Source organism: Lactuca serriola, chromosome 7 (assembly GCF_051521515.1).
Source record: "Lactuca serriola cultivar US96UC23 chromosome 7, Lser_US96UC23_V15, whole genome shotgun sequence".
In the NCBI taxonomy this organism is placed as follows: domain Eukaryota; kingdom Viridiplantae; phylum Streptophyta; class Magnoliopsida; order Asterales; family Asteraceae; genus Lactuca; species Lactuca serriola.
The window spans coordinates 117299851-117371939 of NC_136414.1; the positions used below are offsets into that span (position 1 = coordinate 117299851).

The 72089-nt window shown below is 35.4% G+C and overlaps 1 protein-coding gene and 1 non-coding gene across 3 annotated transcripts; one reads left to right on the top strand and one right to left on the bottom strand.

Moving 5' to 3' along the window:
* Nucleotides 1-38611: 38611 nt before the first annotated feature.
* LOC145065066 (U6 spliceosomal RNA) lies at nt 38612-38714 on the bottom strand. The gene has a single exon (XR_013688218.1). It is a non-coding gene; the product is annotated as a U6 spliceosomal RNA (small nuclear RNA).
* A 619-nt stretch (nt 38715-39333) lies between these two features.
* Nucleotides 39334-46885, top strand: LOC145061588 (Major facilitator superfamily protein). Of its 2 annotated transcripts, none has more exons than XM_079009118.1 (9): nt 39334-39666; nt 40852-41063; nt 41724-41788; nt 42054-42216; nt 43446-43594; nt 43681-43908; nt 44232-44400; nt 44588-44680; nt 46458-46885. In XM_079009118.1, exons 1-9 carry the CDS (start codon nt 39417-39419, stop codon nt 46761-46763), a joined length of 1635 nt encoding a protein of 544 aa, XP_078865244.1. In that variant the 5' UTR covers nt 39334-39416; the 3' UTR covers nt 46764-46885. The 2 variants fall into 2 exon arrangements, with proteins under 2 accessions (XP_078865244.1, XP_078865245.1); XM_079009119.1 differs by lacking the exon at nt 39334-39666 and adding an exon at nt 40270-40288.
* Nucleotides 46886-72089: the final 25204 nt, after the last annotated feature.

The following is a 72089-nucleotide window of genomic DNA, read 5'->3' on the forward strand; positions in this document are numbered from 1 at the left end:
GGAAGGACCCGGTTTGGTTGCATCATCATCTTTGTGAACTGGAGAATTTGGATCATCAGCCGGAGTGGAGGAGGAAGAAGTTCCGAAGTCAAAAGCAGACTCGGATCCGGAGGCTCTAGATTGAAAATGGACAGATGTAGAGAGATGAGCATCCGGAATTGTTGTTGCGTTGTCCTCCAACATTACTTCTTCAATCTCATCTTCCGGATCAACATGGAAAGAGCTTTGGGGAATGACAATTTTGGGAAGTTCAGAAGCAAGTTCGTTGATCGCGTCATCATCTGAGGGAGGAACATAGGGAGTGTTGCTTTGAATGGCTCGGTTCCTCATGGAAATAAGAGTGGATTCAACTTGAGCTCAGGTCAAATTTGGACGCCTTGATGTAGCCCTGTTAACATAATCTTCCCACAAGGGGTCATTTGCACCTAGTCGTCCTGTACGCCTTCTAGGTATCAGACCAGTTGTAGCATCAGAAGATGGAGGGATAGCTCCTTCTTCCGGATGCTTGGGTTCCAGAACAATGGTTCCGGAGTGTGTGCGTGTTGAAGAAATAATGGGATTGGCAAAAATGACACGTGAGTGTGTTCCAGGGGGCAAGGAACTTTGTTCAACACCAACAGCACCCTTTTGGGAGGGAGAGGGTGTATGTAGACTCCCCGTGAGTGTGTGCTTGTGAAGATGAAACATTGAGGGGTACCTCAGATGAGTGGACGGGAGGGGTGTTCGGACAGCCAGAATCAGCCAGAATGTCATGGGTGACCTCCTGTTGAGAGGGGGCACCGAATTTGGTTTTCTTTATGGCCTTGGATTTGGAAGGAGAGGCCTTGAGTTTGGCCGGTTTCTTAACTCTAGATTCGAACTGAGTGTGAGTGGCCTCTTCCGAAATAGGCTCAACAGAGACTGGGGCAGGTTGTGTTGGGTCGAACACAACCGAAGTCTCTAGATGGTGTTTCAGAAAAGGCGATCCGAAAGGGATAAGAGCCAACATGTTGTCCGGAAGCCGCCTGACCGGACCAAAGGAGGATTGGTCTGGAATTCTATAGGACTTAACGAGTTTGAAAGAAACACATACCTCCGGAGGAATTGTGCTCATCGGGATGGGAATGTGGAGTTCCTTGAAGATCTGCTTGATAGTCAGTGCCCAAAACCTAGGGCTCGAGATTTCGTTTGGTTTCCTCTTGATGGCAAATTTACAGAAATCTTGCCATAGAACTTCCGGAAGATCAACGGCGTTGTCGCGTCCGGAATAAATGTTGAATACCACATTCAACCAATCTTTGCTAAGAGTATCAGTGCCACCATGCTTGCCAAAGAGACCACGGATTATGAAGTGCATAAGAACAGTCCAGAGCCCGAAAACAACGGTTTTCTTGAAATCCTAGGCTCGATAATCGTGATTGTACCCAATGAACGTGAGAAATGTCTGAAACTCTTCAGCGCTTGGTTCTACAACGGTAAAACCAGCAGGATTGGGGGATACTCCAATGGCTTTGAGAAAGGTAGCTTTATAGATGGGAAAGGGTCGATCGTCTATGATGGAATCCATTAGTACATCATCTTCAAGCTTGATGCTTGTGAAGGAACGATGAAGATGAGAAAGAGGAAGAGGAGGATCCGGAATTTTTGTAAGTGGAATGGAGAGAGGATGATGGACAAGAAACTCAATCATGATTCTAATGGAGTCATCGTAATCTAGCGGGTTTAGGGAAAACAGTTGGGTGGTATCTCGAAGAAACGGTTCTTGATCAGTTGAAGACGATGAACCTTTTGATCCTTTTGATGATTTCTTTCTGGCAATCGATTTCTTTGGGATTTGAGCAGTAGGAGTTTGGAGCTTTGATGGTTCCATTGTTGAAGATGATGAACGCTTGAAGAACACAAAGACTGTAAGGGTTTTAGAGAGGTTTGGGAATCAAGAGAGTGCAAAGTGGTAAAGGTAAGTTGTGAAAAGGTTTTTATAAGTAAGGAAATCCGGGTCAGGTTAGAAAAGTAATGATGATGATCCAAGATTCGTCGGGTTGCATTTAATTTTGGGATGAGGAGAGGTGAAAGTTGACATGATAGGATAAGGTAATTTGTCCAAAAAGGGTTATGCAATCGTCAATCCGTATTTCCAATTAAGAGGGCGTGCAATCGTGTCACGTAAAGCGAGGAAGATTGGATAAGGATCTTCCTGAAAAGTAACCGTTGAGAAAACGTTTCACCTTATTACCTTTTGAAATTCCAGATGAGTTGTTCCGGACAGGGCATGATCCGGAAGAAGAGATGTTCTGGAGCAATTTTGAAAAGTTTCGAAGCATTTTGAAAATCCGGAGCAATTTTTGAAATTCCGGGGCATTTTGAAATTCCAAAGCATTTTGAAATTCCGGAGCATTTTGAAATTCCAGAGCAAATTGAAATTCCTGATCATTTTGAAATTCCGAAGCAAAATTTGAAAATAACCTGTACAACTATAGAAACTCAAGGAATAATCAGTACACAAGACAAATAACGGATCTTCTATATATTCAGAGGAAAAATAGTTCCGAAATAAAATAAATGAGTTCGGAGCATATTTTTCTGCTGAATACTGTTGGATAAGGTGTCTAAGTCCCTAACTATTTATGGTCAGTACTTGACCCGACCCGGAATGGTCCATTTGGGTTGCATGGCACCATGCTATTTGATAGACTAAATGAGAGAAATAACACTTGGAGATTATTAATATATTATAAGTTCTAATATACTAATAATATTATTTAATTAGTTTGATCAAGAATTAATTTAGAATTAATTAAGTGATCAAAAGATAATTAATTAAATATACGGGTTGATTGCGTAAATCATTCTTATCTTGTATAGTGGGCTAAGAGGCTCCATGGATTATCAAGTTGGGTTCCACCCATAGGATGCTCCATGGGAGTTACAAACCCATGGGTCATGGAAATGAAGAGTCATGACACATTAGGGTTTACATGGTGCAACCCTAGATGTGTCAACACTATATAAGAATCCCATTCTCCACCAAAATGGGCTACACATATGAAACAAGAGGGCTAGGCCGATTTCAAGAAGTGTGTATTCTCTCAAAAGTCTTTCCAAGAGCATTTGGTGTTGTGTGAAGCATTTGAGGCATCACACTTGGGGTGCTAGGCTCACAAGGTTTCAAGGAACATAAGCAACAACAAGGTAAGTTATTCTATCTTTCATTCAAGTTAAAAATTGTTCCCCATGTATGCTAGATAGGAATATAACCTTGGAATTCAACTTTGCATGATAATTATACGAACATAGAGCCAAGGTTATTAGGGTTGCATGTACACTTAGGAAGTGTTAGAATGCTCAAAACCCATCAGTGGTATCAGAGCCTAGGCTTGTTTGTTTGTTATTTGTGCTTAAAAGTTGAAAAAAGTCGAAAAGCTTGCAGTCTGCTTGATGAACTCGCCAAGTCCATGGGGGGACTCGCCGAGTTCACTTGTATCTTCAACCTACTCGCCGAGTAGGTTCATGCACTTGGCGAGTAGGAGCCACAGAGTGCAGATTTTCAACTTTAGTTGCTGCAAATGGACTAGAAACTGTTTTGGTACTTGAAAACTTGTTTTAGATGATGTAATGTCTTTGCTAATCCATTTACAACAACTAGTTATCAAAATTACAAAGTTTTAAGTGTAATTTTGATTCATGAAAGTGTTCATGTTCATGTTCTTGATCTTATGATGTTTAGATGATCATAGGAATTATTTGTAACCTATGTGGTAATTTAATTCTTGATCATAATGTGTTTTAATGGAGTCCATAACTTGTCCTTAAGTTATGGAAAACCAAAAGTCACTTGAATTAAAACCATTAAAAGAACACAAGAGTTAGAAAAATGAAGAGTATTCATTTTTATTACTCTAATAAACTCATAAGTTACAAGAAATGAAAAGTTTTGAAAGTTTACAAAACTTGCCCTCAAGTTTTGGAACAAGTAAAGTCATGCTAAAACTTTAGTTCCAACCCTTAGAATTTTAATAGTTAAAATTCTACCCTTATACTTATAATATTATAAGTTAATTATATATATATATATATATATATATATATATATATATATATATATATATATATATATATGTATATGTATAAGATTAAAGTCGTCTTACCGCTAGTACGCCTCATTCACGAAGCCGGTCTATAAGGTGGGTATAAGGTTGTTGCCTATAAAATGGCAACTTAATGGGTGTCCACTCTCACCCACCGCTTGCTTGACTGGTGGAGGGTCGTTAGCCGAACGGGTAGGACAAGGACTTATAAATTCTCATTAAAAGTATGATGAATATTATAAAGTAACTAAATGTTTTATTAAATTCCCAATCTTAGTTACTTTAGGAAAAATGTGAATAAGGTGCTAATCCATGAAATTACACTTTACACTTTGTTTAAGTCGTTGGTGGAGCGTGTGTGGTTAACCGGCACACTAACTTGGACTTAACAAGGTAGGTAAAGGGTGACTTAAAATTTTTTATAGTATCGATGGAGCGTGTGTGGTTTACCGGCACATCGATTGAGTGATAAACTTTAAGGGTACCAAGTGATTTGCATGGTTACTTCACACCTCGTTTTGTGATCCTCGGTATCCCAGTCACAAAACTTGGAGGGCACACTCGAGATTGAAACATGCCTTTGAAAAGTTCATTGAATCTCAAAGAATCTAGGAATTTCTAAGAACCAATCAAAAACCTAATATTTAATATTTCGTTTTTTGTGGTGGAAATTGGTGAATCCTCATTCACCTACCTTTCAAATATGTTATAGCTTGGATTACGGCATACCTCTTCTAAGTTATAATATATTGTGATTGGATCCTAGCTTTAATATTACATTTGGGTGTTTTATTAAGGACTCTCTTAATATCTAAGCTAATCTTTTCCTCTTCCTTCAGATGTCTTCAAACAATGTTGCTTCTGGCTCTAATCTTAATGACTCCTTTACTCTTATGAACTTGTGTGGGAAAGTCACTTTAGATGGATCCAACTTCAATGAGTGGATCAGAAACATCAGGATGATTACCCGCTACGAGGACAAAGAATATGTCCTTGACAAGGAGCTTAAGGAGATTGATGAGACCACTGCAACCCCCTAGGAGATCGCTGACTTTCAGGCACATGAAAGGGATGCTACCAAAGTGGCATGCATCATGATGGCCACGATGACAGCGAAGCTCCAAAAGTCCTATGAGGATTACTACCCTTATGAAATGCACCAATATCTGATGGAAAGATACCATCAAAGTGCACGACAAGAGAGGTATGAAATCATCTGCTCCATGATAACAACCATGATGAAGGACGGGGAATCCGTCACGAGCCACATGCAGAAAATGCAAAGGTATGTGTATCGATTGCTGAAGCTTAATGTGAACTTCCCTGAGGAGCTTGCAATAGATATCATTTTGCACTCCTTACCATCGTGCTATGATCAATTCCGCATGACATATCACATGAATAAGGAAGAGGTCACACTTAGCAAACTTCAAGGACTTCTCAAGACCACAGAAACAGGTCTTAAGGGGAAGTCGGTTGTTAACACTCCTACTCCAAACTCCGGTTTTGGCAATCGGGAAAAGTCGAGGGAAGAAGAGAAAGAGCTCTTCAAAGGGTACCAAGGCTCGGACCCTTGATGGCTATTCTTCAAGTGGAACCAAGAAAGGTTTCGTTACTCCTTCTTCTGACCCAAAAGAGGCTGAATGCTTCTATTGCCATGAAAAATCACATTGGAGGCGGAACTGCCCAAAATACCAGCAAGATGTGAAGGATGGGAAAGTTAAACCAACCATGCAGGTATTTACACTATCATTTCTAATAACTCACCCCATTCTAAATCTTGGGTCCTTGATACTGGTTGTGGTATTCATATTTGTTGTGACTTGCAGGGACTAAGAAGAAGTGAGAATGTGGAGCCAGGAAGAATAAACCTAATCATGGGGAATAGGAAAGCTTTACCTGTCACCAAGATTGGAGTTTATACCTTATCGCTAAGTAGTGGGTTTAGTTTAGATTTGAATAAGTGTTGTTATTCACCAGAAATGGCAAGAAATATTATTTCCTTTCATGCATTGTATAAACAAGGTTTCACCTTTTCATTTGAATATGAAGTTGGTTCGATTAATGCTTTCTTTAATAATGTTCTTTATTTTAAAGCATTACCTTGTGATGGTGTGTATGAAACAGTATCTGTGGTTGATAACTTAGGAAATAATGTATTGTGTATTGATTCTGTTAATAATAACTTGGATAAAGCATCATTATGGCATTGTCGTCTTGGGCATATAAGCAAGAAACGCATAGGCCAACTCCAAAAGGATGGAGTCTTGGAGTCATTTGACCTAAAGTCATATGATAGTTGCGAATCATGCTTACTTGGAAAAATGACAAAGTCACCCTTCACAGGCTCGTGTGAGAGGGGTGAAGGTTTGTTGGACCTTGTACACACGGATGTGTGTGGACCATTCAAACATGCCACAAGGGATGCTAATCGTTATTATTTGACTTTTACTGATGATTACAGTAGATATGGATATGTCTACTTGATCAAGCATAAGTCAGAGACTTTCGAAAAGTTTAAGGAATTTAAACAGGAAGTCGAGAATCAATTGGGCAGGAACATTAAGATGCTTCGATCCGATCGTGGCGGTGAGTATCTTAGTTCAGAGTTCCTTGACTATCTAAGGGAATGTGGGATAGTCTCACAATTGACACCTCCCAGGACACCACAGTTGAATGGTGTGGCTGAGAGGCGTAATCGAACCTTGTTGGATATGGTTCGTTACATGATGAGTCGAGCTTCGCTACCAATCTCATTTTGGGGGTATTCCTTAGAGACTGCTGCCCATATCCTTAATCTAGTCCCTATAAAGAAAGTTGCCAAAACTCCTCACGAGATGTGGACTGGTAAAGTACCTAAACTAGACCACATCAAGATTTGGGGTTGCGAGGCTTTCGTGAGACGCGGGACTCATGATCAGCTCGAACCTCGAAGCGAGAGGTGTATTTTCATCGGCTACCCACAACAATCCTTTGGTTACCTCTTCTACAGACCTAGTGAAAATGTGGTCTTTGTAGCTAGGAGGGCTTTCTTTAGAGAGAGAAAGAGTTCATAAGCCAAGGAAACAGTGGGAGGCAAGTTGATCTTGAAGAAATTCAAGAATCAAGCGGTGAAGGAACTTCAAACCCTAGCACTCAACTTGAGGAGGAAACTCCTATTGAGCCAATTGACAAGTTTGTACCTCTGAGGCGTTCCACAAGGATTAGGAATGCTCCTGAGCATTACTATGGATTCCACATTACTGCAGAAGGTGATACACTTATCAGTGATGAGACACTGATAGGTCTGGATGAACCTAACAGTTACGCGGAAGCCATGGTAGGCCCTGAGTCAGCCAAGTGGAAAGAGGCAATGGACAGCGAAATACAGTCCTTGTATGACAATCAAGTTTGGAACTTGGTTGAAAATGTACCAGGTCGTAAGACAGTAGGGTGCAAATGGATCTTCAAGAAGAAGACCAACATGGATGGTAAAGTACACACTTATAAGGCTCGACTGGTTGCAAAGGGCTTCTCTCAAATTCCTGGAGTGGACTATGATGAGACCTTTTCTCCAGTAGCCAAGATTAAGTCTATTAGGGTTCTGTTAGCCATAGCTGCATTTCATGACTATGAAATATGGAAAATGGATGTCAAAACCGCTTTCCTTAATGGAAAGTTGGCTGAAGATGTTTACATGAGTCAGCCAGAGGGTTTTGTCAGCAACGAGTACCCTAATAGAGTGTGTAAGCTTGAGAAATCCATTTATGGATTAAAGCAAGCACCTCACAGATGGAATCTTTGCTTTGATGAAAAGGTCAAGGAATTTGGCTTTTCTAGGAGTGAAGATGAGTCTTGCGTGTATGTCAAGGTTAGTGGGAGTATAGTTAGCTTTTTGGTATTGTATGTGGATGACATACTACTCATAGGAAATGACATCCCAACTCTGCAGGAAGTTAAGTCCTGGCTTGGGAAGTGTTTCTCTATGAAGGACCTAGGAGAAGCTGCCTATATTCTAGGGATAAGGATGTTGAGAGATCGGAGTAAAAGACTAATTGGACTTAGTCAGAGTACCTACTTGGATAAGGTGCTGAAGAGATTCAGCATGCAGGACTCCAAGAAAGGAGAGTTACCCATCCAGAGTAACGCCAGATTGAGTAACACACAAAGCCCTAGCACTGAGGCTGAGGTAGCAGAAATGAGTCGAATACCTTATGCTTCGGCTGTAGGATCGATCATGTATGCAATGACGTGTACTCGACCTGATGTAGCCTTTGCACTGAGCAGGTATCAAGGGAACCCTGGCAAGGCACACTGGACTGCGGTAAAGAATATCCTCAGGTACCTACGGAGGACTAAGGACTGGGTCCTTACCCTCGGTGGGAGTGATGACTTGAGAGTTGCAGGGTATAGTGATGCTACCTTCCAGACTGATAGGGATAATTTCCGCTCTCAGTCGGGCTAGGTCTTTACCCTAAACGGAGGAGCAATTTCTTGGAAGAGTTCCAAGCAAGAGATAGTGGCTGATTCAACTTGTGAATCAGAGTATATTGCAGCTAGCGAGGCGGCAAAGGAGGCGATATGGCTGAAGAACTTCATTGGAGACCTTGGAGTTGTACCAGCTATTAAAGAGCCAATGGAAATTTTCTGTGATAGTGAAAGCGTTGTTGCCTTAGCCAAGGAACCAAGGGATCACGGGAGATCCAGACATATCGACAGAAAATACCATTTTATCAGACATCGGATAGAAGAAGGACTCCTCGTGGCAAAGAGGGTATCATCGGATGAGAACCCAGCAAATCCCCTCACGAAGGGACTGGCTCGGGTTAAGCATCTCCAGCATGCCCGGAGCTTAGGGCTGAAGGATGATATTAGATTTAGTAGTTAGATAACCTTGAAATTTGTAAAGTGTAGTTGACATTAGATGATGAATAAAAGGTGTTTTATTTATGAGTAAAGTGTTGCTATCTCTTTTCGATCGTTTACTATATTTCGTTTGCATGTTTTGACTTCCAGAATAATTTTGTTTGGTATAACATATTATTCAAACCTCCACAGTCGGTCATATGTCGGAAGTAGGTATGAATCAAGACTGTCATGATTGGTTGCAGAGGTTTACGGTGTTGGACAAGGCTACAACAATCATGAGTGCTCATAAGTTCTGAGCATTGGACTCAACCCACGCTCACTGGAATCACTTCATGGAATTTATCTCGAGTGATCGTGAGACGGTAATATCATATAAGTCTTCAAACCTAGAGATATGATTTGTTACTTACAAGTTGGTTATGCATTGATTGTACGAAAACGCATTGGTAACTCGATGTTATAAAACGTGCTTTTGTGTATAATTCAATGAGTGGTAGAACAAACATATGAGTCGAAGTTTATCTGTTCCTTCTTGGATTAGAAGCTGATATCTGGGCCCCTCGATGATTTTGTTTTGACTTAAGTATCGGGCCCGATCAGAACTAAGTTGATGTGTTCAATTAAGTTCTTTATCAAACAAATCGGAAATCGGGAAACAAACTGTTGGACAATAAGTAAGACATTGTTCCATGTATTTGTCCGGCAGATATCTAGTACAGAGGATTATATGATCACTTATCTTAAATGGCGTATCAACATCTTCTCTGTTCCGAGAGACCTTGAATGAGCTACGATTGCCGGTCGGTTCCTGAAGTACTGGAGTTATAGTTATTAGACTTATCCAAGTGGGAGACTGTTGGATAAGGTGTCTAAGTCCATAACTATTTCTGGTCAGTACTTGACCCGACCCGGCATGGTCCATTTGGGTTGCATGGCACCATGCAATTTGATAGACTAAATGAGAGAAATAACACTTTGAGATTATTAATATATTATAAGTTCTAATATATTAATAATATTATTTAATTAGTTTGATCAAGAATTAATTTAGAATTAATTAAGTGATCAAAAGATAACTAATTAAATATATGGGTTGATTATGTAAATCATTCATATCTTGTATAGTGGGCTAAGAGGCTCCATGGATTATCAAGTTGGGTTCCACCCATAGGATGCTCCATGGGAGTTACAAACCCATGGGTCATGGAAATGAAGAGTCATGACACATTAGGGTTTACATGGTGCAACCCTAGATGTGTCAACACTATATAAGAATCCCATTCTCCACCAAAATGGGCTACACATATGAAACAAGAGGGCTAGGTCGATTTCAAGAAGTGTGTATTCTCTCAAAAGTCTTTCCAAGAGCATTTGGTGTTGTGTGAAGCATTTGAGGCATCACACTTGGGGTGCTAGGCTCACAAGGTTTCAAGGAACATAAGCAACAACAAGGTAAGTTATTCTATCTTTCATTCAAGTTAAAAATTGTTCCCCATGTATGCTAGATAGGAATATAACCTTGGAATTCAACTTTGCATGATAATTAGACAAACATAGATCCAAGGTTATTAGGGTTGCATGTACACTTAGGAAGTGTTAGAATGCTCAAAACCCATCAGTGAATACTTCAATCAGAGAGAACGTGTCTCCTGAAAGAAATGAGGATAATGCATCATCATACCCATTTTGTTCAAAAATCCAAAAAATTTGGTTTCGTCTAATGCCTTAGTAAAGACATCAGCAATTTCATCATCAGATAGAACAAAAATAAGTTTGATGTTACCATTTAGAACATGATCTTTAATGAAATGGTACCGAATGTCAATGTGCTTTGTCATGGAGTGCTGAATTGGATTGTGCAAGATGGCAATGGCACTTTGAGAATCACAGTAGATAGGAATGCGTTGAAAACGGTAACCATAATCCAAGAGTTGAGATTTCATCCATAGAACTTGAGAGGTACAAGTAGCAGCAACAATGTATTCAGCTCTGGCTGTTGAGAGAGCAATGCAGTTCTGTTTCTTGGATGACTAGCTGACTAAGAGACCGCCTAGGAATTGACATCCTCCGGATGTAATTTTCCTATCGAGTTGAAGACCAACATAGTTTGAATCGGAGTAAGCTTGCAAAAGGAAACTTTCATTTGCTGGATACCAGATACCGAGGTTCTTTGTGCCTTTGAGGTACCGGAAAATTTGTTTCACAGCCAAAAGATGAGACATCTTTGGATTGACTTGAAATCTGGCACATAAGCATGTTGAGAACATTATGTCCGGATGACTTGCGGTGAGATAGAGTAAGGATCCAATCATTCCTCAGTATTTCTTTTCATCTACGGAAACACCCAAAGGGTCGACAAAGATTTTGTGACCGAAGCCCATGGGAACCTTGGCTAAGGCACAGGTATCCATAGAGTATTTCTTAAGAAGCTCAGAAATATACTTCTCTTGATGAATGAAAATGCCTTTGTTTGTCTGTTTAACTTGAAGGCCAAGAAAGAAGCTTAATTCTTTATTCATGCTCATTTGAAAACGAATGACCATAAGTTTGGCAAAGTCAGCGACCATAGATGAATCGGTAGATCCAAAAATGATGTGGTCCACATAAATTTGTACCAGCATGAGGTATTTGCCATTTGATCTTCGAAATAACGTGGGATCCAAAATACCTCTTTGAAAAACTGAGTGCTTGAGAAAATCAGTGAGAGTATCGTACCAAGCTCGAGGAGCTTGCTTGAGTCTGTAGTCTGCCTTCCGAAGTTTGTACCAGTGGTTTGGAAAGGAGAGATTGATAAAACCAGGGGGATGTTGAAGGTAAACTTCGGTGTCAAGCTCACCATTTAGAAAAGCACTCTTAACATCCATTTGAAAAACTTTGAAACCTTTGTGAGCTGCGTAAGCAAGAAAGATTCTGATAGCTTCAAGTCGTGCAACAGGAGCAAATGTCTCGTCGTAATCAAGACCTTCAATTTGAGTGAATCCTTGCGCTACCAATCTTGCTTTATTTCGGATGATAATACCTGCATCGTCTAGTTTGTTGCGAAATACCCATCTTGCACCAACAATAGGGTGATGTTGAGGAGGAGGTACAAGAGTCCAGAATTCAATGCAGTCAAATTTTGCCAGTTCATCTTGCATGGCTGTAATCCAATCAGCATGCTCTAATGCTTCCTTGATAGATTTTGGTTCAACCATGGAGATGAAAGCTGAGAAGTGGCATTCGTTTTGGATGTTGGTAGCTGAGCGAGTTTGAACACCAACATTGGGATTGCCAATCACTTGGTTTGGAGGATGATCTTTCGTCCAAACATGCAATCGAGGGAGTTCTTGTGCAGCAGAGGATCCTATATCAACAGTAGAAGTGATTTGCTCCCCCTGAATGATTTGAGTATTTGAGTGATGCTCACCCTGCACTTCTGAACCAGAACCAGAGAGGTTTACATCATCATCGGAGGGAAATTCAAAGACATTTTCATTTTCATCAATGTTGAGAGGATTTGAGTCATCGAAGTCAGCAGCTACATCTTGGAAGCTATCCACATTTGATTCAAGAGAGGGATTTGCATTATTCTCCCCCTCAACCTGTGAAGGTTGAAAAGGGTCAGAATCAAACGGAGGTAGGCTATGAGGAGGACCAGAGAGGTTTTGAGAGATTGAGGCTTTCGAAGAAGGAATTGGAATGAGAGACGGACGAGATCGTGATTCGGAATCAAGAGCTGTTTCGGAAGGACCAAAGAGAGTTTCAGAGTCAACCTCAAGAATAGTTTGAGGGTTCGGACATCCTGGCGGAGGAGCATCGGACTCCATGATGTGAGTAGTGATGTGAGAAGGGCCAGAATTCCGAACAAAGTTGTCATCAAAGGTAATGTCGAAGATTTCTTCCACAACACGAGTTCTTCGATTGAGAACTCTATAGGCCTTGGATTTAGAAGAGTATCCTAGAAAGATTGCTTCATCAGCTTTCGGTTAAAACTTTGTAAGCTGATCACGGTTGTTTTTGATGAAGCATCTGCATCCGAAGATATGAAGGAATGAGATTCTTGGCTTTCGACCATTCATTGCTTCGTATGGATTCATGTTGAGCCGTCGGTTGATGATGCTTCGGTTTTGAGTGAAGCAAGCGGTGGATACGGCTTCAGCCCAAATATAGAGAGGGAGATTTGCGTAATTAAGAATGGATCGAGCAGCTTCAACAAGTGTTCTATTACGTCTCTCAACTACATCATTTTGTTGTGGAGTGTACGGAGCTGAGAAGTTGTGATTGATTCCTTTTTCTGTGAGGAACTTCTCAATGGTGGCATTGACAAATTCCGAGTCGTTGTCACTTCGGATTCTTCTAACCGGAAGTTTGATAAGAACTTCTATTCCTTTGATAAACTTGATGAGCTCATATGCGGTTTCGGATTTCAGCCTAAGGAAGAAAACCCAAGTAAACCTTGTAAAGTCATCAACAATCACAAGAATGTATTTCTTATGATGAAGACTCTCTACAGTGGATGGTCCACAAAGATCAATATGTAGAAGTTCCAAAGGATTTGAAATGGATTTTTCGATGATGACAGGATGACCCTTTATTGATTGCTTACCACACTCACATGCAGCACATAAATGATCATTTTCAAATTTAAGAAGAGGTAAACCTCTTACCATTTCGCCTGAAACGAGATCATTCATGTACCGAAAGTTTAGATGTGCGAGCCTTCGGTGCCATAGCCAACTAACATCTGGAACAACTTTGGAAGGAAGGCAGAGTTGTGGTTTGCCAATGATCATGTTGATGTCGAGTGGGTACATGTTTTTGTTGCGAAGAGACTTAATCAAACATTCTTTTCGGTCTTCAATCATCACATAGCTATATTTTTTGAAAAATTCCACACGTCGGTTAGAGTCGGTAAGCTGAGCAACACTTATCAAATTATGTTTCAAGTCAGCTACATAAGCAATGTGTGAAATAGATAGTTTCCATTGGTGAGAGTTCCATGACCATGAATTTAAGAATTTGAATTGTTGCCATATGTTACGTAACCAGCATTTGGAGAGAGCTTTAAATCTCGTAGAAAGTCCTTCTATCCCGTCATTTGCATGGAGCAAGCACTATCAATATACCATATTGTTTCTTGCTCCGAAGCACAAAGTGCCTGCAAAAGAGAAATTAATGAGCAATGGAGCTTTTAGGCTCCGAGTTGGGCTTTGGGACGTAGGCTTGGACTTTAGACTTTGATTTAGACAATGGAATAATTACATGTTTCTTGGCGAGATTGCTTAAGTTCTTTTGGAACAGACAGAACGCTAGAGTCTTTTCATCTATCCAGTAGTCATATTCAACTACACGAGGGTTCGGAGCAGATTTCTTCAGAGTGAAGGTATTTGAAGAAGTGACACTTTTGGCTATCTCCGAGTTAGTTGGTTTGCTAACAGATGACTTGATTTTCCACACAAGATTTTGTTTGAAGATTTTGAGACAGTGTGATTTGAGCTGGTGGATCTGGTTGAGGGCACATTATTCTTAGAGATTTTTGGTTTAAAAATTGTGCCATCAGATTTGCAATAAAGACAGATGAGACACTTTAAGGTGCAGTTAAAGTATTTCGGATGGTTTTGACTTTAACATGACCTTGAGGTGATGTGGATCTAAGAACTTCCTTTGGTTCCGAAAGATCAGGAGATTTGGAAGGTCTTTTCAGAATTCTAGTCGGAACAAATGAGCTTTGACTATGTTTTTGATGTACTGACTTCCTTGGGGTTGTTTCGAAATGAGTTTGGTTTGGAGTTGGCAAGGAACCTAGAATTTTGTCTATCTTTAATTTCCTTTTTGTAAGCATTCCTAGCGTCTACCTTGGGATCTACAATATCTTTTGTATTCAACATTGGTTTTCTCTTAGAGGATCCAGAGGACTGACCTTTGGATGGATTTGAAAACTTTGGAGAAATGGGAACCAATTTGGATTTAGAAAGAACTACATAGTCTGATTCACATGAATCAGAGGATTTATTGCTTGAAGTTTCAACATTATCATTGACAGATGCCCATGCAAATTTTGAGGCATTGACTTCGGTTGATTCAGGAATGATTTCCTCAATCACACAGTTATTGACATGATTGGTTATAGGAACATGGTCTACACAGTTTTGAAGACTATGATGATATTCCGTGGTCCGATTCAGGTCCAGGTTTATCAGAGGCGGAAGAGGCATGGAATCAGGACATTTAACAACTATGGGTTGAAACTCAGAAATTAGGGACTCAAAGGATCTTTTAGTCTCCGGAAGGGGTGACAATGGGGAGACAGGAGTGTCCGAATGTTGAATGTTCGGAACCTCTCCCATGAATGTCAGATTTTGCAAATCCTTCAAGGGTCTAACAATTACTTTCGAAAATTCACTTCCGAGACCAGGAGCTTTTGACCATGGATGACGAAAATTATTAGTCATCCGAATGTCAGCTTCAAGCATGTCAACAGAGTTATGCAAAGCATCAATTTTGGCATTGAGACGTTTGTTGTCAGAAATCAAAATATTTCGTTCGGAATAAGTGATTTCAAATTTATCTTGCAAAATGATACATTCATCTTTTGACATTACAAGTTCATGCTCTAAAGACTCGATTTTCAATTTCTTATCCTCAAAACGTAATCTAAGACGACTTAGTTCATAATCTTTCTTCTCACTAGCTTCTATGGCTGACTCATAAGCTTTATAGATAGTGTTCATATCTATTTGAATCTGGGTCAAGTAAGGTTCACATAAAGTCAAATCAAAATTATTATCAGAGATCATGGATTTTACCTGTTGAACAATGCTTCGACCTGGTGAGTCATTGGTAGCCATGTAGCAGTAGTTAGGTTCAACATCATCTTCTTCATCTTCGGAACCAGAAGACCAATAACCTTCATCACATACAACGGTTTGTCTAGACATTAAACACATGTTGCTTCCAGTTACTACATCATCATCATCTCCGGACGACCAGTATCCTTCGACATCTCTTGAAACAGTAGTAACAAATGCTTTCTCACTTTCAGCCAACTCTTGTGCTTTTCGGACATAGTAAGCTGAGTCTTTGATTTTTGGTTTTTGAGGTGCGTCAGCAAGACAATCTTTGGCAAAGTGGTTTGCATGACCACATTTATGACACAGGATTTTTGGTTTTTCCGAGTTGAGAATTTTTGAGGATTCTGGGGTTGAATGTGGTTTAGTGAGGTTAGGCTTGTAAGTCTGAGGATTTTCGGATGTTTGTTTTGGTTCCGAAGATGTATATGGTTGAGGCTGGTTTTGGTGAGGAGTGTTGAATCTATTTTGATAAGATTTGTATGCAGAATTGAAAGGTCATTTGTATTTCATGGAAAGTAAGGCAAATTCTTGTTGGAAACGGAGTTCAGAATCTATGGTTTCGGCATCACCATCAGGATAGTTGTGAGTAGGAAGGGAAGTTGGGGATGGTTGAGGTAGTTGAACCATAGGTTTGTAAGGTTCCGGACCAAGTGGGTTCGGAATGATCGACTCGGAAGAGCTGACTAGAGCAAGTGGTCCTCCGGGAAGTTCTCTAATGGTTTGAGCAACGTTTGATTCATGTCCTTGAAGCTCATCAAAAAGTTGATAGAGTTTCAATTTTTTAAGGAACCATTGCTTTGAAGGCAGGACTTTACATTTCCCCATCCCTTACCAAAACTGTTAATGAACTTGAGATTGTATTCGAGAGGAGTTCGAACAATCCCATGAGCGGTCATGTTATTAACAATGATTCGGTATCGGTTGGAGGCTGAGGCTACAGATTCACCTGGAGTGGTAGTGAAGGTGTCAAAGTCATTAACAACTGAGGTGAGACGTTTATCCTTCATGTTTTCTGAACCTTCAATCAGATCTTGTAGAGTGTCCCAAATTTCTTTGGTTGATTTGCATAACTTGATGTGCTCAAAGAGTGATGGAGGAACACCAAACACCATTTCAGAGAAGGCGATTTGATCAGCATGCAGTTTCTCAATATCATCTGCAGTTAGAGGAGTTGGCCGAACTTCATCTTCTCTCATGAGTTGAGCAGTTGCATCTCTTACAACTGTTCTTATAGGAACATGAGGACCATGTGTGACGGATCTCCAAATTTGTTCACCTTTCTCCTTGGCTAGTAAAAATCTTTCCATTCTAATTTTCCAGTAATCATATTCTTCCACAACTAGCAATGGGGCACGTGTAGGGCCACCAACGCTATTTGCGATTTGCATTGAAATCATTTGTTGAGGATTTGAAGCAGCCATTGAAGTCAAGATATCTTAGAGCTTAAGTGGTATATAGAAGAACTTTTATCCTTAACACAGAAATGGTTGAATTTCCAAGGAAGATTCAAACCAACGATAATCTGATCATATGGATTCAAAGGATAACCACTCGAGCTCTGATACCAATTGTAGGTGCCCATTGTATCGATTGGATCGGTGCGGAAGATATTACCAAGAAGATAATCATGTATGAACATGATGAACAATATATGTGAGTAAAATTGTAGTAGATAAATAGAGAGATATAAAATAGTACAAGAACACTCATGGTTGGGAGAGATAACTCTCCCATGGTGGGAGAGATCCCACCACACTCTCTCTAATCTACAAAGTCTACATAGTGCACTCTTACTAAACAAATGACCATCACCTCCACTTTATATACTAGTGGAGGGAATATGCTTTTCATACAAGGGAATATTCTAACCTAATAAACACTCAACATTGTAGAGCATTTTCATTATTAATTCTGGAATGGTTGGGTTCCTAAGTGAAAAAAAGGTCCGAAATGAAAAACTCCTAAATGGGTTTGAAAATAAAAGGTGCAAAATCGGTTTTAGAGGAAAAATTCCAAAGTGGGTATTTAAAAGAAAATTTCCGAAATGGGTTTTAAAGAAAGAAATATGGAATAAACAAAAAATATTGTGAGTTCCGAAGCAAAAAAAATAAAATTCTGAACTCAAGAAAACTCTGGATTCACCCTTCCATTCTGGACTCTGAAGAGAATTGTAAACGAGATTTAGAAAGCAATCATGATTGTATGAATGAAAAGTAAGAACACAGAAAGTAAATATTAATCAGATCTTATATTGATGAAGAACTTATTACAGACTAAGCAGAGAGAAATTGCGAATGATTAATGAATCACTCGTGTATTCGATGTCTCTACTTCTATCCTTAGTCCCTATTTATAGGAAACCTGAGTGTACCAAAAATATACTAAGTCCTGAACTATACGCTTCGCACAAATGAAGACTTAGTAAAATAACTAACATGCGAAACTAAAGAAACAAACACTTCGACTTTTACAACATCTAGTCTCTACATTCTCCCCCTTTGTAAACAGTCGAAACTACTCAGTTTGTGAGATTTTGAACAGCTGAGTGCATTATTCTTCAGATTTCTAAATACCAAGTGATTATCTTTTTAAGCTCTTTCCTGTCTCCATCATTATTCTTCGTGCAATTATTCATACGAATAATGAAAGTCCTATATTGCGAAGTGGTGTATCTTTCAATCTCTGAGACTTTAAACAAAAACTTCTTAGGCTTCCCCTTCGTATCTTTTCCTGCGAAAACCATGCCAAAAGGTTTAAGGCATATTTCTCCATCTGCATACTTCTTTAACTCTGTTTGAGGCAAGGTTGATTCCCAAGAAACTGTAACTTTTCTTCCAAGTCCTGATGCAAGTTCTTCATCAGTCAAGGCCAAGCAATCATAGTAGTTATCTATGAATATCTTGATATGTGAGAGACCAAATCTGAACACATCAGTATCATATCCTTTCAGCTTGTTTTCTTCCATGTCTTTGAGAATAAATGCCACTTGAATGAGATCATTTAGATTCATCAAGGGAAAATCAGCAATGGTAAAATCAAATGCATTGTTGTCTGCACGAACCACAAAATATCGAAAGTTTTGAAGCATGTTCTCGAAGATAACATCCTTCTTGATTGTTAGAACTTTCTTGATTTTCATTAAAGACCAAACTTCCTCTTGATCCTTTACAAGCACAACATGAAATCTGATCTTCAAGTAAGTGTATTCATCAGCATTTTCAAAATTTTCACTTATCTTGTACTGTGCCGTAATAAACATCATTTCGTTTATTGGAAAATCAAGTTGGCTTCTATCTGAGTTTGCAACATCATAACTCCTTCTAGGCTTTTTCTCAAACTCGTACATGTGATTCCCCAAAACTTTTGATTCAATAGTTTCAAACGAGTATAACTTCGTAGGATCACCCTTATTCATAGTTGGTGGGTCACTTGCTCTTTGCCTTAGTATGCTCTGAATTTGCCTTTGTTTTTCCATTTCAGCTTCAATCTCATCTTTCTTTTCTTCTTTGGACTTTTCAACAACCACCTCTTTGCCTTTTCCAGTATCCTTTGTTTGAGGTTTTGCACTCGAACTTCCTCCTTCAGTTCAACCAATTATAATTCCTTTAGTGATTGGCTTCGTTGTTACTATTGTTGAAGGAATTGGTTTTGTGATTACAGGCAAAGTTGTTTTAAGCTGAGTTGAATGAATCTTCCCAACCGTTTTCGCATCCTCTCATTTACTTCCTTTTATTTCTCCCCCTTGCAACCCTGTGAAAGCGGGTGGGGCATTCTTTAACAAAAGTGAAGTAAAATTGGTAATCGGGGCCAACGCCTTCTGGATAGCTTGCTCTAAAGTGTTGACTTTGAGGGTTAAAAATTCCAGAGTAAGAATTGATTGTTGTGAAGGCTGCGAAACACAACTTTTTAATTTAGTGGCCAACTGAATTAATTTTGAAAACTACTCCTTATTCTCTTGATGCTTGGCTTCGATCATTTGAGCAGACGGTTGATAATCAGTAGCAAGCTTGGTCAGTGCTTCAACAATAATATCAACACGTTTTTGTACTTCCAAATTTTGCGAATGAAGGTCTTGAAGCTCCTTTGCCATTTCTTTCTTTAACTCCTCAATTTTGATGTTAACATCTTCCCTGACCTTCTTCACATCTTGTACAAAAAGAACATGACGTTATTTTGTAACAATTCGCAAATCTTTTATAATGCCATCAAAAGATTTTCCTTGAGCTTGAATGTGAAGCTCATTATTCTTATCAGAATCATCAACTTTAGCAATGATACGCTTCTCTGCAGCTTTGATCATAGACTCAACCTCTAATCCCGATATAGATGACTTTGTACTAGCATCAGCTTGTGATTGAATAATGGCATTCAACTTTTGAATTAGGATTTTGAATTGCTTACCTGACATAAGCATATGATCAGGTATTTCCTCCTCCTCTGAATCAAAGTGTATGGCTTCAAACATTCCTCCAAAACCTCCTCCTTCGGTTTCTTCATCAGACTGAGCTTGCGAAGCTATAGGTTGTGGTGTTTCATGTGATTGAGATGGGAACAACGTAGTAAAGGGATGTTTTAAAGGATGATCAAATATAGATGATGTGGTTGTGCTTGTATTCGGAAGAGGAAATGGTGGTAATGAAGTAGATAAGTTGATTGGCTCTGTAAGTTCAATATTCGTGATAGGTGTCCCCGTATCAGATATGTTAACAACCTTATCAGAAAGAATTTCCTCCTCTTGAACTGATTTGTTTGGAACAACTTCAAGTGGAATGGATGTGGTAAGTGGAAATTTGCAAAGTAATTGGAAGAGAAACATTTACCATTATGGAAATGGAAACAGGTGGAGTCTCTGGAACCACTTCATCTTCTGATGATTCATTGCGAATAATCATCTTCCGTTTCTTGTAGAGCTTTTGAGTAATATGCTTCGCAACCTCTTGAGCTCTTCTTCTCTTTGAACCAGGAGAAACAGGAGCTGGAACATCTCTAAACACAGCCCCCTTACTACTCACCTCAGTTTTGCGAATGGTAGGAGAAGTAGTCGTCATATGTGATGACTTGCGAAGCTTCTTTAATACCCCTGACTTTGTTGGTATAATCTCCTTCTTAGTTTTGGGAGAAAGCTCATCTTTCACAACCCCTTCAGCCTTTGACACTTTTGAATATTCATGTTTTTCTTCCTTTTGAGTCTTCTTCTTCTTCTTTGATGACTCAGCACCGACTTCAAGTAACACTCCAGTTCGCACATTAGGATTGAAAGTCTTCATGTATCGAACTAACACCTTGTGAGTAGAGGACACTTTGTGAAGCATTGAATCAGGAATTCTTGCAACACTTGTGAAAATATTTTCATCATCTTCAACAACTTTTAGAAACTGGTACAAAGAAAATTCTGCAACTTCTCCTTCTTCAGGAACTTTAATTCCTTCTTTTGCGTATACTTTTTCTTAGATCAAACTCCAGTACCTTGCACAAGAAATCCCCTTATCAACACTTGTATTTTCTAGGCTTTTGTTGAACTCCTTCCAAAGCTGAGTTCCATAATCGATACTTAAATCATAGTACAGACCCATAATCATGGCATAAACCTCCATTCGTCCCCTGTCTAGACCGACACTCCTTCCGGTCAAACATCTTAGAAATACACAAAATAAGAAATTCCAAATACATGGTAAGCTTGATTTCCTGAAATCACTTATCTTTTCAAGAGTAGGTTGATGTCCCATCTCATTGAACATGAAGCTAATATGTGAATTGGTGGGTTTAAAGAATGGTGGGTTTTGAGGAATGTTCAGGAAGTCCATGAACATGTTCTTAGTAAGACGAACCCTCTTGTTATTCACCAGATTGAAAGTGATAACATCAATTGCATAGTTGTATGACATAGTTGATGTCGCCATTGACAACCAAATCATAGGAACAGGAAAAGAACTGAACATTGCAGTTGATAATGGTGACCTTTTTAGTGCAACGATCAACATCTTCAATTCTTCTGGGTAGGATGAGACATTAGGATCAACTCGGTAGTTGGTGCTTTGAATCTTCATAAGAGGCTGTGAAATAACTTCGTCGGTGTTGGATTGAGTAGCAGCCATTGTTAGGGTTTGAAGAAGATGAAGAATCAGAGAATTTGGGAATTTTTGAGTTTGATCGCGTAACCATATAAAACACTCTTGAACCCCCTTTTATATGTAACCTTGATTGATTTGAATTTGAAGCGGGATGCATTTAATGATATCCGACGTGACACCTTGAAAATCGGACCATTACTGCGAAAAGTTAGCCATGCGTCAAAAAGCAGCTGTCACGTTGCCTAGAAAACCGGGCAGAATACCATACATCACGCATACACAGCCTGTCAATATTCCCTTTATTGAATTGTAACCGTTATAACTCTTCGCATGGAGGCAAGGCTCTTTCACTTTTGGGATGAAAAGCGAAGTCATATTCCAAACTTGCGAAATCTTCAGCCTAATTTGGTATTACTTAGAACCTCAAGGATTTCGTGAGTGCATGTGAGTCAAAGAAATAAGATAAGAAGCAAGTAAAAAAAATTGGAATTTTGTGATGTCAAAAATGCAATTTGACATGAAGGCAGTTAAACCCCGGGCAAAGGTTGCTTTGTTAATCATCAAGAGAGATGATCAACAGCTTGTGTATGTTCCCGTGAATTACAATCGAATATTTTTGATAAGTATCAGAGGGATTCTTTTAAAAGTGATTCTTGGGTTGGTTTAAAATTTTGTTACATGTCAACCTAAACATAAGGTGATAAATTGTAACAGAAATTAATTGTATGACCAGTGTAGTCAGTGACAAGTCAGCTTTGAAAATATTTATCATGACTAGGAGATTCAAATGAAACTCACACGGAAATCATATTCATGAAAAAAAATTATGTACTGGATCTTGTTGGGTAACAAACATTGTGGGTTGCGAATGTTTGATCAAGACCACGCATGCGAATTGAATATGATTTGGAGTTTCGAATTTTGGTACTGAAACAAAAGTTTCGTCAATATCTGGAACAATGTTCCCCGTCTATTCCTTATGTTGTAAGATGTTTGAGTTTCACCTTCATCACGGACTCATGATGTCAAATCATTAACACAAAATTTTTGTATATCTAGGTCTCGATGGGTTTGATCAGAGACCTCTCGGACATACGTCTTTGTGTGTGATTTGTGTTAAGAATTTTGTGATGAAAAAGATTGGTTATAAGATCAAATGTACCTCTGTTATTTTTGGACCAAACAGAAAACTCTTTACTCATATGAGAAGAGTAAGGTAGCTCTTTTGACTAATGTGAATATAAGCCTAATTGGGAAGAAATCTTCATGAGATAATTTCATTAAGGCTTTTGTTTCTCACACATAGAGTCATATGAGGCTTGGGTCAACATGCTGCAGCATGCTTCTAGGGACATCCTGACTAGTACAAAGTTGAAAGAAATGATACCTTCCCATAGAAACATATAAGCATGACCTCTTCGAATTATGCTCTTGACTAAAACTAAAAACACATAAAACTTAAAGAAGAAAGTTAAAAAATATATTTTTGTGGTTTTTGAATTTTTCGAAAATAAAGACATAACAAAATAAAATCTTTTTGGATTTTTTTTTGGATTTTCGAAAATAAAAACAAAACAAAAGAAAATATTTTTGATTTTTCAAGTTTTTCGCAAAAAAAATATTAAATTGAACCTTAGTTACCAGATGTGTGAATGCGAAGCAATGCGAAGCCTCTTAACGCACAGTAACCTCTAAATGATTTTGACTCAGAGCTGCTGAATGGACCTTTCATTCTTGAGTTATTGATTTTGAAACTGAATTCACATCGATCATCCCCAAACCTGCTAAAATTTTTACAAATGATTTTTCATCAAGAGGTTTAGTAAAAATATCAGCAAGTTGTTCAGTGGTTTTAACAAAATGTATTTCAATATTATCATCTTCCACATGATCTTTGATAAAATGATATCGAAGAGCTATGTGTTTTGTCTTTGAGTGTTGTACTGGATTATGACAAATGCGAATTGCACTTTGAGAATCACAATACAAGGGAATCTTTTTCATATTTATCGCATAATCACGAAGTTGACTCTGAATCCAAATGATTTGCGAAGTGCAAGCAGCGGCTGAAATGTATTCAGCCTCAGTAGTAGATATAGCAACACAAGTTTGCTTCTTCGACTGCCAACTCACCAATTTCCCATCCAATAGTTGACACCACCACTTGTACTTTTTCTATCCAAAGTACATCCTCCTAGATCAGAATCTGAAAAAGCTTGAATGAAGAATCCCGATTTTGAAGGATACCACAGTCCTAATGAAATTGTCCCCTTAAGATAGCGAAAAATATTTTTCACTTCAGTTAAATGAGGCTCTCTGGGATTAGCTTGATACCTAGCACAATTACATACCGAAAACATAATATCAGGTCTGCTTGCAGTTAAGTACAACAAAGACCCTATCATGCTTCGATAAAGAGTTAAATCAACTGTAGGAGTATCTAATGAAGGAGTTAGTCTTGTTCCTACTACCATAGGTACTCTCAGCTTCGTGCTATTCGTCATTCCAAACTTTTCAAGCAGGTTCTTTGTGTATTTTTCTTGATTGATTAAAATTCCATCCCTGTTCTGTCTTATATTTAAACCAAGAAAATTATTAATTTTTCCCATCATACTCATTTCAAATTGACTCTTCATTAGATTTTCAAATTCAATTGACAATACTGGGTCAGTTGAGCCAAAAATAATATCATCAACATAAATTTGAACAAGCATGAGATGATTCCCAACTTTCTTGCGAAACAATGTGGGATTAACTGATCCTTGTTTAAATTTAGATTGTTTCAAAAAATTTGTAAGTGTTGCGTACCAGGCTCTTGATGCTTGTTTTAACCCATAAACTGCTTTGTCTAGGATGTAGACATGATCAGGATGTTCCTCATTTATAAATCCTGGTGGTTGTTCAACATAAACTGTTTCTTCTAATTCTCCATTTAAGAATGCACACTTAACATCCATTTGAAAAACGTCAAAGTCTTTGTGAGCTACATAAGCTAAAAATATGCGAACTGCTTCGAGTCTTGCAACAGTAGCAAATGTTTCTTCATAGTCTATTCCTTCTTGTTGCGAATAGCCTTTAACAACTAGTCTAGCTTTATTACGAATAATATTGTCATCTTTGTCGGTTTTATTTTTAAAAATCCATTTTAATCTGACAATTGAAACATCAAAAGGTTTAGGAATTAATCTCCAAACCTTATTTCGTTCAAATTCAGCCAGTTCAGATTGCATAGCAACAACCCAATCTGAGTGTTCCATAGCATTCTTTACTGTCTTTGGCTCTATTTTCGAAATAAAAACATTAAACATACATTCTTGGTTCGCATTCAGTACCTCATTTTTCGCACGAATTTGAGCTCTTGTCAACACACCATCTTGTGGATTCCCAATCACCTGTTTTTTTGGATGATTCCTTGTCCATTTCTTAAGTGGTGGAAAATCAGGATTAAATTCCAATGGTGCATCTTCGTACATATCTTCATTTTCAGATCCTGAAACAGAAAAATTATCATTTAATTCATGAAATTCATCATTTTCATCAAGATTAATTTTCTCTGATGCATCATGCTCCTCCTCAACATGATGTTCATCTTGATGCTCCCCTTCAAAAAGATGTTCCTGTTGAAATTGCGAATGCTCCCCCTCAACTTGATGATTCATATTTTCATTCTCCCCCTCGAAAGTTTGCTCTCTCTGTACATTGGTGATCGTATGCTCCCCCTCCATACGAACTTCAGGCACACTTTCGCAAGATATTGACTTTGTAGTTATTGTTGAATCATTAGTATGTTTTGAGGATTCTGATGTTTGATTATCAGGAGCATGAACTTCCGCATCAATTGCCCTGTCGGGAGTTCCAAAAATTAAGTCATAATCAAAATCATTTATTTCAGAATTTTCAATTTGAGTATCTGAATCAACAAGAATTGATTTATTTTCAAATTTACGATCCGTTTGTTTAAGATAGTAATCATCGAAGGTTAAGTTGAAAGTTTCTTCAACTTTTCTTGTTCGCTTGTTTAACACCCTGTATGCAACTGAATTTTGCGAATATCCTAAGAATATGCCTTCATCAGCTTTAGCTTGGAACTTGGTCAAATTATCTTTTAGATTCATTATAAAACACCTGCAACCAAAAACATGGAAAAATTTTACATTATGTTTTCGATTGTTGAGTATTTCATATGGAGTGACATTGAATCTTCGATGAATGAATGACCGATTCTGAGTAAAACATGCAATCGATACTGCTTCAGCCCAAAGATATTGAGGTAAGTTCGCATATGTTAACATGGTTCTGGCTGTTTCGCATAAAGACCTATTTCTTCTTTCAACAACACCATTTTGTTGTGGAGTATATGGTGATAAGAAATTATGTGAAATGCCTTTGCCTGTGAGAAAGAAATCTAGTGTTTGATTTTTAAACTCAGAACCATTGTCACTTTTAATTCTACGAACACTCTTTTTAAGACTAATCTCAATCTTTTTGATAAAATCAATCATCGTCTAAGCAACTTCAGATTTTAACCTGAGAAAAAATACCCATGTGAATCGAGAAAAATCATCAACAATGACTAAAATGTACCGCTGTTTATTGATTGTAGCAATAGTCGACGGTCCACATAAGTCAATGTGAAGAAGTTCCAATGGTTCCACGATCTTTGAATCTATCACAATTGGATGACCTTTTCTATGTTGTTTTCCTTGTTCGCAAGCTGCACACAAAGTATCATTGTCAAATTTTAGTATACGTAAGCCTCGAACCAAATCTTCAGTGACAAGTTTATTAATATTGCGAAAGTTCAAATGCGACAATCTTTTATGCCAGAGCCAGCTAACATCATTAGAGGCCTTTGATAGTAAACACACTGCAGGTTTGCCCACAATTGGTTTGATGTCTAGTGTAAACATGTCGCCATATCTTCTGGATTTGAGAAGTACTTCATTTGTCTTTGTGTTTGAAATGATACTTCCTTCTTCATTAAACACAACCTGATTTCCAGTACCCACAACAAGTTGCAAAACACTAATCAAGTTATGTTGAAGACCTTCAACATAAGCAACCCTATTAACTGTGAATTGTCCATTTGTGACTTTTCCATAGCCTTTCACTTGACACTTGTGATTATTTCCAAATTTGACTACTCCAGCATTTTCCAATCTTCTATAATCTCGTAAGTTTTCCTTTCTTCCAGTCATGTGACGAGAGCACCCACTATCAATATACCATTTCGCATCATATTGCTCGTCACATATCACCTGCATTTATTGAAAAAATTTAGGAACCCAAGACTTATTGGGTCCTTCATTAGTAGTTTTGAACAAATTCTTTGAATTTAAAAACCATGTTTTCACTTTGTCTGAGACACTATCCATTAAATCAACATCATCAGATCTAGATATTGAAATATAGTTGTTCAATAGTTTTGGATTTCCATTGACTTTCCTCTCATCCTTCACAACATTCGCAACTTTCATAACTGGTTTCCATTTTTGTACCAGGACTTGCGAATCATGAGATGATGAACTACCGGTAGTAGACTTATTCACAAACTTGTCAAATGCAGTCTTTATATGTTGCTCTGAAAACTTCCCATTTTGATATTCTTTTCCTTTCCCTTCAAGCCAACTGTTGATCGTACATACATCAGATTTTCCTTTGGTATACGAAACTTTGGTCGGTTTTGAGATCGAAGGATTTGGAAAATTTGGTTGTTTAGGTGAAAATTTTGGTTTTGCTTGAGTTTTGACATTCAAAGTTGATGAATCATTCGTTAATTTGACAACATTGTGAAACTTATGATCATTCACAAATTTTTGCGAAGTCTCAAATTTTCTAATGTTGTCATATTTCTGAACAAATTTATAGTTATTTTTCATTGGAATTTTGTCAACAGAATTGTAACGACCAAAAATTTCAACCAATTTAAAATTTTCGAAAACAACCCGATTCCATTAAAGTTATTACAAAAAGGTTTTCAATACAATTTATTTTAAGTGTTCCCAGAATCTCATCACAACATAAACATAAGGAGTGGTACGATCACGCCTTCGCCTTGCCACGGTCTCCTGAAGAACCTGAAAAACATAAAACCACAACTGTAAGCCCGAAAGCTTAGTGAGATATCCCCAAAATACCAACCACATATACCATACACGCATAACATGCCATAACATATCCGATCACAGAACAACCATGCCCTTCGGGTCTACTGTGTGACAGGTCCGCCGCACCGGCCAACAGTCCACCTGGTCCACCCTCCGAGTCTAGCCATATACCTCGAGTCTACAGTGTGATTGGTCCGCCCGCACCAGGCCTTCAATCCACCTGGTCCACTCTCCGAATCTAACCATATACATCGAGTCTGCAGTGTGATTGGTCCGCCCGCACCGGGCCTTCAATCCACCTGGTCCACTCTCTGAGTCTACAGTATGACTGGTCCGCCCGCACCGGGCCTTCAGTCGGCCTGGTCCACTCTCCGAGCCTCGGCACGTCTGGTCCGCCCTCTTGGGGCCTACAGCCTATCCGGACCGCTCGCTGGGCCTTCGGGACAACCGGTCCGCTCTGGGTATCTTGGCCTACAGCACAAAGCAGGTCCCGCCTCAACCCAACTCCAGTCCAAACAACCATGTGCACATAAACATACAATCATATAGCAATTCACAGTCAACAAGCCGATCAAACAGATCACATAACATATCATCATCCTAACCAGGATACCGACCTAACCGGTCACTAGCATAGCATCACCCTACATCTCAGAATACCGATCTCAACCAGGTCTTTAACATATACCATCCTAGCTACCAGGATGCAAACATATCAAAGCAATAACATAACAACAAATACCCGGATCTCAATCCGATAAGGGTCGGCCTTGGTGCCTTAGACCCTGTTGATATAGTGAGGATAACTCACCTTGAAACTGTCGACTGAACAGATAACCCAAGCTGCTCCGATCACTGATACGATCTCCACCACTGGACAACCACCAAGGCACTGAACTCAAAACAATATCTAACAATTACCAAAATGCCCCTGGAAACCACTGGTCAACCCTTGGTCAAAGTCAACCCCTGACTGACTCTACTTGCCGAGTCAACTCGATGACTCGCCAAGTCCCCATGCTCAGAAATTCCCCAAACCGCGACTCAACTCGCCGAGTCACCCCGAGACTCGCCGAGCTCAACAACTATGAGTCCACTCACACACAACTCACCGAGTCATCCCTTGACTCACCGATTCACGGCTCAACCAGAAAAGATTGGGACTCTTCGACAAGACTCGCCGAGTCCAAGAACAGACTCGTCAAGTCTAAGGCTATCTTCAACCTACTCGCCGAGTTGTTCTTCCAACTCGTCGAGTTCCAGGCCATCTTCATCCAACTTGCCGAGTTGTTCTTCCAACTCTTCGAGTCCCAGCCTATCTTCAAGCAACTCGCCGAGTCCACCCATGTGACTTGCCGAGTACCACCGGGTCTGAATCCATACAGAGGCTTTCCAAGCCATGCAGATGATCCAAACCATAGATCTACCCTTCCTAAGGCCATCCATCACGTAAAGTGGCAAACTTTACGTGAATCCAAGGAGATCTAGGCACTTTGCACTCTAGGGCTAGGGCTTGGGACAAAATAGCTCCTTCAAACACTCATCAACAGGGACTTTATGACATATAGGACCATCACAAGCTTAGATCTGAAGTAGCATCCTCAGATCCAAGCTTCTATCTCAATTTAGATGCCATACCAACCACCACACATGAACCCATGAAGAAAATAGCATAAGGAAATGGTTCCTTACCCTTAGAATGAGCCCAACCAACTGTAGATTGCTATTTCCCCCAAGCTTCCTGATACAAGCCTCCAATCTTCAAGCTTAAAGCACCAAATATCCTTCTCCAAGCTCTAATTCACTCAACAATGGGGTTTTCTCACGAAATCAGGGCTTCTGGAACTCAAGGGGTGATAAGGAGGCTGGGGAGGAGACATAATGTTCTTTATATAGGGCTCAACCTCCGGATTTAGGGTTTTCTCCACTCAGCACCAACTCGCCGAGTCCACCCATGCTACTCGCCGAGTTGGTCACTTAACACGCGACTAGAGTCGCGACCCTACTCGCCGAGTCCACTTGTGGACTCGTCGAGTCGCTCTTTCCCATTTTACCCTTTTAGCCCTTCAACTTTACTCTTGCTATTCCGGGATGTTACAAGAATATATTGGTTTGTGAAAACTTGTATCCTTTTGAAATTTTGATGATTTTGTCTTTGAAATTTGTGCTTTTTCTACTTTTGGTTTATCATTAGACACAACTTGCCAAAAGATTGCTTTTCTTGCTTTTCTTTTTGAAACATTATTTTCTGTTGAATACTTTCCAACCATCAATTTGAATTCATGAGAGTTTAGTTTTACTTCCATCTTTGGTTTTTCATCTCTTTCAAAAACTTTGTTTTCTTTTTCACATTTAACCACCCATTTTTGTGATGATTTTTGACCTTGAAAAACATAAGAATTTTGAGTTAAATTGTTTTCTACTATATTTTGATTTGCAAAGAAACCTTCAGTAGTTGACATTTGATTATCATTTTCAACCATTTTTTTGAATTCAGGTTTAATTTTCTCAACATTTCCAGTTGTGACAAAGACTTGATTTGGAAAAATTGTGTTATTTGTACATGTAAAATTTGGATAAACCACAGTGTTAGTTTCCAAATAATGTGCACCTTTGTCATTAAGAATTTTGTCGAATTCTTTTGTATCACCAATCACTTGATTAACAACAACTCGTTGAGGTGTTTCATGTGAATCCTTCACTTCTTCTTTGTCTTCATCAGTGTCATCAGTCTTCTAGCTTTCAACTTCCACATTATCAAAATCACAATGTTGCGAAGTAGAGGGTTTATCATTTTCATCCTTTACTATCGAATCAACTATAATTTCTTTACCTTTGACCTTAGATGTGATATTAATGATTGACAATTTAGAACAATCGACCTCTTCTTCCTCTTTGATCTCACTGATTTCACTCACATTATCTGAATTGTCATCGACATCAGCATAATTGAGTTGAGAATCAAGAGTTGAAGTTTCAGTTTTCTTTAAGATTTTCACTTGTTCATTCTTTGTCAAACTTTCATTGACAATACTAACCAACTCATCAGCATTCAAGAATTCATCAATTTTGACAATACCATATGCAAATCTATCATCAGGTATTTTGTCAAATTAAGCAATTGTGTTTTCGCGGTCATAAGAAACAACATCAACTTTTTCGCGTTCATATTCAAGAAAAGGTAAAAGTTTCCTATGTTGTTCTTTGCTTATTTCAGATGAATGATGTAAAGCTGTTAACTTCGCATACAAACATTTAGCAGAGTTACAATAAATGTTTCTTTGTTCTAGTAACAACCTAACTTCTTTATCTAGATTATTCCTATCATAATTTACATTTTCCATTAGTAATTCAAGTTTATCTACTCTGCTTCGTTATATTTCTAATTCCCTTCTTGTCTCAACTAGTTGCAATTTTAGATTTTGTGCTTCTGTACTAGCAGACACAATAACATAATCAAAATAAGCAATAGTATCCTCAAATGAAGTTATTTAAGCATCATAAGCAGATAAAGGAATATTAAATGATTCAAGAATAGCACGTACCTTGGTGGTCATTGGAGATTTATCAGTGGACTTGGACACAAAGCATCGTCCAGAAACATTCTCTTCGCAAATATCTTCATAGCTTGTGAACATTGCACCATGAGTTGGGTACCTCATTTCTTCATCATCAGATCCTGAAGACCAGATCTGATAAGTTCCACTTTCTTCTTCATCAGACTCTCCTTTCGCAACCAATGACAATCTTTTTGCCTTCGCACGCACCTCCTCAAGCTTTTCTGAGTAGTAGGCTTCATCTTTGATTTTGCTTTTCTTATCCTCTTTCTTTCTCAGCATACAATTAGCTGCGAAGTGATTTGCTCCATTGCAGTAATGACAATTAATTCCAGAATCACCTTTTAGTTTCTTCTCTTCCTTCACATCTTTCTTCTTTTCTTCAACCTTTTCCAATTTCTTCTTTTCCTCACCTCCAGCTTTTATGAAACCACTCTTTGCATCATTTGGTTTTCCTTTTGGATTGAAAGGCTTTTTGAAAAATTTCTTAACTCTGTTGTTTGAATAGAATGCAACTGCTTCATCATCAGATTTCAGTAAGAAACCTTCATTGTCTGATCCTTCCGTTTCACCAGTATCAATTTCTGAAATCTTTGAAACCAAAGCCAAAGGACCTCCTAGACTCTGTTTTGATTCTTCAAACATTTCTGTAACTTCACTTTCGTGTGTTTTCAGCTGGTTGTAAAGATCATTCAAGCTGGTTGTATCAAAACTTTGTTGGTTCTTTATCATCATACTCACACTACGCCATTCTTTGCGAAGACCCATGATGAATGTTAGATTGAATTCCATGAGAGACCTTGTGATTCCATACCTACTGCAACAATAAACAAGCTCATTCAGATGATCATAGTAGTTTTCAAGAGTTTCAGCAACCTTTTGTCTGAATTCCTTAAGTTCAATAAGACATTGCTTAACAGAATTGATCTTCGTCTTTTCGCTACCTTGATACTTCTCTTTTAGTGTGATCCAAATGTCCTTGGCTGTTTTACAACTACGAATGTAATTGTAAACCACAGGAGGCAAAGCACCTCTTAGTTCCCTCATACACCTTTTCTCATTTTGCTTCATGCGATTCTGTTGATTAGCAACTTCATCTGAAGAAGCAGATTGTCCAATTGTTTGAACATTATCAGGAAGTTGACCTTTTCCACTGATACAATTCCAGAGCTCTTCATCAATTCCATTTAAGTAATCCTCCATCCTATCAGCCCACTGATCATAGTATTTAGGGATTAACATTGGAATTTTGGTTGAAGAACCAAGTAAGTGAGAGAAAGAAGTCATGGTATTCATGTTGAAGTTCGCTATTGATGAACACGAGAAATTTTTAGAAAGCTTGAAAAACTTGATGAATTTGTGAATTGATCAAACGAATTGATCACCGATTGCTAATCGATCACTCGACTAAACAATTCAAAAGCATAATCGATTCAAATATGAAGATCAAGAGAGATTTTCAGAACCAAAATGCACGGAAATTTTTGAGTAAAGTTACTACTAAAAAAGCAAATGATTCTAAAATGAAAATCAGATCAATGCAGTTTGAAACCTGCTCTGATACCAATTGAAGAGAATTGTAAACGAGATTTAGAAAGCAATCATGATTGTATGAATGAAAAGTAAGAACACAGAAAGTAAATATTAATCAGATCTTATATTGATGAAGAACTGATTACAGACTAAGCAGAGAGAAATTGCGAATGATTAATGAATCACTCGTGCATTCGATGTCTCTACTTCTATCCTCAGTCCCCATTTATAGGAAACCTGAGTGTACAAAAAGTATACTAAGTCCTGAACTATACGCTTCGCACAAATGAAGACTTAGTAAAATAACTAACATGCGAAACTAAAGAAACAAACACTTCGACTTTTACAACATCTAGTCTCTACAGACTCCATATTTCCTTACAAAAAAAAATCTGGACCTTAACCTCGTTTTTCATTCCTGGCCTTTTTTTTCTTCTTTTCACTCCGGAAACTCATCTCCTTACCCATTTTCCTCTCCTAACCCTCTCCACTCCTGAACTTTTTTTTTTCCACTTCTAAACCTTTTTCAGTTTAACCCGTTATCCTATGTAAATCCATTTTTATAATGGATTCACATTTAAACCCACTTCTTACATTTTCTATTCCAAAACTCATCCACTCTTTTTATTTTATTTCATTTTTTATTATAACCAATTTTCTTTAGCACACATTATTTTTTTAACACCAATTTTTTTTTTAAAACCAATTAATTTTGTTTAACGCCCATTATTTTTTTTAAACCCATTATTTTTTTAATACCAATTATTTTTATTTTATACCAATTATTTTTCTTAAAACCAATTTTTTGTTAAAACCAATTTTTTTAACACCAATTTTAGCCATGTGGTTCAAGGCTTCATTCTTTTTGCTGATTATGAGTGACGACACATTTGGTTCAAAGATTATTATTTTTGTGTCTCACTTCTGCCGAGCTACTCACATTTTTACTCCATTCAGATTATTTATATATGGTTTCGGACCATCATTTGGGAGTTCGGGTTTGCATTTTGGTTATCGGCATTACTTCGGTTCAACATTATGATTATTCAACAACGAGTTTTATGATATATTCTACAGTGTTTGTCCAGTTCAACAATGCATCACCAAGTCTACCCATGACTGAAAAATAATATCCTCGTTTTTACGGGTAGATGCTCATATCAAGGGGGAGCGTGCAATGCTCTATCATATCCGACATATTTTCTTTTTCGGTTTCATGATTATTTTTGATCTTTATTGCATGGTCGATCAAAAAAATGGGGAGAATCATGAGCAACCATTCTGGTTTATTATTGGAGTTTTGACGTTAGAGACATTTGAAGACGAAGATTCATTTTGTAGTGTGATGTGGCACTAATTTTTGGTCTTCACATATCGAATTTTTGGCATTACTTGATGTTCTTCGGATTATGATTGTTTATCTTCAGGCTCTACACTTTGGGATGTCTCATTTGTGTTTGCATCCGGTTCCGTTCTTATGATTGCTCGAGTTTGGATTTGCGATATTTTGAAGACGGTGATTATTTTAGCGATGCGGCGTGGCACTTATTTTTGATCTTCCGATCAATTTTTTGGCATTGCTAGACCATGTCTACGGATTCATATTATTTGTCATTCGGGCCTTATTTTTGGATGCTTCACATTTTCAGCAGGTTATTCTTCACATATTATTTGGTGCATTATCATTTGATTTCGGGATATTGAAGACGTTGTGTGATTCGAGATTGTGCTCTTCAGTTTTATAGTTGAGGGGGGACTGTGAACATGATTGGTTTTTGGGGACTGATCACATTCGAAGATTGGGATTTCATACTTTTATTCAGAGATTGGGATTTCTCTGTTTGTTCTTTGATGTTAGAGATTCCATTGCCAGATTTCGAGATCATGACTACTCCAGCTTTTCCGAGACACTTCAGCACCAGACCTACCGGACCTGCCTGTCGGATGTTCGGCCTTTTATCACTGTTGTACCCTTACCATTTCCGAGCATTTAGGGGGAGATTGTTGGAGCATGAAAATGCTCTACAATGTTGAGTGTTTATTAGGTTAGAATATTCCCTTGTATGAAAAGCATATTCCCTCCACTAGTATATAAAGTGGAGGTGATGGTCATTTGTTTAGTAAGAGTGCACTATGTAGACTTTGTAGATTAGAGAGAGTGTGGTGGGATCTCTCCCACCATGGGAGAGTTATCTCTCCCAACCATGAGTGTTCTTGTACTATTTTATATCTCTCTATTTATCTACTACAATTTTACTCACATATATTGTTCATCATGTTGATACATGATTATCTTCTTGGTAATATCTTCCGCATCGATCCAATCGATAAAATGGGCACCTACAGAGATAGCTTTTCAAAATAGCTTATTAGCTTTTTAGCTTTTCAGAAAGCTAATAAGCTAAAAACATGTTTGTGTATTTTAAAAACGCTTTTTAAAACAACTTTTTAGATAGGAAAAAGTAAAGCTTTCAAAATGCTGGAAAATCCTAACATTTTAGATTTTTAGCCATTTTACTCCTAAAAACAACTTTTCTTATCCAAACTCTTTTTAAAATCCGCTTTTCTTAAAAGCCTTAATAAGCACTTTTCTTAAAAGTCACTTTTGTGATAAAAAAAAAAACTAACCCAAACACACCCTTAGTTACCTTTCATTCATTTTCCTTAAAAACAATTCCAAACACCCCGTTAAGGCCATCTCCTGCATTGAACTCAAATAAGATTAATGGATTGTCATATGTACATTACATTCAATATATAATTTTACCTATTAAACTTTACACTCCACTAAACTCAATATAATTTAATGGATTGCCACATCATTCGTATATATATGAGGAGAAGAGTTTAGAGTTCAATGAATTGAACTCCTCATTCTATTTTGATTTTAATGAGATTCAACTCTCCTTTAAACTACAACTAGACGAATGCCCGTGCGTTTGCACAAAAACACCTATATAGTTGAAGTCTCTACAAATATATGTTTTTTTTAAATATAACAATAACGTTGTTGTTAAATTTGATATAATAATTTGTATACTAAATTGATATAATATATTGACTATTTTGAATTATATGATAATATATACATCTATTATAACTGCATAATCTCAATTGTGTACCCGCGAGTTATACATGAGTAAAATTAAATATACAATAAGGTTTAATGTTATTTATAATTGTTGTTATTGTTAATTAATTTTTTAAAATCTATTTGCTTAATGTTTTAATTTTTATCATTATATTTATTTAAAACATCAAAAATTATTTTTTGATTTTAAAGGTAACAATATAATCATTTAAAATCTATTTGCTTAATGTTTTTGTAAGTTATTTTAAACTACTTATTTGAAAACTTTTAACGATTATAAAAATATATTTAGGAAATATTTTAGTTAATTCGAGATTATAATTTAATTTTTTATTTATCACTACAATTTATCACTTTTAACTATTTACAAAATATTTTTTGGTTTTTTAAGTGGAACTGAAATTTATATATAAGTTGATACTATAATGTTATATTTAAATTTACAATTTAAGTATTTTGCCCAAACTGTTCAAAAGTTGTAGCTTTAAACTGATAATGGTTTATATACAATAACAATTTAAATATAATAAATTAAGTATAATATATTAAAAGTTAAAGACAAAAATTTATAAGTAGAAGTAAGGATATTATTTTAATATTGAAATTTAGTTTATTTATGATTACACTTTAGGTTTGATATTTATTTAACCTTATTAACCAACTTATTATCATTATTAGAAAAACACTACAATTTATCACTTTTAACTATTTACAAAATATTTTTGGAGTTGTTTAAGTTAAAATAAAATTTATATTTAAGTTGATCCTGTAATGTTATATTTAAATTTATAATTTAAGTATTTCATATAAATTGTTCAAAAGTTGTAGCTTTAAAATAATAATGGTTCACATCCAACTATATATTAAACTAATAAATTGAGTATAACATGTTAAAAATTAAAAAAAACATAACTTTATAAGTATAAGTAAAGATATTCTTTTAATACTGAAATTTAGTTTATATATGATTACACTTTAGCTTGATAATTATTTAATCTTATTAATCAACTTATAATCATTATTAGAAAAAAAATTGAAAAGTCATGGGAGTTTCAAATGAATGTGATGAAGAAAAGTTACATGAGAATTTCAAATGAATGTTGTGAAAAAAAAAAACTTCGTTACGGTATAGTTGATAATTGAAGAGTACACTGTCCCGTTTGATAGTTTCTGTCTGAGAAAGTGTTGTCTAGTAAACTGCTGTTTGGGAAGTTTTCCGACTGGGAAAGAAACCATGTTGTTTGATTATACATCTGATTGACTGTGCTGAATGATGAAAAAAAGTAATAAAAAATAAAAATAAATTAAAAAAAAGTTATTTAAAAATTTTAATAATAAAAAAAAGAAAGAAAGAGGCGAGGTTTGGTGCATAATTGTCTTTCCAGCCCATTCAGCCAAAAAGATATGATTTTGGGGCTTTCTGGGAAAGACCATTTTTTGTGCAAATCAAACAGTCTTTCCGGTCCATTCAGCCAGAAAGATTTGTTTGGACCTGGAAAGATGCATATCAAACTGGACCTTAATATAAATGGTAAAATTCAAAGAGAACATGAAATGAAAAGGATGGTGATAATTATTTCCTCTAAACAAGGGATGATGACTTAGGAGGGTAATAAGGTTTCCAGTTTGTCCATGTTAGGCCACTAAGGTTTTTTTGTGCGTATTAGACCAATATGGTTGTTATTACCGTTTATAAATAGTCCTTTTACCGATTTTAACCCGTAAAAATGACTATTTCTAAACGGTAATAACAACCATATTGGTCTAATACGCACAAAAAAACCTTAGTGACCTAATATGGACAAACTGGAAACCTTATTACCCTCCTAAGTCATTAACCCTAATTATTTAGAAAACATGCTTACTAATCAATGTGACTGATTTGTTTGACTGAAAATAGTTGCTTCCATTTAAACTTATCTCACAACCCTTCCAGAACTTCTAAGTCCAAAAACTGATATGATTGATGATCTTCATTGCATAAATATGCAACATTTTATCAATAACTTCTTTTTTGTCATTTAAATGTTTACATGAACACATCCATGCGTACAAAAACAATCTCACTTTGATACCTCCCATCAATGTCTACGTTTGATAACAAATGAAAATGTAAAACCAACGCAGAGGATGTCTATTATCAATTATTTTATAAAAAACAAAGCCACAACATGAGCTAAGAAACTGAAGTTTCAAAATGAATAAAAAAATCAGCACATAAACAAACACATACATACTATATACAACACATAAACAAAAGTTTATAAAGTATGAAACTTAATGACAGGAAAAGTAAAAAACTTAAGGGAGACTTTATAGAAAGAAAGATCACCCTTACTTGCCACAAATGGTTGAAGACATCAACAAGAAGATCAATCTGACCATAGAATCCACATGTTGTCTGATCATGACTTCAGTAGATGAACTACTAAAACATAAGAATTGCAATTGAACTCTATTAGCATTTGAATAGGGAATTAGGGTTCTAGAGAAGGCGATGAAGGGTTAAAAAAATTTAGGACCATTTCTCGATTTGTGTGTGTCATCCTTGCGCAGGGGCCATGCTAATCTTCTCTGTATCGTTCCAATTTTATCGGATGTCCCCAAAGGGACGACTATAGATGAAGAGCTTTGCCATATAGAGGAGTAGCAGGTTATATGGGACAACGCGAGTTATAAACGAAGTAGTTTACTGTTGATGGTCATATATTCTCAATTTCTTTAAAATTAGGGTTAATGACTTAGGAGGGTAATAAGGTTTCCAGTTTGTCCGTATTAGGTCACTAAGGTTTTTTTTTGTGTGTATTAGACCAATATGGTTGTTATTACCGTTTAGAAATAGTCATTTTACCTAAAACCGGTAAAATGACTATTTCTAAACGGTAATAGCAACCATATTGGTCTAATACGCATAAAAAAAAACCTTAGTGACCTAATACGGACAAACTGGAAACCTTATTACCCTCTAACACCTCGTTCCCGAGTTTATCAAAAGAAAAGAAAAGAAAAGAAAAGAATGTCACGAAAGAAAAGAAAAAAAGGAAAGGAAAACAAAATTTTCTTTTGTGTTCCCGAGTTGGAAAGAAATGGAAGAAAAATTAATCATTTTCTTCTTTCTTTCCAAATCCTCCCAAAGGAAGGAAAGATAGGAGGGAAAATGATCTTTCCATTTCTCCCCACTTTCCATTTGCTTTTCTTTCTTTGGTTAATTTGAACTCGGGCACGGGTGTAAGTGATTATCCTCTAAACAAAGGGAGTCTGTTGAATATCGTCATAAAATTGGTAGCACGAGCCTGCATAAACAGGCATTTAAAAATGATATTCACGACTTCTCCAATCTCCGTCGTAACGTCACCAAATTCTTCAATTCTCCCTTACGTCTCTCTCTCTGCTAGCCTCTCTCAGATCCCAGGGAGACCATCTACCTTTGTCCCCGCCTCCGTCAAGCGGGTTCCGGTTAAAGGCAGTAGAACACATTCCACTTCCACACCGCCGCCGCAAAGCGATATGTCAGTCACAGTTCCTATGCCAGCTGAGGATGAGCCCTTTATTAGTTCCAGAAACCGTAAGGATGAAGTGATAATTTGCTTTTTACACTTGTAGTGAATATGTACTACTACTACTACTATTATCTTGTTTAGGAAGTAGACGCCTCTATCTTGTTATCTGCGGTATTTTGAGCATATGGTGTGTGGGAATTGACGGTCTTGCAGCAAGTAGAGTTATCAGTGTGGATTCAGTTAGCCAATTTACAATCAGTTTGGGCGAAGTTGGGCACTCCGGTGGTGTTCACACGGTTAGGATCTGTGAGTATACTAGAATTAGAATCTGTTGGCATCCTGAGGGAGTGATGGGGTGAGGATCTGAGAGCATGCTAGAATTAATGACATGTTCGACTAATAAGCTGTTGTACTTAGGGTTTCTGATGTTTCATCTAGACTTGCAACCATGATTCAAAATACAAGCAGCTTAGACTAATTATTCTCATGGGAATAACAGATAACTAGATACAGTTAACCATCAGTAAAGTCAAATCGGTTGATGTATTCTCTTCCCTTTGCTTGGGACATGCGATGTAGGAATATCTGTGTGGTCTTGAAATGAAATGTGCGTCTGTGGGTTGGAGATTGATGCGCAACAGGCCAAATTATTCTCAGTTCCAAAATGTTAGGGAAACACCAAACAGTGTATGATACTTTGTAGTACACTACAACTTGTTGAATTGGCAAATGAAGTTATGCTTCTTAATAAGAGAGGGCTGTTTGATGATAAATGATGAATCATTAAAATTATGTCTCTTTATTATTATGTTGTAAATCGGTATACTAGTTTCTGGTTTTTAGTTGTTCTTTTTCCTTGTTTAACATTTTATTATTACATTTTTAGTTTAGTCTGTTTTTGGATTTACCATTAATTTCCCTTCACTAATAACCCTATGGCTGCATTAGTTACATGGAAGAAAACTGGATGGGATAAAGTTTATAATAATGAGGATGAGGAGGACATTCATGTGTTTTGTACAGACTATAGATGAGAGAGACCAAGAGGGAATCCTTGTTCCACCTTTTTGAGTGGGACAAAGAATTGCAATTTTGTGTTGCTGACATGAATGCAATGTTCTGTTTCTGTCCTACTCCATCCTTGTTAAGAAATATGGTTTATTTATGGAATATATCTTTTGCTACCATTTTTTAGGTTAACAGGGATTCTTTATGCTCATATTTATTAATATTAAGTCACATTGTTGCAGGTGATGGTGATGGGGCAGTCTCTTCTAGTCAAACCGTGCCTAAGAAGAATAAAAATAAATACTCTATCCGCTCTATTAGCTGTTATGGTGTAGACCTTACACCGGATAATTGTGCAGTTGCTATGGTATATTTTGTCCAAGGAGTCTTGGGGCTTTCTAGACTCGCTGTCAGCTTTTATTTAAAGGATGATTTACATCTAGACCCTGCGGAGGTACATCAATATTAGTATATTTACCTATTTATTTGCAATTAATAGAATACAAGTGAAAATGTGTACAAAATCTACCTTTCTGTCCCTTTTGTGCAAAACCAAGGAGACTTTGTGCACCTGTGTCACTCTTTCATTCTTTGTTTTGCCACACATCTTTAGAGGTTATTTTTGTCTCTGCACATAAATTCTTTTAGGTTCACGGAATTTCATTCCAGCCTGGTGTTTAGTTGTTAATGAATATGAAATTCAATTCCGTTTGGATTCACAACATCCTTTGACCGATGGATTTCTAAATTCCGTCCTAAAACCTGTGGAGTTCAATCCCAAGCATCTCCTTCTTGTTAATAATATAGGTTCTCAAATACCCTTCTATTTTCTAAAAGGGCAACTTTAAATATTTATAATTTAGCTTTTATCTGAAAACAAATATATATATATATATATATATATATATATATATATACTGTATGTTTAAGTTGAATGTTACTGTCAAATGAAGTTTCACCCAAGTCCGAAGGTTGGCCTTTACAAAAGGAATAGAGAAGAAGATTACTGTTTTATTGTTAATATGTCTATGGATTAGCTCATAATCTAGTTTGTAGTTATTAATATTTATTTAGCTAATACTAACCAGCCATACGTTATTACATGGTTGACTAGACAGCTGTGATAACCGGTTTTTCAGCGTTGCCTTGGCTTATTAAGCCGGTGTATGGTTTTATCAGGTGCGTGCATATTTTTACTACAAAACCTGTAGGCTGCTTTTGTTACACTGAACTGGACTGGACAGAACAGGACAAAATTTGAATGATGAGGTTGAGGACATTCACATTCACATTCACCCTCACGCAACCAACGCATGAGAGAGAGAGAGAGAGAGAGAGAGAGAGATGAAGAGGGGAGTGGGTGTGGGTCCCATTGACATCATAGTTGTGCATAACAATTAACAATTAACAATTAACAATTAACAATTTTTTTTTCTTTTTGTAGTGACTCGGTCCCACTTTTTGGGTATCGAAGAAGGTCGTATCTAGTTTTATCCGGACTCCTTGGAGCTCTTTCATGGAGTTTAATGGCCGGTTTTGTTGATGGCAAGTATGGTGCTGCTTTATGCATACTTCTTGGCTCTCTTTCTGTTGCTTTTTCAGATGTTGTAAGTACCACTACTACTTGTATTGTATTCTTATTTACGTAGGCTGTGCAGACATATAAAAATCCTAGGATTCAGGACCCGAAACCAATCTCACTGCTTCAAAAAATTTCTTCTCTATTTTAGGACTCAAAACCCCCGTTAATTATGGGTTGTTGGTTAGTCTAATAATGTGTTGCACCCTGTGTATATCTAATCTTATTTGAGTTGAGGATATAAAAAGTTGTAAACTTGCAGTAGTTGTAATCGCTGGTCTAAATAGATGCAGTACTTTCAATATAATTTTTAATTGTGTGACGAGGACCTATAAAACCAAGCTTTAAGAAAAAATTAAATAAAAAATAGAAAGGTATTTCTCCCAAGTCCCACCTAATAAAAATCACCAGCATATTGTTTAATTTTGGAAACCACACTTTGTAGGTTTTAGCGATTATTTATGTGGTAAAAATTAATTGATTTGTTGTTTGCTATTAATCTATAACTACAGCCTAGCCTACTACTGTACAACAACTAATGAAACATATGATTCGGGGATTTTAGAAAAATAATTGAAAATGTGGATTTCTACCAAATCATAGCCACATCATGTAATCTAATCCAAACCAAAGTAGATGAATTAAAACATGAATCACACATAGCACTTAAGCCTATCATCATCGCACCTAATCTAGGGTGTTATTGGCATGGTGGCTCATGCCCGTTGCCTAGCTATTGAGTAAAGCACAACTTAAATCATTAAGGGAAAAGTTATAATGGTTGTTAACAGAATCACAATAGAAATATGGAAATTACATTGATTTGGAAGGAAATTACCTTAAGGAGGTGATGTGAGAACTGTAGCCCTCCACATAGCTAATTCTTCACATGTATCCAATAAATGATCCTTGAATGGTTGAGAGTTGATTAGTTTAGCACTTGATTCTCTAAAATGTAGAGAATTAGGCTCCATTGGACTAGGAAGGAATCTTTCGTCTTGTCCTATCTAGAAAGGTTTTTATTATACGCTACCCACACCTGACACCTCCTTTCGTTCCTTTGTCATTAAGGTTAATTCTACTTTTCTACTTCAGAAAGTCAGTGTCTTTTACAATTTCAAAAACCCCACCCTCCATCCAGACCAAAGCAAATAAGCAATGAGCCAGAGCAACAACTAAAGTCAAGAGAATGCTGGTGGTCTGTTTGTTTGTAAATTTTAATTCCATGGTTTAAACTGTTACATGTTGTTGTTGTAGGTCGTAGATTCCATGGTTGTAGAGAGAGCACGTGGTGAGACACAAAGTGTATCAGGATCTCTTCAATCACTATGTTGGGGATCCTCGGCCTTTGGAGGAATCGTAAGCTCCTACTTTAGTGGCTCCCTGGTGCATGCTTATGGTGTAAGGTATGCTCAAAAAAAAAAAAAAAAAAAAAAATCCCAACCAACTGATGTGGTGTGTAAATGAAGAATTATTGTGCTAATTTTCACAGGTTTGTTTTTGGTCTTACGGCGTTGCTTCCTTTGTTGACATCTGCGGTTGCTGTGTTAGTCAAAGAGCAACGTATGGGGCGTGGTTCATCAAAAGATACTACTACTACTAGTACTAGTATTCTTCAGCTGTGGCAAGCAGTCAGACAACCCAATGTCTTCCTTCCCACTTTATTTATATTTCTCTGGCAGGCAACTCCTCACTCCGAATCCGCCATGTTTTACTTCACGTACGCACATCATCATATTTTATATTATATATTTACCTTTTGTTGTGCAGTACAAGTTGTATTGCGTTTTTCATGAATTAATTAATTAAAAAAAAAGGCTAGACACTCTACTCTACATCTCTCGTTTGTGCACAAGATGTATATGGTATTTAAACTAGCCTTAGACAAGGGCTATTTTCAATGATGAGAAGGGAGGGCATTTTTGCACAGACCTCCTTTTTAGGAGGGAATAATAGATTCCAATTTTGTCTCATTATGTGTAACAAAACAAACAGGGCCATTTTTTTGACGCAAGACATGTATGTTCTCTGTTGTGCATACAGAACAAATAAGCTGGGTTTTACACCAGAGTTCCTGGGGCGTGTTAAGCTTGTGACATCAATTGCTTCGCTTCTTGGTGTTGGACTTTATAATGGATATCTGAAAAATGTTCCTTTGCGCAAAATTTTTCTTGCTACTACTCTTACTGGTACTGCCCTTGGCCTCACTCAGGTTTGTATTCAATTTCTTTTTTTTCCCCCCAAAATCCACAACCTACTTTCGTCTGTTACTTTTCCTAACACTATTACCAGTTTATTCAAATTAAATCAATATACCTTTTTTATTCATGGACTGATGAAAGTAGGTTTTGCTTTATGGATTTTGCACTAATCTATTCTACGGATTTTATTATTTGTAGCTTATCCTTGTGACCGGGCTAAATAGGCAGTTTGGTATAAGTGATGAGTGGTTTGCAATTGGGGATTCTTTAATCATAACAGTTCTTGGTCAGGTATGTAATAATTCATGCTACTCCTACAATTACGTTTTGCTTTCTTTGCTAAGAGGCCAATTCAATAACAATTTTTCAAACCCAACTAACCACACTGTAACTCATGCCAACATTACAAACACTGTATCCGCTAATTGTATAAAATCCACTATGTTTTCGGCAGTCTTTTAGATTAACCATATTTCTTATATTTATAATATCACTCCAACCATACAAGTTTGAGACATCTATTTAATATAACAATTTTTACTTTTTTTTTTTTTTCTTCTTTTGCCTTATATGGCGTATTTATAGAAGAAAAAAGAAAAGTATATGTGCTTGTCTGTTCTTTTAATAATAATAATAATAATAATAATAATAATAATAGTTATGCCACGTCATATGCCAAATTTTCAAAAATAGCCAAAAACCTCTTTAACCTGATATCACAGATCATTATGGCCAATATAAAAGAAAAACGTCTCAAACTTGTATGGTTGGTTTAATTGGAAAAACTAAAAATCGGTGGTGAAAACTTTGCTCGCTCGCGCTACAAATATGGGCAATGCTTGCTACTTTTTTTTTTTTTTTTTTTTTTTTTTTTTTTTTTTTATTTTAAATGTACTATATTTGTTAAACATTGCTAATTTGCTATTGCCAATAAAGGAATGCAAGTATGCTGCCATTTATATTTTAGTGTTAGGAAATGTAACCACATACATTGCCGTTTATGCGTAAAGCAAGTATGCTGGTAAATAGGGAAGTATATTGCCAACTTTGGTAAAAAGAGTGAAGTATTTTGCTATTTATTTCCCGCAATTTGCCAAAAAAAGATGTATAATACCTATTAACTTAGGAGAGAATTCAGAAAACTCTCGTTGTTTTAAAGCTATAATATAAACCGAACCAAACCAAACCTATATGGAATTGTTTTGTAATATATATATATATATATATATATATATATATATATATATATATATAGAGAGAGAGAGAGAGAGAGAGAGAGAGAGAGAGAGAGAGAGAGAGAGAGAGGTTCAAATATGGATTAACATCTATTGTGCGGACGTATGGACAATGCTATTCTGTGAGAATGACAGAAAATATGCTGTTTGATAATGTGAATACATTCAATCTTACATAACTATTGTCATTATCACACATTCTCACTAGTTAAACCGTCTATAAGGTTATTATAGATTTTTTTATTATTATTCTCATTCTGTCAGAATGTTCAAAATGTTTATTGAGTCGTATTCTGTAAGAATAAAAATGAGTGAAAAATGATGCATGAGAACAAAAATGAATAAGAATTATTGTGAATGCATTAAAATGACAATAGTTGTGTGAAGTTGAACGCATTTACATTACTAAACAACCTATTTTCTTAGTAATTCTCATAGAATAGCAATATCCACACGTCCACACAATAGTTGTCCATCCACATTATATATATATATATATATATATATATATATATATATATATATATATATATATATATATATATATTGTCATTTTAGTTTCGGTTGCCAAAAAAAAAAAACTTGAAAAAAGGATCTGGTTAAACCAAACCTCTTGGAAACTTAAACGAAGCAAAAAGATGGGTTTCAGTTTTTATTAGGGTTGAGTCATCTGATATTGGATGAGTGGATAAGTGTAGTGATGATGATATCTGATATACGTGAGTGGAGCATAAACGAAAAGTTGGTGACATCCCATATACTGTGTTGGTGTAATAAAGAAAAATATAAATAAAAAATGATTTGATTTTTGATTTTTTTTTTTTTTTTTGCAGGCGTCTTTCATGCCGGTTCTTGTTCTAGCGGCAAGGCTGTGTCCTGAGGGGATGGAAGCAACGCTGTTTGCAACCCTGATGTCTGTATCGAATGGTGGTAGTGTCCTTGGGGGTCTTTTTGGTGCGGGTTTAACCCAGGTTTTGGGTATCACCAAGGATCGCTTTGACAGCTTGGCCCTTCTTATAATCATCTGCAACTTCAGCTCCTTGCTACCATTGCCACTCCTACACCTTCTTCCCAATCATAATCCCCTTCCCAATCCCAAACCAAAGGAAGATGTCCCTGTTCAGTTCAAGTCTAGTTGATACTACTCATACTCATCATCACATCACCCTTCTAACACTACTTATATATAAACAGATCATCATAACAATACTGTAAATATTCTAAGATTCATCAAAATCTTTAATCAACTTTTTTTAGACTACTTATTGTAGCCAACCCAAATTCTAGGTTGGGAACAACATATTATTAACCTAAACTCGATAAATGGGTAAAATTTTGCTATTATTATTATATTCAGAAAAGATGATGAAAACTATAAGAATCGTTATTTGCAAAAATATAAATAAGTCGATACCAACAAATCCTTTGAACAAGGATAAAGGGATAATAAAGACATTAATCTAGATAAATGGGTAATTTTTGCTAAAAGCGGTTTAGTGGTTTTGGATAACTCCAAAAGAACTGTATCCAAGACAAACTTTGATTGGTTTATAGTAGGGATAATGATTGAAAATGGTAAATATACTTTTTGATTTCTATATTACATCTATCAGGTTATAACCTGTAAAATCCATAGTACCTGTAAAATCCATGTAAAATCCATAGTACCTGTAAAATCCATGGTTGGTATGTGTAAAATTATTATATAGACACAAAAGAATATTAAATGTCAACAAAAGGATATACTAAGTTTTTATATATCTTCTTGATTCAAAATCTTAGATATACATGTTTTGATTTCATTAGCTTCTAATGATATGTAGGTCTAAGATGAAATTTATTGGAAAAAAAGTGTTTTTGGATTATAAAAATAATATGTCAAAGTCTAATGAACATATAATTTAATAATAATGATATTTTACAATTTTTCATATAAATAAATTAATGTTTTTATATAGTTTTTTGTACCATGTAATCTTATTGAAGACTCCCAAGCTTGCTACTTGTTTGTTTTTGTTTAGTTCAATAGTTGGCCACAAAAGAAATATAAAAGTACTACAAAAAAAAAAAAAAAAAAAAAAAAAAAAAAAAAAAAAAAAACTCAACTAATAGTTTTCAAACATTGTGGGTTTTAGTTTATTCTGTTTGGTTTAATAGGATTTTTAACAATTTCAATTTAGCATAATAAAAAAAATAAGTTTATTTTAACCAAACTAATAACGTGATGATTGTTTAAAAACCAAGTAACTATTAAAATACAGCAATCGTAATATGAAAGTTGAATGATATATTTGATAAATATGAAATAGAGTAAAGTTCTTAATAAAAAAGAAATTGGAATTTTAATGGTGTTATAGAGAAATATGAAAGTTGGATGTTACATTATACAAATAGACGAAAGAGCGTTGCTATTTCTTACATTTAGCCGAATGTATAAAGTTTTGAAGTGGAAAGGAAAAAGGATACATTTTAAGTGTACATCTCAGGAACTTGCATTCAGAATTAAGGCAATGCTGATTTATAAACTACAATAAATTATGCATAATTATAGCGAAAAATTTCTCAATAGTTTTCGCATTCTTTTGCAGAAAATGAAAGATTCTTTGTCATCTCAATTTATTCATTTTGTAAGAAAAAAGTTAGTATTGACCATCACCTTGGCTATACAACATTCCTGTTGTTTCTTCAGCCAACCTTTTCTTTTATCATGTCTTCCAAAATGGCAAGATTTTTTTTTTTTTTTTTATCTTTGTCCCCTTACCACCACTATAATGACGTAAATTTTCAAAATAATTTTTCACTTTTCAACAACCGAATTTATATTTAAACATTCTCAAAACATGTGTTCAACTGTAGTTATCAAAATAATACATATCCCAATATCACAAATAAAATCTCCTGACTACGGATCACGCCGGCGTCTTTCCACGGTCCTCTCTAGTACCTGAAACACATAACACAACTGTAAGCATAAATGCTTAGTGAGTTCCCCAAAATACCGCATACAACACATACGCCACTCGAGGCTATAGTACGACCTTCCGACAGATGTGTCTCAGCGGGACCCTCCAGTCCTGTAGCTCGTTGGACCCTCTGGTCCGGTCATAGCTCGTTGGGTCCTCTGGTCCGGTCTAAATCGTTGGACCCTCCGGTCCGGTCTGTATCGTTGGACCCTCCGGTCCGGTCTATACAATCATATAAAATACATATATCACATAGCACATAAACTCATTCATAGCACATAATCTCATACATAGGACATAGGACCCTCCGGTCAACACATAAATACCACTCTAGGTAACGTATAGTGAGAAGACTCACCTCAGGTAACTCGGTAACTCTGAAATCTCGGACTCTGTGAGATAGGATCTAGCCTCCGCCTAATCATATGAAATAAACACTCAGCATCAACACATTTCCCAAGGCTAGACCACTCCCTCCCTTAGCACTCTCAAGAGGGTAAAAGACCATTTTACCCCTCGAATGGCTCAAATACCCTAAAGTTGACCAAACCCTAAAAGTCAACAAATGTCAACCCTCCGGGTTACGTTGCGCATACCAAACATGTACGCAGGGCGTACCCGGTGCCTTCACAGAATCGGGGTGCGCGACCCCTTACGCTGCGCGTACTGGGATTACGCCCAACGTAAGTCCCAGTTCACCTACTTTATGGATTTTGGTCTTAAACGGTTAAGACATGAACTCATATCTCAGATCTGAATTCTCTAGGGTTACTTACTCCATAAAGTTGAAACCTTTAAGCCTTTGCATGGCTGTAAAGGTCACCCATCACTCAAAACACCTTTCCTCTTTCCATGTTAAGTCCATAACTTATGCATGACTCAATATCCACGGCCAAGATTGGATTTTTATGAAACCTCAGCACATAATACACTGGGAAAGGCCAGATCTAAGCTTATGGAGACTCTTTGCACATAAAGTCTCCACCTTTGAACCAAAAACCCTAAAAATGGGTCCATAAAGCAAAACTCATGAAAGGCAAGGGAAGCTTTGAGCTTTTTACCTCAGGAAGAAGCTCCAACCTCTATAGAACTCGGATCTACTCTTGCTCTCCAACTTCTAGCTCCAACAATGGCTTCCTCTTCTCCTTCTTCACCTTAAAAAGGCACCTTCAAGCTCAAGAACACACATACAAGCTTAATACGGGTTTTCTGCTCTCTTAGGGCTCACTTAATGAAGTATGGTGGCTGGGGCAAAGGACTTTACGTTTCTTTTATAGTGCACAAGCCATATTTAGGGTTTGCATCTGGGCACCTTCCGCCCAGCGTAACCCTGGGTACCCCCAGCGTACCCAGGCAAGTCCGCGTCCAAAATAAGTGCGCGAGTACGCGCGACGTACCCCTCATTACGCCCAACGTACTCATAAGTCCAATATTTCAACTTAAGGGACTTATCTTGACAGCTTGCAAAAATAGAAGGGTTAAATAGCTTACCTTAGTTTCAGGATGTTACAACCACCAAGAATAAGAATGGACTTTGGTTCATTGGATAGGCTTGAAAAAGGACACAATAAATCTATCATGTCAGTTATCAAATTAAGCATTCTGTCTCTTTTGCTTTTTAACTACATAGTTACCATTTTCCTCCTTCATTCATTAGATTTTTTATAACAATATTTCTATAGTTGAAATACTTCCCTCCAACAACACTGAAACCAAAATATAAAAAAACTTCAATAAAAAAATCTAATTTTTCAGCAAACGTGATTATTTACCAAACTACCCCTTGCTCTCTTAATCATATGTATAAAATAAATTTATGAAAAGAGAAGAGACCATAAGAAACACCACACACTTGAGCCAAAGATTCTGAACATAGATATTCAATGTCATCCACCATAGTTTGCATAACAATATTCGTCCCCAAACATTTTCCTATTCGTTTATAATAATGTTGGTTGCAACAACACATGAAAAAAATTATTTACAGCGTCATGAAGAAACTTTTTTAAAGAAACTATCTCATAAGTAATATTTCATACCATTTTAGTGTTTTGTGGAAAGATCATATAGATTAAAAATAATTATATAAAATAAAGTGGTAGGTCAAGCTACCTTATTAGACCCAAAAGAATTGACAATTGTATGGGTAGCTAATAGATTGGTGCATTGTGCACACAACACCAAATTATCTTGTCTTTGGTCATTATAGATGACAGGGAGATTAATTTCATCCACATGAACCACACTACAAAACCCATGTAATTAAGGTTGTTGAAAAAAAAACTATGGTTTAATTATAAAAAACTAAATGTAAAAAGTAGCAATGTACTATACGAAAAATGTTTCATTTCCTATTACTACAACATTAGTGATTCAAAGAGACACTATCTTGAAATTCCCATCACCCTTTTAGAGGTTATAGTTAATGATAAACATTAACTAACGGCAATTTAAACATTATTTAACCAGACGTGGTAAATAGTGAAGAGAAATGTTAGTTTTTCCTTGATATAAAGACATAAACAAAAGCGAGCAAGAGGAGGAGTGTACTTTGTTGTGTTTTACTATCCATAAAACGACCTGAACAAAAAATAATAATGAATATCCAGACACACAATATCTACATACTAACCAAACACAACTTCCAATAGCAAATTCTGCACAATGACACACACAAAAGTTCTCATGGGCATTTTATCAAGCACATACAATGCAATATGTAAGGAGAAAATAAAAAATATATTTGGGTTTAATATAGCATCAAACACACACAACCATATATATATATATATATATATATATATATATATATATATATATATATATATATAGTCAAGATCAAATAAGAAGGAAATTTTTGGTAGGAAGGTAAAAAGTTTTTTTCTACATATTTTTTTCGCGAACAAACAAAATGAATCATTAGATGATTCATTTGTAAGATGATTCACAAGAAAAAATTCTCAAAAAAACATCTCGATGATTCATTTATAAAATGATTTTGTTGTTATTCACTAAAATTGTCACAAAAGTGAATTTTTTCATAATTTACTTAAAAATGAATCATAAAGATGTTTTTTTGGGAAATTTTTTCTTGTGAATCATCTTACAAATGAATCATCTAGTGATTCATTTCTTTTGTTCGTCAAAAAAATATGTAGAAAAAAAACTTCTTACCTTCCTACCAACAAAAATTTCTTACCGGATCTATATCTTATATATATATATATATATATATATATATATAATTTTTTGACATCTTTTATATGAAATAATGAAATCGTTATATGAAATAAAGAAATCATTTATATCGATAGAAATCAAAACATATATAATCAGGATATCAAAAACTTACCAGTTGTAGATGAACACGACTTCCAACAGCAGACACATGATGATGACGATAGGGACCAATGAATAGAAATCAAAACATATATAAGTAGGAGGTGGAATTGCAATCAACATTATGCAAATTAATTTCATCCTCAATTCTAGGATTTTCGTAATCGACTTAAAAAATTTCGCTGATTTGTCATCAGGAAACTATGAAAAATGTGAGCGGGATTTTGATTAGTATATGTGAAGTTGCATAATTTGTATTATCTGTATTATCTATATTTAAATGTAGGTAAATTTATAACATTAAAACCGATTTACTAATTTTTTGGACCTGATTATGAAATCAAATCGTATTGTTGTATTTACAAGTTGAATTTTAGAAGCTCAAGAGGCAGATACGTGACAATTAAATAATTTGACACATGACAGTAGGAGATTCAACCTATTTATTTATTAGAAAGGGAGATTATCTATATTCTTATAAATTTTAGAATTATATATATATATATATATATATATATATATATATATATATATATATATATATATATGCACACACACACACACATAGGGAGTGGTTCAAATGAGAACCAAAAAACAACTTAAGAACCAATTAATTAAGGAAAATGCTTGTTAAAACACAAAATGGCATAAATTGTAATTATCTTGAAATACAAGGTTTGCTCTGTATCATATTAACAAAAAAACACGGTGGAAATTTCATAATTATATAAAACATATTATCCGATTCATTAATTTGCCAGAACACTTCAAAACCCTAATTTAATTCACGACTTTTTCAAAATAACAAAAACCCCTAATTCACTGCAACGCGATCACTCAGATAAAATTCAAAAACAACATAAATCTAGTCGATATGATGACAAAAAGACGTAAAACAAGAGGGTTTGTAAAAAAAATCGAGCGATAATTCAACTGATGAAGAAATGACTCAAAAAAAAAAAACAAACTACGAACATTTCAGCTGAAGAAACTTGATTCACACCGATCCAAACTACGACAAAAAAAGAACAAACATCAAAAAGGATGATTTCATCAGAAAAACTCAAGCTACAGACAAAACAACACTCATCAAAGAAGATAAAACCCTAAATACAGTATAAAACGTAATAAATTCAAAAAACTTTATAGATTTAAATCTAAAAATGAACTAATAGTAGACGATTTCATTGTAAAATCTTTGTATTTAGTTATAGCATAATTTTTTTTAAAAAGTATGCTCGTCTTAAACTGTGAATAAAAATATTTTATAGATTTAAATATAAAAACAATTTTAAGTTGACATCGTAATAATGATTTTAAATTATGAATGTTAAATTTTATATATGAATGATTTTATAGATTTATAAATTTAAAATAATGATTTTCAATTGTGAATGATGATAATTACTTAAAACTATGATTATTGAATATTAAATATATATAATTTTTTAAACTGTGATACATGATAAATGATAAATGTTGAGATTATAAAATATAAAATTACAATTTTAACTTTATATATGTATCACATATGAAGAAATGACAATAGAACAAACAAATATAGAAAAAAAATCTAACTGTGAATTTATTGAAATTTTAAATTGTGAATTTGCCTTTAGTGTATATAAAATATCACATATTTAATATTAAGTTTTAAATATATATAATATACATTAACTAACACATGATTTAAAGTTAAAATGTGCATGTAAAAACAAAAGAAAAGAAGATAAAGAAAGTGAATCTAAAGAAAGAAAAAAGCAGTTATGACAAAAACATTGATAAGGAAACAAATAACAAGACATATTCAAATACAAAAACCAAAACAATCAAATGATAAATGTATCATACATTAATGAAAAGAATTTAATTTTTGTTTCTTATTCTTAAAAATCTTAAAATTTCATTTTTTACTATATTTTCAGATAAGGGAAAAAGCATTTTGATGAAAAAAATCAAAAAAGAGAGCTAAATATGTTCAAGGGACAACAAGACAAACAAGATCACAAACACCTAACAACATAGATCAACAAAATCAAGGTACAATATACAGCTACTATGTCGGACCATTACCATTTCTAATTGTAAGAATAATTTAAAATAATTTAATTTCTCATAAAATAAAAATATTTAATACTAATGTTAATCAAACTTATGTTGTTTTCATTTATCTTATAGCTTCTGTATGTGCATAGGACTCAATGTGTTCAACTGTCACACCCCCGAACCAGATGACGGAAACGTCCGGGGGCTTGATGTGACGTCATCTTTGTAGTATCATCATAGAGTATATAATTGAAACATAACATCATCATCATAATCACACATGTAATATAACAACATTCATTGTTTACATCAAGTATTATGTTTCAATAACATGCCAAAATAGTCAAAGTACGATGAAATATAACAAAATATCCATGAATTCTTTCTGTCCAACCTGCTCAACGATTTCCTGAGAATACAAGTTAATTTAAAAGGTCAACATAAGAATGTTGGTGAGTTCATAAGCATGTTTGAGAAAATGATTTGTATTACTTTGTAAACAGCAGAAAAACCTATAATATCTGAAAACAGTTTAGTAGGTCTGTGTCCGATCTTGTATTAATGCATGTGTATTAATGTTACTAGAATGCAAAGAAAGTATGGAGAGAATGAAAAAGAGAATATAAAGAGAATGACCCAGACAACCCGATGTTGTCTGTGAAAGAGAATGCTAGTATCTCAACCCCCAAGGTTGAGTACCAACGCGAGTATGTTACCGAGTAATCCGAAGAGAAGATAATGGTTTCTCGTAAATTTTATAACGTTAATTCCTCTAAGTGAGTCGTTATAACCATACTAGATAATGACAATTTCGCTTGTCATGACGTTTTTGGATGCCAACGGAATAAGGTAAGGTTTTTGTCACCCTAGACTGGTCTAGTCTAACTGTAGCGAACAGCTCAAGTGTGGGGTGTCACCCCCGTATAGATCTATACACAAACCCTCGCTCTCCCTCCAAGAGACTCTGGTTATAACTACAGGCTATGATCGTACACTCAATAGGTGTCAACCGACGCGTCTCACTAGATCCTTAATCGAATTTACGCAAAAAGAAACATATAAGGTACATTCCAGGCCCAATGAACGTGTAAGTGGACAACTGAGACCCACTAAGCATGTAAATCATTTCTAGGCTAAAAAGGAATGAATATATATATATATATATATATATATATATATATATATATATATATATATTTATCTCGGGCCCAACATATATGTAAAAGGACAACTAAGACCCATTTAACATATATATTATTTACAGGCCCAATAAGCATGTAAGGAGTATCCAAGGTCCGTCGATCATGTAAATAGGTCAACAAAGCCCAATAAACATGTAAAGAGTATACAAGACCTATCAAACATATAAATGGGTCACTAAAGCCCAATAAATATGAAAATGACATAATTAGCCCGTTTGTTATTATATTGCTTGTTTTAGCTAAATTATTTACCAAAATGACATAAAATGCCCACTTTTTGTAAAAATAACATTCTTGGCCCATTAAGCAGAAGATTTACAATTAAGGCATATTTTTGGTAAAAATAACATGTTAGGCCCTTTTTAAGAACAAAAATTGCATTTAAGGCTAGTTTTTGTAAAAATAACATTTTAACCCCCTTTTGTCAAAATATCACTTTTGGCTTGGTTTTTATGAAAATGTGCATTCTTGGCCGATTTGAAAATAATTTTTATCTTTTTGGTCCAATTTCTAACAATTTCATATTATTAGTTTTTCTTAGCGAAAATTTACATTTTTGACACAACTATGCTGAAAATGACACTTAAGCTGACAAAAGCCCAAAAAGTTACAATTTTTGGCCCAAGGCTGTGAGAAGCCCAAATAAGGCCTAATTATAAAAAATTTACATTTTTAGTCCTTAGGGTCTCAAATGCCGTTACTACCCATGTTTAGCAAAAATAATCCTTTTTGAACCCCTACTAACTGCGAGTTACATAAATATACCCATTTTGGTCATTTTGTCACTTTTAGCCCTCTTATGCAAATTTTCTTAGTTTTAAGTAACTTGTATGTATTTTAAAACCATTTCCTTGCAAGATAAGTTGAAATGAGTGTTATGTTCTACAAATAGCATCATCTTTTAGTAGATCTTTAAATTCATGGAGTTTATAACACATAATCACATATATAACATGAAAAACACAAAAAATCATGCATACATATAGATCTACACAAAAAAACTTGTATTCTCCCCCAAAACATAGTAAAAACCAAAAATAGGGGGTTTGAACTCACTTTGCTTTGGAGATTTCGGTTTTAGATGAAGGATGGATGAGATCTCGGCTTTAACAAGATTCCTTGAAGAGATCTTCGAGATCTATGAAGTTCTAAGAGCATGGATCATGAAATGATGTGGGTTAAGAAGATATTTCTAGAGTAAACTTGAATCAAAAGTTATAGAGTTTCATAATAACTTACCAAGAATGAATGAGTTTTGATGGAGAGTTCTTGATGCATCCTTAAGCTCACGAGATTTTGGAAGATGAAGGAGAGGATTTTCTTGTGCTAGAGAGTGTTTAAATTAACTAGAATTAAGAGTGAAGGTGGTGGTGGGAGTTTTTGATCCTTGGCCGTGAATAAGGAGGGGGAAAGAGAAGTAATGGGACTTACCTAGATGCATGAGTTCTTCATAGATACATGAGGGATATTTAGCATGGATACTCACCATGCAATGGTGAGGTGTCATCCCCACAATTTCCCATATTATTTTCCCTCTTTTTTTTGAAAGTGGGCCGTGAATGGGGAAGGATGGGGTTTATAGCCCAATTCCGATGAAGAGATGGTTCACGGCCCATGAGAAGATGGGTTCACGACCCAATTGAGATGAGAAGATGAGTTCACGGCCCAATTGAGATGAGAATATGGGTTCACGGTGTTGGATTAGTGTCTAAGTCCATAACTATTTTGGTATGTACTTGACCCGATGGTGCATGGTCCTTTTGGGTTGCCTTCACCAAAGCAACTTGATTGGAGAAATAAATAGAGAGAGAGGTTATTATGATTTATTAATATGTTATAAGAATAATATATTAAAGGAGAAATCATATTTGTTTAATTAATATTGGTCAATAGTTAATTAAGAATTAACTTTGTGATCAAGTGTAATTAATTAAACTAGAGGGGCTGAATTGTAATTATGTGATAGTTACAAAATAAGGTAAGGATTATCCTAAGGATAGGTTGGACGAATTTGAGGTGATAAGGGCCTTAGAATTCGACCATGATAAGGATTCAAGGCTTATCTTATGGGTTGCTTGGTGGGCAAGCAACTAGATAAGGATAAGGACTGAAACCCTATCTCTACACCTATATAAACACCCCTTTGGCTCATGATTTCGACCATGCCTTCCCAAGAGGTCCTAGAGACGAATTATTATACCTCTCCTCTCTCTTTATACCTTCTCCATTTTGCTCTTGGTGTTTGTAAGCCATTAGAGGAGTGACACTTGTGACTCTAAGCCTTCCAAAGTCAATTCAAGGAAGAATTGGGATTGTTATTGCTACATAACAATCAAGGTAATATCTTAAACCTATTCTCATGTTAATATGATTATTTGAATGCTAGAATTAGGGTTTATAGTCTTGGATAACTTGCATATACAATAGAGAAACCTAGATCCAAGCATTAGCGCTTGTATGAGCACATAGGATGTCTTATGACCAAAACCCATCAGTGGTATCAGAGCCAAGACTGGTTTCAATTGTATTGATGCATTACATGTTCAAAAAATTCGATTTTTGATGTTCTGGAGGCTGGACTCGCCGAGTCCATAGCTGAACTCACCGAGTCCATGCAGACTTGACGAGTCCAAGCTTGACTCGATGAGTCAACTCGTCAGATGGAGTATATCTCGGGATTTCTTGTTTTTTTTGCTTATGGATAGTTACCTTATCATATTAGATCAATATAAATCCGATTTTATGATATATTTGACTATATTCTTGATCTAATTGAAGATATTTATCAATTAATAAGATAATTGTTTCCTTATGTGATAATTGATTAATTATTTTGATTAAACTGGTAAATTGTTTTGCAAGAAATCATTAAATAAATCAAATATGGATAATTATGTAATTAAATGTTAATTTAGATTATTTGTTATTTGATACTTGTGCTTTGAAAAGTTTCATATTTTCCCCTTTAGGTTTTATAGTTTAAATTTGAACCCAAAAGTTTTGTTGTTTTGAAATTTAAATGGTTTAATTTTGATGTATATTTAAATTCTAAACCCTAATGTGTTGAAATGTTTCAAAACTTGCCCTCAAGTTTTGGAATTTAAAAGTTGATTAAAAGTTTAATTAGGAATGTTAAATTCTAAAACTCTAGTATAGTTTTGAAAAAGTTCAAATCACACCCTTATGGTTTTATTAATTAATTAAGGTGTATAATTAAAAGAGGTTTAATAAATCCATAAAAGTTTAGGTTTACAATTTAATTGAATTAAAAGTATAATTGTTAAATTAGACCACCTAATATTTTAAAAGTGTAAACTACACCCTATACTATATATATAACATTAAAAGTCTAACATTATATATATGTATGAGTAAAAGTTAGTCTTACCGTTAGTAGGCCTCATTCACGAAGCTGGTCTATAAGAGGTGTTTAAGGAAATTGCCTATAAAATGGCGATTGAATGGGTATCCACTCTTACCCACCACACTCTTGACTAGTGGAGGGTCGTTAGCCAAACGGGTAGGATATGACAAAACCTTCCATTATAAGTATAATGAAGTATAAAAGTAACTAAATGTTTTCATAAAATTCCCAATCTTAGTTACTTAGGCAAAAGTGAATTGATGAAATTCCATGAAATTACACTTTGTGCCCTTTCAAAGACGTTAGTGGAGCGTGTGTGGTTAACCGGCACACTAAATGGTTCTAAGCAAAGGTAGCAAAGGGTGACTCAATGTTTGTCATAGTTTGGTGGAGCATGTGTGGTTTACCGGCACATCGAATAGGTGACTGTAACATGTGAGGGCACCATGTAGTTTGCATGGTTATTCACACCCGCTTTGTAATCCTCGGCACCCCAGTCACAAACTAGAGGGGCATATCGAGATTTTAACATGCCATTTAAAGTTCAATGAATCTCAAAGGATCTAGGAGTTTTCATAGATTTAAAACTTAAATTTCTTTTTCATTTTTCGTGGTGGAAATTAGTGAATCGTCATTCACTTACCTTCAAATGTTTTGCAATTAGGGTTACGACATCCCTCTCCCGAGCTGTAGAATATTGTGTTGGGTCCTAGCCTTAGTATCTCATTTGGGTGATTTACTAAGGACTCAAACTATCAACTAACTTGAATTCGTTTTTCTCCCGTATTGTAGATGTCAAAGTTTGACAACTATGGTCTTCTCAAATCCCATGGAACAAGCATTCCACATGAAGATGATATTCCATGTTTCGATCGAGGAACAAGAGATCATACTTCACTTCCTCCTCCTCCTCCGATTATTCTCCCTAACCCACAAGTTCGAAGGCTTGAAAAGTTCAAGCTCACTCAAGCCCTTTTGGCAAGTAAACATAAAGAAGGAAAGCCGGTGTGTGCACACGTCCTAGGGATGAAGTCACACATTGATAGGTTAAGAATGTTGGGATCCGTTGTCTGTGAGGAAATGGCTGTTGATTGGGTTCTTCAGTCACTTCCTAACTCATATAGTGAGTTCGTAAGAGAGTACTATATGATGAACTGCGACGTGACCCTTATAGATCTCACCTATATGCTTATTGCTGTTGAATCAGCAATGGTTTGGCGCAATAGAGAAACAAAGTTGATTGGTGAATCTGCCTTCAAGACCTCTATGGATATAAACAATGGCAACGAAAGACATGCTATGATCGAAAAGTTTGATCATAAGAGAAAGGCAATGTCTGAAGTAGTTCCATGTCATGTTCCAAAAGAGTCAATTTGCTTTTATTGCCAAGAGAAGGGGCATTGGAGACGAAGCTGCCCCATTTACCTAAGAGATCTAAGAGATGGGAGAGTCGAAACGTATGGCTCTAATATAGGTAAAATCCATTAACTAACTCTTTTAAGCTTCTATTCTAGATTCTTAATACATAATGTGATAAGATTACAATTGATGTTTTGTAGGATCGAAGAAAAGAAAGGAAGCTTAAGGGAAGAAGTGAGTAGAATCTAACCGTGAAGGAATGGATTTCGATTGCATTTCTCGAAGATTAGATTCTTGAGCTACTACTTAAAGTTAGAATTAGATTGCTAAGAAATATGTATTAGCATAGTTTTTCAATGAATTGCATTGTAAGGACAAATTTTTCCGCAATAAAATAAATTTTGATTTTATATTATTTATTTATCCTTTCAATGGCGTATATGAAAAAAAATTGATGTTTGAATTATTAGCAATGATGGATTTGGTTCTTATGTTATTTATGGAAAGTCGAGAGTTACCAAATAGGGAGAGTTTCTCATCGCCCAAATTTCAATTGGACAGAAATTTGGAATCAAGCAACTTGGTTGCATGATGAATGAGAAATTTCATATTTGGGAAATTAGACTAATTTGTTGACAAAGCGTCAAGTGAAGGACTAGGAGATTGAGTACACAAAGTTGCGTATTGATCAAGTCCACCATAAGAGTAACCAAGATATTCGTCATGATTTACTAAAAGTTTAGTAAATATGATTATACTTATAAGATTAAGTGTAATTCTGAATTGATTGAAAATGTTTAAATCAATAGCAGAACGAATAAGAAGAATCAAGTAGGCAAAAATATAAAGGTTTCTCCATTCTAAGAAGAAGGGAGAGTAGCTTTTATGCTTTATGATAAGTCTTAATGATTAAGAACCATATCTCAATTGATCCTATAAGTGAGTCTTAGTACAATTGTATGTCTAAGAAGAGAAATCAAGAATTGAAGAAATGGTTAAATCAAGAAGTCAATCATACTTCGTTCCAAAACAAGTCTTAGAGCTAAGATTGTGAAATTGAGTGATAAGTATTAAGAAGGTTTATAACATTCATCAAATGTGGAAAGTTGTGATGTCTTGGATAAGACAAAGACCAACTAGGACCAATTTATGAAGTGTTTTGATAAAAGCTACACTAACTCTTGAATATTTGTTTTTCAAGAAATGGTTATTGACAAGAGAATCTTATATGTCAAGGAGTCAGTGGGAGTCTTAATGGTCTTGAAATATTTCAAGAACAAATCAAATAAACCTTATCGATCATCACTAGCACACGAGTTGAGGTTTACAACCTATCGTGTCGACATTATTTTGTTTCTGTGCCAATCCAATTGAGTTAATTATGCATGTGAGTCTTATGAGTTCTCATTTGAATGCATAAGAGGCAAGGACCTTGATCAATGGAAAGTACATTGATAGGAAAGGGTGAACTGCTTAACTACTTGGAAGACATTGTGGGCAGCTGTGCTACCATAAAGCATGAAATCGAGAATAAGAAAGTTCGATCCATATGAGTTTGAATTTGTCGTAAACTTTGGTTTTAACAAATTCACATGGATATGAACACATACACCGTTTAAATCTAAGTGTCATAAGATTTCCTCCTTCATGAAAATGATTGTGAGGAAATGCTTTCACCAAGAAAGATTTTAAGAAGATAGTGATTGTAAAATTGTATTCTCGAATTCGATTATGGTTATGGTATCCCTTTCCATAATTTGAATTGTGAGGTTTGGCAATTAGTCTTAATTGTTTAGACACACATATGAACTATCTAAGGCAAAGGTGTATCAGTTTAAAAGGCCTTGATAAAAGATTATCAAAGCATTAAGTATTAGAAACATGAACTTAAGAAATTCAATAAGTATTCATTTTCTGGAAGTTAAGATGTTTATGAATACATGTCAAAGCTAGTGGGAGCATAAGTGTTATGTTTTATAATAATCATCATGATAATGGGAGCATAAATGTTATGATTGTATGATTATTAAGGCACGTATTGCAAGTTGGCAATATTAATTATAGAAAACAAGAGTTATATCTTGCAAAGTAGTAAGGGTTGTAAAGTTGTTTTGCTATAATTAAGGGAGAGAATATTATGCTTCATTTCAAATCTAAAGGCTTAGGTTGAGAAATGTTAATCAAAGCTACATAGTGTGTTCTTAAAATTTCGATTATGATTACGGCATTCCACTTCACAAATCGAATTTTGAGAACATAGCAAATAAAACATTATACGTCGTGTCCCATACGCTTCGAGTATAGGATCGATTGCAAATGCTTTAATATTTGACCATTCTAAAATTTTCCAAATGTCTAGCGCATTTAGAGGGAAAAGGGACTAGAATTGGTTTTGACTAAAATAATTAAACAACTATCAAAGGACTATCCAAAGTTCGAAGAGGATTGGTTGCTTGTGAGTTGTTGGAAGCATGGTATTGGATGGACCATATCGACATTATTATGAATAGAAAAGATTCTATTAAGAATGAGTTGTCATATGGAAATTATGGAAATGATTCCATATTGGATGGACCATATCGACATTATTATGAATAGATAAGATTCTATTAAGAATAAGTTGTCATATGGAAAATATGGAAATGTATCCATATTGGAAATTGAATGTTGAAAATCTATAACTAGATTAGAAACTTTTATGCAAAAGGATGTTCAAAGGAATGTACTTTGAGTGAGAGACATCACATCTAAGAAGTTGTATTGTAACAATTTATGATAAAAGACTTTGTAATATCATTGGCAATAGTTTTTGTGACTTTGGTGCAGTGACATTACGAAAGGATAAGTTGCATAAAATGTTAGAATCTAACATATTCTATAAGTGGCAAGAATTTGATATTCTTACACTTATGAAAAAGGATTTGGAGTTGTGAAATGAGAAAGATTGGAAATGTGTTCAATTTGATCTATTTCACAAAGTAAGAACCATAGGTAAACATTGTGTGCATGCTAGGAGCATGGGACAAGTGTTGTAATTCAAGTAAGAAGTTGATTAACCGAAACAACAAATAATGAGTAATCAATATGGTGATAAATAAAAGGTGTTTTATTTATACTCAAAGGTTTGAGGCCATATGGGATTAGTATTATTCATGTGTTTCACCTTTGCATGTTTTGACTTCCAGAATAATTGAGTTTATTAAGAATAATCGAATTATTCAAATGGGTCACAACCATTCATATGTTGGAAGTAGATATGAATGAACACTGTCGTGAATTGGTGTGTGGATTTTCTAAAGAGCATTAGACATAAGCAAATGTTTGCTGCAACGTTCATGAGTGCTTATGAATATGAATTTGAGCATTGGATCAAATCCACACTCACTTGGATCACTCCATGAATTGTATCACGAGTGATTGGTGAGACGATAACATCTTATATTATTGAAACCGAGATGTGTGAGTTGTGTCTTGCAAATAGGTTGCACATTGATAATATGTAAACGCACTAGTAACTTGGTGTTATAAAACATATTGTTGTGTGTGATTCGGTGAGTGAGTGCAAGCAAGCATTGTATCAAAGTTTATCCGTTCCTTTTATCCAAAGTAGGATAAAAGCGATATCTTTGGGCCCCTCGATGATTTAGTGATGACAAACGTAAATGCTCAGCCGGGCTAGGGCTAATTTGATTTGTTCAATTAGTCAGTCGTCATAAATCAGGAATCGAGATATAGTACAAAGAGAATGATTTGAAATCATATCTCATACGATATCTAGAATGGAGGAATATATGATCCCTTATCTAAGGACACGCGTATCTGATATGATCAGAGTTGATAGCGGCTTTGGAAAGCTAGGATTGCAGATCAGGATCTGAAGTCATACGCATAATAGTTATTAGACTTATCCAAGTGGGAGACTGTTGGATTAGTGTCTAAGTCCATAACTATTTTGGTATGTACTTGACCCGATGGTGCATGGTCCTTTTGGGTTGCCTTCACCAAAGCAACTTGATTAGAGAAATAAATAGAGAGAGAGGTTATTATGATTTATTAATATGTTATAAGAATAATATATTAAAGGAGAAATCATATTTGTTTAATTAATATTGGTCAATAATTAATTAAGAATTAATTTTGTGATCAAGTGTAATTAATTAAACTAGAGGGGCTGAATTGTAATTATGTGATAGTTACAAAATAAGGTAAGGATTATCCTAAGGATAGGTTGGACGAATTTGAGGTGATAAGGGCCTTAGAATTCGACCATGATAAGGATTCAAGGCTTATCTTATGGGTTGCTTGGTGGGCAAGCAACTAGATAAGGATAAGGACTGAAACCCTATCTCTACACCTATATAAACACCCATTTGGCTCATGATTTCGACCATGCCTTCCCAAGAGGTCCTAGAGACGAATTCTTATACCTCTCCTCTCTCTTTATACCTTCTCCATTTTGCTCTTGGTGTTTGTAAGCCATTAGAGGAGTGACACTTGTGACTCTAAGCCTTCCAAAGTCAATTCAAGGAGGAATTGGGATTGTTATTGCTACATAACAATCAAGGTAATATCTTAAACTTATTCTCATGTTAATATGATTATTTGAATGCTAGAATTAGGGTTTATAGTCTTGGATAACTTGCATAAACAATAGAGAAACCTAGATCCAAGCATTAGGGTTTGTATGAGCACATAGGATGTATTATGACCAAAACCCATCACACGGTTCATCATGGATCAATAGAATGGTTCACGGCCCATCATGACCAATGATAAATAAGTGAGTTATTTTAGGCCCAACATGGCCCAATTGCTATGGTTTGACGAATGTGGGTCCAACTAGAGCCTAAATGGGTTTCATTGGCCCAAAATAATCAAATAGAAGGTTTACTGGCCCATAGGCCCAATAAGAGGATCCTAGTCCATACTAAATTCGAACCGGGATATTTATGTTTTCAGACCCTAGTTAAGTTTATGAGATGCGTTGTATTAGGTTTTGAACTTCACTCAGGAGTTTTGATTCAAATGGATGATTTTGATTGAGTATAGAGTATGATATCCACTTAGATTACAAGTCTTACAATAGTTGATGTTTACATGAGGACATAATTTCCTAGCTAAAAATGCTAGTTGTGACATCAACAACAATTCATTAACAGAAGAATAAGACCACTTCACTTTTAGAACTATGAGAGACTGAAAACAAGACAAACTAATGAAATTGCAAATAGAAAGGTACAAAATTTGGAGAACTCTCTAAAGCCTGCTACAAGATCAAGCAATGATGAAGAATTGAAAAAACAGAGAAAAAAAAGACGAAGACGAACAAGTTAAAACAAAAAAAGGAGGAAATAACGGGAAAGGAAAAGAAATTTTTATTGAAGAAGAACATGAAGAAAAAAGGACGAGAAAAGAAAAAGGAGTGATCATTACAAGAGAAAATTACTTTTCTCATTATAGTGGTCAAACAGTGCATGGTATTTGATGAAGAGGTACTAATTGGAAACTCAATATTCTCAATGCAAAGGAACCACAAGTAAGTAAATATTTTTAATAAAAAGTTAATTAAAATTAATTTATGAAACAAAAATTAATTTTAAAAAAATATTCACAACTTAATATACATTAAACAAAATTCTATTAAAATATTTAATTATTAATAAAAAACTTTAATAGGGAAATCATATCCAGAACAAAAAATGGGGATGCAGTAGAAATTTTTTTTCTTTGAAACATTAATCACAGGTGCCTATATCCACCATAAAGTTATTGATTGCTGGTCGATTCTATTAAATGATGAGGAGAGCAGAAAACAAAAGGGATCTCCATTAAGATATTATTTTCCAACAAGAATCATAGTAAGTAACATTTATATTATGTATGTGTGTGTGTGTGTATATATATATATATATATATATATATATATATATATATATATATATATATATATGTTAATATATTAACAAAATTTTAACAAAATAAATATTTAATATACGTAATTAGACTGAAGAGATGACAAATGAGGAGATATCAATGGATGATATATGTAAAATGTTTGATAAAAAAATAACAGAAGCAATGAAATTCCATCCATATGCACATGATTTTGATAAACGAGGATTTATAAGTTACAACAATCTTTTATATTTTATTATATATATATATATATATATATATATATATATATATATATTGTCAGTTTACAATTTAATATAAATGCAACTATGTTTTCCGATCAAGAAGAAAATGCATTACTATTTGTTATGTTCAAATCTCAAAAAGATATCAGTAGTTTTGATTGATAGTCATAAAGGAATACCGAATATTAATGTTAAATATGTGCTATTACCACAATCATCGGTAAGAATTACTATTTTAAATTTACTTGCAATTAAACTGTGAATTTTAATAAATTATCAAAATGAGTGAATTTATTTCCATTGTAATATAGGTAGCATTTATGGTAAAATTTATGATGCAAAGTGGATACGATAAAGCATCTTATTTGCTTCCTAAAGAAATTTCATTATTTAAAATCAATTGGTGGTTAAAAAACAATTTTGAGGGAAATGTAGTGGTGTTAATGAGACATGAAATGTTTTCAAGGACAAGCTCAAAACAGATGAGATTGTGACATTGAGAAGGATCAAAAGGAACAGAAAGAAAAATTCACTAAACTAAGATTAAAGTATCCCACAAAACTGCTACATCAACTTAAATAAAAAAAATGGATGAAAGAATGCAATTTAATAAAAAAACCAAGAAGAGAAAAAAAGATTGGTGAAGAATGCAATGCAGAAGTATAAAGAAAGATTTAAGCTCATGCAAGATTTTTAGAAATTTCAAGAAAAACGAATAATGATTTATGTAGCTTTTATTTTGAGAACAATTTGATTTTTTTCTGTTTTTTTTGTTGGACAAAAATGCTATTTTTTATTTATTATTATGGCATTGATGAATCTACTGTTTAGATATACAAAAGTTTCAACATTATAACTATTAATGTTAAAAATTTATAATGAAATATTAATGTTTTATATGAAAAATTAAACTGTTTATAAATGAATGTACAATCCGTCTTTTATTTAAAATTTGACTTTTTTTTAAAACATATGTTAAAGAATTTAAAATAATTTTAATGAACATTAAATATATTATTATTTTTACTGTAATCTCGTACATGATATATAAATTCTATTTTCCTAAATATTAAATTTTGAACAAATTATTTACTAATAATACTTAAAATATTTGAAGCAAATACTTAAAAATATTAATTCACATGATATAATTAGGAAAAATTCAAAAATGGCAAAAAAAATTTACAAAGACCAAAGTTAAAGAAATAATAAACGGTAAGCTAAATAATTGTTAAAATACAAAAATGTTAAAATTGTAGTTATGTTAAAACAAAAAGTATTCAAAGTATTATATTAATAAATGACCTAGTGCCACTTTCATAAATAAAACAAAGTTAGTAGGATTTTACCAATTTGAGTAAATAAGAAAAAACTCTCATTAAAAGCTAATACCCTTTACACTCAAAATAGACAAAAGCCTTCTACTCTCGATTTCAGGAAGCAAAACATTTAAAAAAGTTCAAAATGAAGACAAATCTAATAATATTTATATAATATAGTTGATATTTTTGAAATAGAACAGGGGCTATTTATGTAATATTAAAAAAAGAGAAAAAACCGGTGGCAATTTTGTAATAATAAAGAACTTGTCGTCAAAAAACCTCCATTAGTCTCATTCCTTTCTAATAACTGTCATGATTTCCCTTTTTCAAAGAAACCCATATTCAGAAACCTCCATTTGAAACACTCAATCAAAACAACATCGACTGATTCTTCAAAAATCAAGCAAAAAATGTCTTCAAAATCTAAAGGAACTACATCAACTACATATTCTGCAGAAAAAACAATATCCGAAGAAGAAAAAGAAAAGAAAACCCTGGAGAAACAACAAGTAGAAGCAAAAAAAAGTTTCAAGTCTCAAATCAAAGATTTCGACGACAAACTCACAACTTCTAACAATAAAAAATGTTGAAACGGAAAAACAAAGTGCTTCCGAAAGCATTTCTTCAAAAGCAAAACCTACATGGAGGATAAAAATCCAAACAAACGAAGTAACACAAGATATTTTATTTCGAAACTTATTACAATGTTTAATGAAACATAAATGTTTAAATAAATATAAAACACACTATTACAAAAACATTTAAAAGAAACATCATCTTAATCTATGTTATTTTGTACATATATGATATGTTAAACCGTGAACATATCATTACAAACTCAGATTTGATTTATTACAAATGAAAATGTTAAATTATTAGAAAAATATGTATATAAATGATTTTATTACAAGTTTGATGTCGAATGTTATATATGATTCTAATATATTTGAAGATGATACTGTTAGTTTGACTATATATAATTTAACTAAACTAGCTGTGAAACCCCGCTCCGCGGGATTCAGTTGACCACGCATTGCAGGGCAGATATACGAATTTTTTTGGTCCTTTGTTCTCTACAATTTCCCATTTACAAACACATAATGGTTGAATATGTTGTAATATGCCATTAAAAATGAATGTACATTACTATTTCTTAATTGCATTATGTGGCTTCTGACCAATCTCCAAAATTTATTTATGTTTCAACAACATCATATGGACTTGTAAATTGACATATCGAGTCATGATTGCACATAGTTGGAATTAACAAACATGTGTAAGAGGTATTGCAATTTATATCATCGAAGGTGAAAAGACAAACATCTGACCTATCTAATCATCTCCGAATGGAAGCACTATTTTCCTTTGGCTTTCTTCATCCCTCACTTAAACTTTCTCAGAAAGCCTGATACAATTTGGAAGTGAAAGGCGAACGTGTCCAAATTTACCACTGATTAAGATTGTTATTTTATATTAGGCATAGGATCATGTAAACAATCTTGGAAGGGCTCTAAATGTAGCCACATATACAATCAATCCTACACATTCATTTTTCATATTACCACACCATGATAAATCCAAACTTTGCAGATTTATTGCATGTTTTTCTAGTGAATAAAGTGTGCTTAGTAACCTGAAATTTTTTACAAAATTAGTCATAATAAGTAAAAAAACCATTTTTTAATGTCAAATGACCAAAAAGATACCTTATCAACATGCTTGAGTATGAGTTCCTTCAAAGATTGTCCACACACTTCAATATATGCAGCTACAGGGTACAACCATATCACTGATTATAAAATTTCAAAAAATCATGCACAATTAATTTCTGAACATGAAATATATGAAATGTGGATAAAAACCTGAAAACATTGCCACCCAATTTCATTCTTTGACTTCCTTGACAACCATTCGCAAGATGTCTAATGTCTGTAATTGATTTTATTGATTTATCTGTCAATTTCCTGAAGAAATTAAAAAAATGAAATTAATATGAGTTTAAACATTAACAATTGAAAAAAAAGGTACAAAAGAAAACTCAAATGCAATCTAGGGAAAATAAGTTAAAATGTAACCTTTTTCCTATGATGAAGCAATTCCTTAGCAAAGGGTAAAATCAGGGTTGGAGATTTACTACCTATAGATGACACTTACTTTGATGCAAGGCTCCATGGATCTTGTGACCGGTTTATAAAAATAATTTTTGATCCTACATTTTATAGATTTCAAGAAAATTCACCAAAAAGAAATTAACCCTAAAATTTACTTGTTATTAGCAATGTTCATAGTTCATACCAGTAATGTTTTTGCATCCATAGTAAAGATTTCTGACATTAACAACCAGATAAACACCTTCTCCAAAAACAGTTTAGCATAGATCCAAATGATACTTGTTAATTAAAATAACAGTATCATATTATGTGCATGCCTTATATCAATCTTTGAAGAGAGATTTCTTTCATCAGGTATGTTAAGATGGGCTTTCTTCAAATTACAATAGCTGTTGATTATGATGTCTTGTTTGTGTACGTGTGTGCGTGTGTTTCACAGAGGTATTGAATGATATGCCATAGAATCCGTGTAAGCTACTTCAAATGAAAGTTACCATTTCACCCCTCTTATTCCAGTCAATATGTTCTTTGGTTTTGAAGATTCGCAATTGAGGTTTTCAGCCAATCACTCCTTCCTACCCACCGCCCCTGCAATCACGTCACACCTGGTTTCGATCAGAGTTTTATTTTTTTCTTTTTCGGTATGTATTAAGGCTGTTTTTGCTTTTGGTGGGTACTAATCTTTAAATCCTTATTGTAACACCCATAAAATTCGAGCCAAATTAAAACATTTTAATTCATTCAAAAACCATTAAGTTCATACATTTGTTTTCAAAATAGTTTAAACCTCAGAGTATTCCCCAGAACCATATCGCATAAATCATAAAACATGAGGAGCGGTACAATCACGCCTTCGCCTTGCCACGCTCTCCTGAAGTACTTGAAACAAAACACTGAACTGTAAGCCCGAAAGCTTAGTGAGTTACCCCCAAAATACCAACCACACACAAACATACTCATAACATATCACAAATAGAACAACCATGCACATCGGGTCTACTGTGTGACTGGTTCGCCCGCACCGGGCCTTAGTCGGCCTGGTCCACTCTCTGAGCCTCGGCACGTCTGGTCCGCTCTCTTGGGGCCTTCATCCTATCCGGACCGCTTGTTGGGCCTTCGAAATATCCGTTCCGCCTTAGGTATGTTGGCTTACAGCACAAAGCAGGACCCGCCTCAACCCAACCCCCGTCAAACAACCATGTGTACATAAAATAGTTAATCACATAAAAAATCCTTAACCAAACAAACAGTCTAACAGATCACATAGCATATCAACATCCTAACTAGGATTCCGACCTAACCGGTCACTAGCATAACATTACCCTATATACCAGGTACCAACCTTAACCAGGTCACTAACATAGCATTACCCTAAATACCAGGTACCAACCTTAACCAGGTCACTAACATACCGACCATAACCAGGTCACTAACATAGCATTACCCTAAATATCGGGTACCGACCTTAACCAGGTCACTAACATAGCATTACCCTAAATACCGGGTACCGACCTTAACGAGGTCACTAACATAACACCATCCTAAATACCAGGACGCAAATCTAGCAAACCAATAACATAACAAGTAATACCCGGATTTCCATCCGATAAAGGGCCGACCTTGGTGCCGTAGACCCTGTCAATATAGTGAGGATAACTCACCTTCAATTGCCGACTGGAAAGATAAGACCAAGCTGCTCCGACCACCGACACGATCTTCATCACAGAACACTACCAAACAACCAATTCCATAAATACCCAAAATTACCAAAATACCCTTGGAAGTCAAACTGGTCAACTCTTGGTCAAAGTCAAAGTCCTCAGTCAAAGTCAACCTTCCTAGTTGATTCTACTCGCCGAGTCACCCCGACGACTCGTCGAGTTCCTATACTCAGAAACTCCCATAATATGACTCAACTCGCCGAGTCACCCCAAGACTCGTCGAGTCCAACGATCTCTAAGTCCCATCCTATCCGACTCACTGAGTCGCCGACCGACTCACTTAATCCAAGGCTTTAACCAAAAGAGGTTGGGGTCTGTGACCAGACTCGTTGAGTCCAAGAACAGACTCACCGAGTCCAAGGTAATCTTCAACAGACTCGACGAGTTGTTCTTCCAACTCGTCGAGTCCATGCACATGTTCATACAACTCGTCGAGTACACCCATGTGACTCGCCGAGTCTCTCCAGTTCTCAATCCATTCAGAAGCTTTTCAAGCCATGTAGGGGCTCCAATCCATAGATCCACCCTTCTACAATCTAACCCCCACATAAAGTTGCAAACTTTACGTGAAACCAAGGAGATATAGGCCCAAAACATACTAGGGCTTGGGTTTTAGACAAAAGGGCTTCACCAACAACTCAAAGACTGAAGCTTTATAACATTCTAGGCCATCATGAGTCTAGATCTGGAGTAGCAACCCCAGATCTAACTCCAAATCCGATATAGGTCTCAAAACAAGTAAAGAACTCCCAAAACAACCACCAAGGATGAACCACAGAGGAAATAACTTAAGATGAGGACTCCTTACCTCAGAGATGTATCCAAATCTGATGTAGATCCCAGATCTATACAAACCCCTTGATGCTAGCTTCCAATTTCTGAAGCTCCTTCCAACAAT

Bases quoted from the DNA above. Each gene is read 5' to 3' on its own strand.
- LOC145061588 (XM_079009118.1), top strand. From the start codon at position 39,417: ATGATATTCACGACTTCTCCAATCTCCGTCGTAACGTCACCAAATTCT. The intron at 39,667-40,851 runs GTAAGGATGAAG...ACATTGTTGCAG, and splicing joins CTTTATTAGTTCCAGAAACC to GTGATGGTGATGGGGCAGTC. The intron at 43,595-43,680 runs GTATGCTCAAAA...TAATTTTCACAG, and splicing joins GTGCATGCTTATGGTGTAAG to GTTTGTTTTTGGTCTTACGG.